Here is a 72,089-nt window from a genome sequence, read left to right as displayed (position 1 = left end):
AATTGTCTAATTTTGTGTTGTCTTTGATGTTACACAAATGTCATATCAGTTATTAGTTAGTGCTTACCAAGCTCACTTGGTTAGCAAGGCAATTTTCTGTGTCTACTGAGCATTTCTAGAAATTACTCTGCATAGATAGTGTCTACTGAGCTCACTCGGGTGTTGAAGGAAATTGTGGCAGGAAATAGTGTTAACCAAGCTGTCATATTTATTGAAGGAATGTTAGTCAGAAGTTAGTGTTCACTGAGTTCACTTAGTTTCCAAAGGTTTTTACAAGTTTTTAGTGTTAACCAAGCTTCTTTTGGCTAAGACAGAAAATCATTTCAAGATCAGTGTTTACTAAGAAAGGTTAGCCAATGAAGGATTTTGTTGAATTGAGAAATGAAGTTTAATTATTTCAAGTATTGATTCTAGCTGACTGTGGTAATATTTATTGGTAATTGTAACTTGTAATGTAGATGAGTTGATAATTTGAATGGTATATATGAAAGGTCAAGTTGAGATTCTAAAGTGTATGAGCGAGTATGCAAGTGTATTGATTGTTTGAGAAGGAAAGTGTGAGTGAATTTGAAGGATGGTTAGATATCCTTGATGAATAGCAAAGTTATATTTGATCAGGAAGGGTCTAGTGTGAAGTAGAATAGAGATCTATAATTAGCAATTCAATTGCATCTCATTTAGGTAATTTCATTATTACTTTCTTACCATTGTAGCAGTGATTCCAAAATTTCTTAGCAAAGTTGGTTTAATAGCTAGTTGTTAATCCTCTAACAAGGTGATAGTTCTATTAAATTGTTCTAAAGACCTCTTGCGAGGCCACTCCTAACAAGGTGACTAAATCCTCTTACAAGGTCACACCTAATAGTGTGTTTTGTAACCTTTAACCAGGTTGGCTCTTAACAGGGCTCACTTCAGAAGAGTGAAAATTAGGAGCTAGTTACTTAGTGGTTTTTCCCATATTGGGTTTCCATGTTAAATTTGGTGTCTTATGTGTTCATGTTATTTCTTTTATGCTTACATGTTAATCAATATGAATGTTTAAGATCTATTATCATATAACATACACTGCATCTACCAAGTTACAACAATTTTTGTCTGTTTACCGAGTGATAGTAGTAATTAATTTTATCTGACATCTAAGGGATCTATGGATATATTTTTGTGGTAGCTAATTCACCCCTCCCCCTCTTAGTTACTCCATCTATATTTCTAACATCTTGATTTGTTTCATACAACTTCTCTATGCTTATTCATCTTGTTCTTGAATACCCATTTGGTTCCTATTACATTCTTGTCTACTAGTCTAGGGACCAATTCCCATGTTTCATTCTTTTTTATCTGATCTAATTCCTCTTGCATAGCTTGTTTCTAGCAATCATCTTTGCATGCTTCGTTTGCATTCTTAGGATCAACTTGAGATATCAAGCATAGTTCTTCATTGACTCTATTTCGTGTCATCACTCCTTTATCTTTTCTTCTGATGATCTATTCAGATGGGTGTTTCTTTATCATATTCTTTCCTAAAAGGGGAGTTTCTATCTCAAATATTTTCTCTACTAAAGGTTTAGGGCTTTGTTCCTACCTTGGCTCTCCTTCATTCTTCAAATCATTATTTTTCTCAAGAAATAGCTCATCATTCATTGGGTTAGTAACAACATCATCATCCGAATTGTAATCAACTATTCTCTCTTGTATTCTAAATTTCTCATCAATTCTCACATTTGCACTTTCCATAATAGTCTTACTTCTCTAATTATAGTAGCTATAAGTCTTTCTTTTCAATGAGTAACCAAGAAACATGCCTTCATCACTTCTAGCATTAAACTTACCAATATCATCATCTCTTTTGATATAACACTTTCTCTCAAAAAATATAAAATACTTAATTATAGCTGAGTGACTAAACCATAGCTCATAAGGGATCTTGTTTGTGTCTTTATTGAATATGGAGGAGTATTGTAGATATGCTACCATGATGATATGTTACATTCAGGGCTAAGTTTGTCATTGATGGCAACATAGTAGTTTTATATGGTATCTAATAGAAGAATAGCAGAAAGATGAAGTTGGTACAGATGGCTAGTTGAGTATTATAACCACTTGAGGCTATGGGAGATGCATCTTTGTATCTATTATATGCAATTAATGTTGGAAGAAGAAAGGATAAGTCTAGGAAAAGTTATGTGAGTTTTGATGATGGTTTTTCTAAGATAGAGTTTATAGAGGCATGTTCTAGTAAAATTGTTATATCTTTTAGTAGAGTTGATATCTTGAGAATCAAGGTTGAGGACATGAATAAGACATGTTGAGAATGACATGGCTAAGCTCATTCATCATATTCTTTTGTGTACAAAAAGTTATTCAAGTTAAAAGGTGGAAGATTAATGTTATCGCTAAGTGTAACATGTTCTTAATGTGGTCCTATAATAATTAATTGAGAAGGACAATTAATGACAAGCAATAGAGAGTGTGGAATGTGAAGTTGAGCAAAGCAGTGCAGAACTGAAGTATACTTCATTGCTGAGGTTTTGCTGAGTGATCTAAGGTTTGGTATTTAGATCTAAGGTTTGTGACCTAGTCTAAAAGGTTTGACAATGGTTGGTCTATTTGACAAGATAAAAGAAAGAAGAAGATAATAGTAAATTATTTCTTTGAGCAATGAGCTCTTCTTGTAGTTGAAATTGCATGTTTGTGTAGTGGGCTCTTCTTGTATACATTCTACTACAACTCCTAATAGGGTTGACACAACTCCTAAGAAGGACTCTATTGGTGTGATTTTTCATAGTATAGAATATTTTTGATATTTGAGTGAAAAATTAGTTAAGTCTTTGTTTATTGCAGATTAGGGTTTTATTTTTTGATGTCCTAAAAATTGTTTGATTACGCTAGTTATGCCCTATTCTATGGGTTGTTTCTTCCTCTTAATTTCTTAGGGTTTGCCTCTCAAATTATCAATGAAAAGGCCCTAAGTGCATCAAAAAAAAACATTATGCCTTTGTTTTGTGGTGCCCTCATTTTCAAATTTCCAAAAAAGGTATTTTCTTCAAGTATTTTGGCGAGGATTTTTATCCTAATGTTTTATTTACATCAAAATGCCTTTGGTAAACCTTTCATGTACCTTTAATTGTGATATTCTGTTGAAAGGATGCCCAGTTGAAGTGTTTCTCAATCACCGTCGATCTATCAGAGATCAAGGGTCAACGCATCCTCGCATTATAGAGTTGTAGGTCTTTAAGCAATGTGGGGAAGTGCATTTGCGACATGTAGCCCCTGATGTTTTATGAGATCTAGTACACCGCAAAAGCTCTTGTATGTCAAATTTGTCAGGAACTTTTGCAAATTTTTTAGTACTTTTGCACACGTTTTGTTTTTCCCGTGATATCATTGGTGGATTCGTCGGCAGAGCTATGAAGTTAATTACCAAGTAGTATCACTGTTGATCTTGTCTTGATCAATAGTTGGTGCATCCTCACATAATGAAGATGAAGGTTTTTAAGTAATGTGGGGAAGTGCATTTGCAATGCGTGGCAAAGTGGGGTCGGGTATTTTTATTTCAATGTGCTACATTGCAAACGATTGATGACATGTACTACTAGGTGTGCACAAAAGGATTTTTGGTTGTTGAGTGAACGTGAAATCTTATCACCATTGATCTTGTCTTGATCAACGGTTGGTGCATCCCTGCATTATAAAGATGTAGGTTTTTAAGTAATGCAAGGAAGCGCATTTGTGACACGTGTCCATGATGATGTCAAACAATTGCTTGCTCAGAAGAAGATACGAGATTTGCTAGCGTGGAATGTTATCAGACATTATGAGCTAATATGGCAGTTTCCTATTGGTCAATTTAGCTAGATAGTCATTAATACAAAATGGATTATTCTAATCGTTGATCTTGTCTTGATTGACGGTTAGCACATCCCCGCATTATAAAGATGTAGGTTTTTAAGTGATGCAAGGAAGCACAATGGTGACATGTAGCATTTTTCTAAAAGGCCGTAAAGCTTTTTATTTTTAAATCAGGACCATGCGATCTGATAAAATCTACGGATGGGATTCAAATTTGATGCAAATTGCAAGCAACGGTTACTGAGAGTAAATGTGATTCAGACCTTTTGCATGTGGTTTTAATTCATTAAAAGAAACCATGATTTTTTTGGAAATATTCAAGATATAATAGGTTACTGAGAGGGGAGGGGTGAATCAGTAACAATAAAATTTTAAGTCAACCATACACAACATTTACTCATCTATCCTGCTACATAAAAACTGTTAAACATTAAAACCATATATGCATAGAGATTTGGTGACCTAGAAACCTTCCAAAATAGAAAGTAGAATTGGGGTAGGGATGATACCCATAGAGCTTCGTTACTACAGTATGAAGTTGGCCGATTAAGGCTTACAATGATTACTTTAGTGATCTACCTTGTTAGGAGCACAGACGATTGCTAGATCCACCTTGTTAGAGGATTTACAAACATACTTTATAAGTATGCACTCTGTTAGGAGATTTGTATAAAGATGGTTAAGTCTACCCTGTTAAACGATTTACAAAAATGAGTCACCTATTAGGATGAACCAACAGATCAACTTACAATTTGACTGAGTTCTTTATTGTAGATCACCTTTTTTGATTGATGAAATCATTTCTGCTCCTGATGGACCTTGCTAAGTATTCTTTTCTGCTGATGAATTCGCAATATCATCCAGATATCTTGTATGTCTTCTTGAAATATCTATATCACCCTTTTGTTTGTGTAATATTCTATATCCTTTTTGAATGTGTCAATTGTATATATACCATCCCAATAATTATTCATGCAAGGTCGGCCAAACACAAGTAAATAAAATATAACTAAGTCAGCCAAATGGTAAAATGAACTTGGGTTCTTCAGATAGACTTGATGACCTTCTGATACTCGGCATCCACTATGTTACTTGGCATCATCATGCACTCGGTAGAGGTAGGGGCTCGATTCATACTAGTCATACAACGTTGCCTGGAACTCGGTAACCATTGGTGACTCGGTAGATATAGTGTCACTCGGTAGAAACTAACTTCTTTGATAACCTCCTAAGCTCAGTTATCACTGAGTGCTTCCTTACTCAGTCAAAACTGAGCGTTTCCTTACTCAGTCAACACTGAGTGCTTCCTCGCTCAGTCAACACTAAGTGCTTCCTCACTCGGTTAACACTAAGTGTAACTTCACTCGATTGACACTGTGTCTTTGATGCTCGGTTTGAACTGTGTTGCCAGTGCTCGGTTTGAACTGTGTTGCCAGTGCTCGGTTTGAACTATATTGCTAGTGCTCGATTTGAACTGTATTGCCAGTGCTCGGTTTGAACTGTATTGCCAGTGCTCAATTTGAACTGTATTGCCAGTGCTCAGTTTGAACTGTAAGATGAGTGTTGTCACTAATTGAAAATAACTTTATGCCAACAATCTCCCCCTTTAGCATTAGTGACAAAAACAATTATGTTCAAAAATAGACATACAGTTCTAAATTTTCAAAATTGATCTTTGCAAGTCTTATTACACATATCTTTCTTACATGTATCTCCCCCATACAATATGCACACTATTTACAAGTTATTACACATATTTGCACAATTTTATCTCCAAGAGTGTGCTATCTCTCCCTTTTTGACAATAATGCCAAATTAAACAATATATATTTACACAGAGAGTCCAAAATGGGAGATAAACTCATAATGTACCTTGAGAATAAGAGCCAATGTCTTATCCCAATTTTCTTGCAAAATTTTGCTGGTGGAGAGTGTTATTTGAACTTCTGTAGAAAGTTCAATCATATGATCTGCAATTGAGAAGTTTTTGTCATGAATCAATGTTTTGGAATGGGCAATGTGCTTTTGCATTGTGTTCATGACAGGAAGGATCATATTTTGGATGTCAATCAGAGTACACCTGATTCTTGCTTCCTCTCTCAACAATTTTGCTTGTTTTTCTGACAAAAATCTTATTCTGAGATGATGGGATGAACTTGAACTATGGTCAAGCTGCAACATTTGTGCACTGACCTTCATATCCTCATCAATTTTATTCAACTTTTCTTTGATTTCCTTAGTATATTCGGTAACATCACAAAGTTTTCTAAAAAGTGAAGTTACATTATTAAAAGAATGTTCAAAATTACTCAAAATTGTAGACAGTTCTACCTATTTTAATGCAATATGTTGAGCAACGTGCTCAAGCACCTTATTGTCAAATTTCTTCTCTACTTTTTCAATTAATTTTTCTTGGCCGGAGGTATCCTCATTGAATTTATATATAGCCTCTTCTAACTGATTCAAAATGTGTTGAGTAGAATCTACGTCAACACCTATAGCCTCTGTTAGAATATTCTTAACACTTTCAATAATACTATATTCCTGGTCTCTCTCATGCCTCAATTGTTTTTGCCTTGCCTTCTGATCTAATAGCTGACTGACCATTCTCATTTCATCAATTGATGCATTATCTAGATCTATCCTAGGAATGATAATGTCCTTATCCAAGTCTATTTCCTCATCCACTGCCTTGCTGGAAATCATGTATCTTTTTGCTCTTTCTGCAGTGTCTTCACCTTTTCCCTTTGAGACTGAAACAATAGTTGATGAGGCTGGACTAGCTGACAAAATTGGAATAGGACTAGCTAGAGGAAAACTGAGAGAAGTGCTAACAGTATCAAAAATTGATGTTCTTCCCAAGATTGATGTACAGGTTGGTATGGGAGAACTAACAAATGTAAAAATTGGAGTAGATGAGGTTGTCAAAATTGAAGTACTAGTGGGTATACTTACTGAACACTCTGCAGTAGGAGTTGATATGCTTGATGAACTTACTGTTGTAGCTGATGATGCCTTGGTCAATGAAGATGGCTACAACTCAGTTAATGAAGTGGTATACACTTGCATAGATGGTGCCTAGAGCTGAGAGGAGACAGGTGAAGATTGAGCAATTGATGAAGCTGTTGTGCACACAATCTCACTAGTAGAGGCTATCTCCATAGTTGATGTAGCTTCTTTATGTGCAGAGTGAGGAAGAGATGCAATAACTTTGGCTGCAATTTTTACAGGATCATCTTCCTCCTTAGCTTGATTAGCTACTTCTTCCTCCATTTCATCTTCCTTGAATTCTTCCTCAACATTTATCATCATTGAGTGTAGATCCCCTGGAACATCTTCAATATCATCATCACTGCTATCATTGTCCTTGATTTCAACAATATCCTCACTAGGTTTATGTAGATGATAGATATGTTTCCACATGTTTGTTGCATCATTGACAACATGCTCAATGTCTTTTATAAGTATCAAACAAGTGTGAAATCTAATCATCATATTACCTTCTTGATCTTTCAATGATTTCTTTACTTCTACATGAGTGAGACTCGGGAGGAGATATTTTAGGGTTTGTTCAAAGATATCTTTGATAGTTTTGGTTGCAATCTCTCTAGTAGTTATTTAGGGATCTGAGAGGCAATCTCTTCAGGAGAGTATTTCCATCTTCCCATTTTATTCAAAACCAATTCTTCAATCTACATTTTCTCCTATTATGTTCTTGTCTCAAACTTCAATGCTTTGAAGTTTGTGAAGCTAGTACCTTCTTCTAATTGCTTCAACCTTGCCTCAAATGTGAGTGGAGGCTTGACAAATACAGGTTCCTTCTTCCCCTATCTTGTTCTTCTGGAGAAGACTACAGTGGCTTGCATTTTAGGTTTGGTGATAATCACCTTACCTTTCTTCCATTGAGGCTCCTCTTCTTTTTTTGACTCCGTTTCCTCTTCTTCTTCATCATCTTCTCCTTTCCCTTCAGTAATCATTAGAGGACCAAATTCTATTTTTAACTTTGCAATCTTCCTCTTTCCTTTGCTAATGACCTAAGGGATTTTGATTAAAAGCTCAATTTTGGCTTTAGCTTCATCAAATGTTCCAAAAACTAGTTGCTTTGGATCTACTAGTTCATTCACCAATGCTTCTATGATGTCTTTGGTTTCATCAATATTAACCTTATAAGGAAGTGGTTTCACCCATGCAACTCGGGGCCTAACTTCCTGTATGTATACCTTGTCACAATCTACCATAAAGCATACATCTTCTTTATATTCCTCAACCATTTTTGGTGGAATCCAAAACCTATTGTTCATTCTTTCCTTAAAATCTTCAAAGTAATTATCCAAAACACTTTCAAAATTTTCACCTAACTCTGCTATAAACTCATTTATTTGATAGAGAATGGGAATATCCTTTTTCCATACTACTGATCCTTTTGATGGAAAAGACTTTTGAACATAGAAAAATAAACAGATCAAAAGTGAACTGAATTTGCAAGAATTGTTCTTTGAAGTCCTTATGCTTTCCATATTTTTATTAAATTGAGACAAAAGAAATTCAGACAGATCAAATTCAACATTCTTCTTTACTATCTTATATGCTAAATCTATTGCTTCACAAGGTACACTATTTGGTCGGCTAGAACTATAAATTTTATGAGCAATGATGTGAATACCAAATCTCAATTCAGTGTCAGTTACTGTACTGAGCTTAAGTCCTCTACCATCCCATTCTGCCTAGGTTAGCCTTTGCAATTCTTCCCGACCTAGGGTTTTGGTAGTTTTAGCTTTTCTCAATATGGGAAGGCTAGTAATTTTTTTAATCATTTTCTTTGTGATAAGCACTAGTTGCTCTAACCACAATTGCCCATTGTGAACCCAGCTGAGTACATACCTAACCCATTTAATTTGAAAATTTCTTGGCAAATGTGAAATGTGGGTTAACCCTTTTGTTTCAAGATGCTTATGCTTTGGTTTCAAATTCCCATCTATGCTCATTTCACCTAGGGCATTATCAATTTCTAGGTTTCCAAGCTCTTGAATGGAAAATTTGAAATGAGAGCGAATGTCATTTATAAGGAGTACCTTCAAAGGAATTCAAGACTAAGCACCATTAGGGTTGAGTGATTCTGCAATTGCTGGTGCTAGTTTGAATTTCGGCGCCTTCCATTCCACACCTTTAACCAGCATTTTTGAGCCTCTTTTTGTCTCGAAGCTACTACTTCTAGATGCCATTTCTTCTTGATAGGTGAAGAGAAATTCTAAATAGATTCTTCACTCCTGTTTAAAAAGTTGCTTGAAATTGCTTTAAGCTTGCTCTGGAATCGCAGAAGATAACTTAGCTCAAAGTTCATAGTGAAGAATGAGATCAAATTTTGCCCTTTTTGATGAAACATTCATCATAAAAGCTCGGTACAATGGTAGATGAAATGACAGGCTATCATCCACTTGCTCAATAGATACTATCAACTCGACGATCAAAAAAAAATATTGATGTACCAACCTAACTCGGTAAGGTCATGAACCGAACTTGCTTGGTAGATACAACTCGGTGAGTGAAACTTTGTTGCACCCGAACGAACTTGGTTGAGTCTTGAACTGATTTGGGATCAAAGTGTATCGACATACTGATCTAATCATTCTCCTTCCTTTGGAACTGCTTAGGATGATTCTTGGAGGATGCAGTTCGATACTTTCTTTTATGAATATTAACTGGAAATGATGGAGTCACTCATTTCTTGAGTGACATTGCCATTACTTGACTTATGTTGTTTAGTAGATTTAGGAATCCATTGTTGCTTCATTTGCTTCCAGATGTTGTCTGCTTTCATTTTCTTTTCATCTTCAATTCTTTCTATGTTCATACAATTTCTGACAATATGACCAAGTTCTGTACATATATAGCACGCTACAGTACTGTCCTTCTTCCTTAGGTGATGTCTTGCACAATTTATGCCAGTATGTCCATATTCTCCACAATAGTGACATCTACACCAGGTGTTTTAGTCCCATCCAAATATGGCTTTCACAAGTTGTTCAGCTGGATTGAATGATTTGGATCTACATTGGAATGCCTTGTGACCATGTTTATTGCATTTGTGATAGTTGCCTTCAAATTTTGGTTTTTTTTTGCACTCATTTTCTTTGTGACCATGCTGATTGCAATTGAAGCATTTACCATTGAATTTTGCTTTTCCATTGCTCCAGCATTTGTTTGATGTATGACCTAACTTTCCACAGTGATTACAAGTGGATTTTTTATTCTTTTGGGTATTTTGTTTTGAAGATTCACCTTCTTCATTGTATCCAAGACCAGCTTTACCTTTTGTCTAGGAAGATCCTGTTCATTTTGCAAATTCAATTGATTCATATCTGCTTGGGATTTCATCATTCTTTCATTGACTTGCCTTTCAGAGATTAGGTCATTTTCCAAGCTTTCGTTGATTTGTCTCTCAGCTCTTAGATCACTATGCAAACTTACATTGATTTGTCTTTTAGTGATTAAATCATTTCTCAAACTTTCATTTTCAGATCTTATAATCATGATTTCTTCATTTGCATTAGATAGTTGTCCTATAAGATCTTCATGCTAAAGGGATAGATTATTCCTTACCTCTAAGTATTCATTTGCTTTGTTTCTCTATTCCAAAACTTCACATAACCTGATGGATTGGACTTCTTGTTCTCTTTTGAGCTTTCTTACCTCTTCTTGCAGAGATCCATTCTTTTCTATAAGTTCTTTGATTGCCTTGTCAGCTTCTTTTGAACTACTTGATGGTAACAAATTTTCAATCTTTTCTTCAACATAGTGATGGTCATTCATTTGTCTTGCAAGTTCCTTTCTTCTTTTTAGGGATTGAGAAAGATGCTCCTTTTCTTCTTTGAATTGAACCATGGCCACTTCTAGATCTAGCTTTTCATTTTCAATCACTTTCTCCAATCTGAATATCTCCATAACTTAGATCTTTGCTCAAGCTGTCAAACTTTTTCCTGAGAACCAAAAAGCTCTGATACCAATTGTTGGAAATATTAAAGATATAATAGGTTACTGATAGGGGAGGGTTGAATTAGTAACAATAAAATTTTAAGTCAACCATACACAACATTTACTCATTTATCCTACTACATAAAAACTATTAAACATTAAAACCATATATGCACAGAGATTTGGTGACCCAGAAACATTCCAAAATAGAAAGTAAAACTGGGGTGGGGATGATACCCACAGAGCTTCATTACTGTAGTATGAAGTTGGCTGGTTAAGGCTTAAAATGATCACTTATGGTGATCTTCCCTATTAGGAGCACAGAGGATTGCTAGATCCACCTTGTTAGAGGATTTACAAACATACTTTATAAGTATGCACTCTGTTAGGAGATTTGTATAAAGATGGTTAAGTCTACCTTGTTGAAGGATTTACAAAAATGATTCACTTGTTAGGATGAACCAATAGATCAACTTACAATTTGACTGAGTTCTTTATTGTAGATCACCTTTTGTGATTGATGAAATCATTTCTGCTCCTGATGGACCTTGTTGAGTATTCTTTTCTGCTGATGAATTTGCACTATCATCCAGATATCTTGTATGTCTTCTTGAAATATCTATATCACCCTTTTGTTTGTGCAATATTTTATATCCTTTTTGAATGTATCAATTGTATATATACCATCCCAATAATTATTCATGCAAGGTCGGCCAAACACAAGTAAACAAATTATAACTGAGTCGACCAAATGGTAAAATGAACTTAGGTTCTTTAGATAGACTTGATGACCTTCTGATACTTAGCATCCACTACATTACTCGGCATCATCATGCACTCGATAGAGGTAGGGGCTTAGTTCATACTAGTCATACAATGTTGCCTGGAACTCAGTAACCATTGGTGACTTGGTATATATAGTGTCACTCGGTAGAAACTAACTTCTTTGATAACCTCCTGAGCTCGGTTATCACTGAGTGCTTCCTTACTCGGTCAACATTGAGTGTTTCCTTACTCGGTCAACACTTAGTGCTTCCTCACTCAGTCAAAACTAAGTGCTTCCTCACTCGGTTAACACTAAGTGCAACTTCACTCGGTTGACACTGTGTCTTTGATGCTCGGTTTGAACTGTGTTGCCAGTGCTCAGTTTGAACTGTGTTGCCAGTGCTCGGTTTGAACTGTGTTGCCAATGCTCAATTTGAACTTTATTGCTAGTGCTCAGTTTGAATTGTATTGCCAATGCTTGGTTTAAACTATAAGATGAGTGTTGTCACTAATGGAAAATAACTTTATGCGAATAGATTTCAACATTAATGAATCACCAAAGCGCAGAAAGAACACTAGGGCATTCAAGATTTCAGAGCTAAGGCATGGAATTTCTCAGTTAATACTCTAGTAAAATTGCAGAAGACATCATATAGTGCAGAAGTGAAAATTCTTTTGGGTAAGTGCTCTGTGACTTTTTGAGTAAATTTGAAGCATCTGCTATTGTGAATTTCCTAAAGCTTCATTAAAAATCCCTCCACAAAAAGAGTTTACTGGACAAAAAGATTATTTAAAACATTTAGTGCATGATGATTTTCTTTAACAATTCCCCTTATCAGTGCATGAAATAACTAAGGGAAGGGAACTCATTCCAAAAAACCCTAGATTAGTTGTGTCAGAAGGATTTTATGACAAAGCTAATTGGATAAGAGATGCCTAGGTTTCCATGGGAGGTTTGGAGTTGTTTAAGAAATGGTTTTCAGAGTGAAAACTCGACACTTCTATGAGAAATGTATGGGAATTTGATATTGGAAAATTAATAGTCCCCAGTGTTTTCTTTGATAGTGATTTATTGATGGACCTGGCAAAGAAGTATGATCCTATCATGGGATGGGCAAAAAATCATTCGAGGGTCAACCTTTTTAGGGTTTGCCCTGAGCTGTTCAGTGAGGTTTTCAACCTAAACCCTAACAATGTTGTGCATGAAATCATTGATATGGATGATTTGCAAGCTAGATATGATGCACAATAAATGTACTTGAGAATAGGGCCACTACAGGAGCATGCTGCTAAGGTTGGTAATTTGCCTCTGATCACATCCAATACTCTAGAGCCATTATTGAGAAGACATTTCAATTTGAGAGCTCAAGCACTGTATTTTTCTCTTTGCAAGATCTTCGAGATAGATGAAGGTGATCAAATTCTAGGTTCTGTGGTCCTTCTAATCGCTCAAACCCTTCAATTTGGAATGAATACGATTCTGGATTTTGCCACTTTCCTAGCAAATGAGATTCACAATGGTCTGGTTGGAATAGAAAAGGGGAAAGTAAAAAAACCATTCTGTTGGTATTCATTGATGATGCATGTATGTTTATAGAAAGGATATACTTTCTTCTCCAAGGGTATGGTGTTAGAAATAACAAAGGATGGATAAAGGAATCCAGTGCAGTTGTGGAGTGTGGACATGACTTCAGGGGCCACTGATGCTAGTTATGTAAGATTTGATAGGTATTTTGAATCAAAGCTTAGACTACTTTTAAGAGGAGATAGCCCTAGAATCCCATAAGTATTATTAGAATTGGTCAGACCCAAGGACCATGCTAAAGAGCTACTTGTCAGTCATAACTAGGGGGAAATAATTCCCTACAATGTTTCAACAGTAAGAAGAGTTTATGATTTCTTAGGAAAACCTCATGTCTTACCTTTTCATGTGCCTTTGAAGATAGGGATAGCTGAGCTCTTATGGAAGATACGTACTATAGATGAGAGGGAATTGGTCAAGAAGGGCACTTTCTTTCCAATGGTTACTGTAGTGCATGATTTTGTTTTTGTTAGAAAGGGGTGGAAGCATTTAAATTTTTTTTTGAATAAATATAACATTGCAGAATCTCACACCAGATTCATTGACCTTGAAGAATTCTATAACCTATTAAAAGAAAGGGTGAGAGCTTCCCATATGGTACATCAGGTTTACTATCCAGAAGATATAATCAAAAATATTTTCACATTGCAGGAGCAAGAATTAAGGAAAGAGAAATGGATGGTTTTCAGCAAAAACCTAGAATTCATTAATGCTTTTGACCCCCAGAATGACCAATTGAAAGATAAGAAATATTGGGGAGCTAAAATACAGGCATTAATGAATAATTTTTCCATAATAATTCAAACGATGAATGAAAAGAAAGCTATGTTTATTGAGGCACACCTAGATAAGGCAGCAAAAATACAAAGAAGAATGAGTAGTAGAAATGTGGTAACTCCTGGCCAATATACATTGTAGAAAAGGGCAGGTTATGTCATGGTTCAAAATGTGCAATAGGCACCCCCTCATAAGAAACCAAGATCAAGAAGTCCATCTACAGGCAGCCCTCCAAAAAGATGAAAATTAGAGCATGGGTCTTCTTCTTCTAAAAAAGAACAATACTCCCCAAGCTAGTCTCCAATCCAGATAGATGATGAGGCATCTCTAAGGGAACAACTTAGAAAAATGGGAGGAGAAGGGGATGTGATTGTCACTTCTATAGACCTGGATATTGGAGAGCCACAAGAACCTCCTACACCTTCCTTGGACCTAACCATTGTTGATTACCAAGGTAAGGAAATTGACCCAATTGTTGCCCAGGCTTCTGAAAGATTTATTAACGATGAAAATTTTGTTAGATCTAGGGCCTTTGCTTAGTTTTTATGGAGATTAAATATAAATAATTTTGAGAAAGCCTGTGAGAAGAGCAAGGCTAAGCAACCAAATAAACCTGGCCTGGTTATTAAGGAAGAGGTAAAATCAAAGTTTTTGAGTGATTTTTCCTAGTTTACTCCTAAAGCTGGAAGGAAAATAGTTAGATAATCAGGGGTCCTCCTTCTGCAAGAATGGGATATAGAAAATGCTATTATTTTTTATTTAGTAAGGAAGCAGAAGGATGTTCAACTAACAACTACTGAACAAGTACTACAAGCTCATAGCGGAGTCAAATTTAGTGATGACCACCAAGCCCTTGTTTTGTAGTCCATAGATAAGAGAGAAAATACCAGGATGCATGAGTTTCCCACTGCAGAACATACTGGTACATTGATAGTATACAGGGCTAGTGAGGTAAGTAGTAAACAAGTAATGGAAATGGCCTCAAAAGTGCTAAAATTGGGTGGTGTTGTATCTGGACAGGAAGAAGATAAGTTTTCCAAACTCAATGCTCGGTTTGAAGAAGTTTTAAAGGCATATGAAGAAAGTGGTATATAGATACAGTCACTAGAAAACAAAATGTCTCAAATGAAGAGGATACTTGGGAAAAGAAAGGTCAAAGAATCCAGTGCACCTACAATTGCATACCTTTCATAGTCATTGGTTGGATCTGGATCAACCCCTATTATTGAAATATTTGACACCCCTAAAAGGCCCCAATTCTATACTGTAGAGGACTTTGAAGAAGAAAAAACAAAATTACATGAGTTGCAGATAGAATTAAGAAATCTATATGAAGAAAAATTAAAGCAGGGTGTGATATATTTGAGGGATAAAATACAATGGTCAACTTCTTTTGATCATTTGATAAGAATTGCAACCCTCATGGATGAGTTGAATAGAGATAAGGATAAATTGACTCCTCTTGCACATAAATGGAGGGAGAGGAATAATGATATTACAATCATATGTATATCTACAGTCCAAATGCCTTATCATCAAGTTGAGAAAATCTTTGATTTATTAAATAAGCTAGAAAATTTTGATGATAAAAGAGATTCTTTACAGAAAAGATTAACACTCTATTTTTCTCAATATATTGCTGGAAAATTCACTTTATTTCCTTGTGCTTTAGAATCTGTTGATACAATAAAGGAAAAATGAAAAGTGGAAAAAGGAGTTGGACGAGTTATTTAATGAAAGAATAATAAACATCATGAGTGAAACTAGCCACTGGTTCTAGGCAAAGAAAAATGAAGAGCTAGTAAAAATATAGTTATTTTATACTGCTATGAAAAGAATTTGATGATTTAGAAGAAAGTGCAAATTCTTTAATAATGATACAAAGAGATGCTCTAAGTTTTGATTGGTTAGATGATGATGCTTTTAATAAATAGAAAAACCAGTTTCTAGAACAAATGTCAGAAGATGAGGAGGAGGAAAATGTAAAAGTAAAAGTTACCCTCATAGTTATTAATGAGGACATGGAAAATCCCCAGGTTGAAATAAACATGTAGGTAACTGAAGATGATACATCACTTTCAAACCTCATGGCTATTTACGCTAAGGATGAAGAATAATTGAAGAATCAGATCTTATCTTCTTGTTTCAAAAAATGAGAAGCATAACAGAAAGGGACCCACGAAGGATTATTCGATGTGTTAGCTTTTCTATTTTTTGTTTTTGTCTTTTATGACAGACATTTGTCAGTATCTTTTAGAAGACACATGCCACTTTCTTTAGCCCGAAGCTTGTTGCATCTCACACTATTTAAGTGAGATTCCAAGGCTAAAGAATGGTTCAAATTCTATTTTTCTAAGGACTACACTTAGTCTATTTTTGGCTCAAATTTTGGAAGCAAATTTATAATGTATTTTTCTGTAAATTCTCTGAGAATACATGAATATAGAATGAGCTGTGTTTCTTTCTGAAGGCCATTCTGAGTCTATTGTAAAGGATATACCATTTTCAAAGGAAATGAATACAAATTTTGAACTGTCCTCATATTAGTTCTTTCTGAATTTTGTCTCCTTTTAAGTACTTGGCTACCTTGATGTTGTATAAGTAAAAGCTTGTGCAATTCAATGCAATCTAGTTAGGTTGTAAATCCATTTATCATTGCTATTAATTCAATGGATTAAATAAAAGCTTTTATGAATGTAATGAGATCTCTTTAGTATTGAAAAGGATTTTGAATGATAAATTCTGATAAGAATTGCTGATAGAATTTGTTGTAAGGCAACAAATTAGATCTAAGAATTCACCATAGACTCTGAACCCCAATGGATTAGGCACTAATCAAGTTATTTCAGCTGAAGGAGAAATATATTATAAATGATTATTCAAATGCATCATCAAATCAAATTTTACTTTTATTTCCTGTAGATCTTCAAAGTTGGCCAGCACTTGTCTGCATGGAATGTTTTAGCTACAGTTAGCCACTATTGTTAAGGACATCTGCAGATCTATAGAAGAATTCTTGGCCATATCTATTTCATGGGATGTGTTTATCAAGTTAATAGGAATTATGTTTATGTTTTGAGGATTTTGAAATAAGAATTAGAAGGAAACTAAGAATAAACCTCATATAGTTATTCAAATTTTGAATCATCCCTGGGTATACCCGCCCTGGTTTTGGAGAGCCAAAAGAGCAGAAAACCATCTGTGGTTTTTTTGAAGTTGGGTCCAAGTACTTTGCATATGCAATTGTTAATAAGAATTGGCTAGTCTTTAGGTTGTGTATGTACTATTATCTTGGTATTAAGCCTTTTTTCACTTAGTAGTTTTTGTGCATTTTAAAACTCAAACAAAATGGCGACTCTGCTGGGGACTTGTCCAACACATCTGTGAAAAGTACTACAATTTCTTTGGTCCTTTTGTGTACATGTGTCTCATGTGATCTAAGTTTTTGCCATGGTTATAAGGGAATATTTTAATGTCAAACCTTGAAAATTTAAAGAAGATAGAGCCCAAGTACCATTGCTACACACTGACGTATCTAGCCTATCCAAGTGTCTTATCTAACAAGCAAGAGTTGCAGTCTTACGACATCAGTGATTGGTCTGTCTGTGCCAGATATTTTTGTTTCTACTTGTGTATTTTTTTCCTTTAGTCAACAAAAGTGTCATTACATATTTTTCTGAAATAGGGTGGCGACTTAGTCAAGGTTTTGAAGCTAGTGCTTATTGTAACAAAAGGTGAATATGGTTGATAAGAGAAAAAACACAAGAGCTTACATGAGAGCCAATCCCAATGTATCAATGTATACTGATCTACCCCAAGGTAGGAAGAACCAAAATAAGAAGAAGATAGATCCAAATCCCACTTGGAAGCCCAGAAGTAATGCATCCGTCAATTCCCATTATCAACTAGTAATAGGAAGAGAGTCTTCTTCACTTAGCTCTGAATCCGAAACTACAAGACTCTTAGGAGGAATTTTCAGTACCCCATTACCAAATGAGAGATTTTTTCAAGACAAAGATGTATCTACTATGGGAATTGCTTCATCAAGACCAGGTCCTGTAGCAGATATGAACTATAGGCTAGGATTTAGGAGTTCATCTGATAATCCTTTTAATCCTAGAGTAGCCCCATATGTAGAACCAAATCTTATAGATTTAGATGACCCTGCTGATTCAGAGGCAACTTCTAAAAATCCTAAAGAAGTGCAGTCTGAAATAGAATTTTTGAAGAAATGGATTGATAAGGAAGAAGCTAAATGCATTCATCTTGAAAAAGAGAAGGAGCAAGCCACCTTGGATGCCATAATAGAAAGAGGTGCTTTGCTAAGAAGGATGGTTGTGTTGAAGGAGCAAAATAAAAAATTAGAAGAAAATACGAAAACTCTCCATAAGGATGTTTTTGGAGGTGTTGATAATCTGAGAGCTAAAGTTCAAGAATAGGAGAAATGCCTAAATCAAAGGCAAGAACCAGTTATTGCTCAAGTCCAAGCCTATAAACCTGTTCAAGTGGATCCTGTAGAAACCACTACAAAAGCTCTAGATAAAGGGAAAGGCAAAGCTATAGGAATCTAGATAAATGAGCCTCAAGCTATACCTAGCAAACCTATACAATCCTCCATGTCAAAACTAGATCTAGATCTTGAGAAAGCTTGAAAAAAGAGGGAAGATCTTGCAAAAGAACTTGAGAAGGTTGAGAATGAAGCTCAAGCTGCAAAAACTAGAAGGAAAATCCAATTCATAAAGTCTAATTCTACATTGGCTTTATGGCCCAATTTGTTTATCCCACCTACAAATCCTGCACCAGTTAGTGGCCCAATAATCTCAACTCAGGGAGTACCCCAATCTGCTCCTACCTCATCTTCCACTATTGGCACCCAAGTCCCATTTGTCCCACCTCAACAATCCCAAGCTGCTCCCTTGAATCAAGCTAATATAGCTAGTACTTCAAATGTTCCTAGTTTCCAGAAGAAACCTGTATACCTAGAAAAGTATAGACAAATATCATTTGCTTGTATTCCTGGTGCTCCACATCCCATATCATTTGATTTAATAGATAAAGTGGTCAAGTTCTCTAGGAATAATGCTATTACTGGCAAAGAACATTTGAGAATTTTTATTGATATGTTGAATGATTATGAAGTTGAACATGAAGATATGGTAATGAAATTGTTTGTGCATTCACTAACAGAGGATGCAAGGGATTGGTTTAGGAGGTTGCCTGATGATAGTATTACCTCATGGAGTGACTTGGAGAAATTGTTCAAAGACAAATATGGGGACAACACTAATGCAGGATTCATGTTGAATGAGTTCAACAATATCAAGAAGAATCCAAATGAGTCCACATTTCATTTCAATGTGAGATTTCAAAAAAGTATGTACAGACTTTTTCAAGTTATGAGGTTAAATGAAGATTTCTGTCTCACAACATATTTCAATGCTTTTGATAGCAAAATGGCTTATCAATTGAGGGATAAGGATCCTAAAACTTTAAGAGATGCCTATAAAATTGCAGTAAATATAGAGAAAAATAGGAAGGCATCTAGAAAATTAGGAAGGAGGGATGATCATAAGCTTTTTAATCATAAGAACAATAATAAAAGGGAGGGTGACAAAACTCCTATAGGAAAGAAGCTCGAAGAACCTACTATAGGCTAGGTTTTAGAAATGCTCAAGAAGATGAATTCCACTAGTTTCAATAAGCCAAATGTTGCTAAAAGACCCCCTGTGAATAACAAAAATTTCAATAGGAAGCCTAGAATGCAAAATTACCCTTACACCACTCAGTGGAAAGATGGTAAACTAGTTCCCAACCAGACCCACAATGTGAAGGATAAGGGTACTCTAGATCCCCTACAAAGGAACAGTGTAAATATGAATGATGACGTACCATGGTGCATTATATGTCAATCACCTCATTCTACTAATTATTGTGTTGTTGCTCAGTCATTTGCCCATGCTCAAGGAGTGCAACCTGAAGAAGAAACTAAAACCCATGATGATATAAGTTGCAATATGGTGAATATGTGTGATGATTTGATAGATTCTGATTCAAAAGAGCCTGAAAATGATATTACTAGCCAGAGAATTGCTTACCAGCTACATCATCAGCAAGTGCTTTTAGATGATGAAGGGTATGATACAGATAAGGTATGCAGTACATTTTTTGATGTAGGTCTCACAAGCTTAAGAATGCCCTCCAAGGAGGAAATTGACATAATTACAGCAGAAATGATTTCAAAAGTCCATAGTAATTATAATTTGAGAAATAGACCAATAAATAATGATGCAGGAAGGCCACCTAGTGTATTCATCAAAGACATCACTTATAAGATGAATGATCAAAATAAGAAAGTCAATGTAGATGTGCCTAAGATCAAGAAAAACAAGGGTAAGAAATGGGAACCAAAGAAGAAGGTTCAATTTCAGATAAGTGAAGCAACAAAACCAGTTGTGCAACCAAAGAAATCAAAACTTGATGTTATCAAGAAAAATGTGGTGCCTATTGCTCAAAAGATTCTAACTCCAGGTACTATTATAAAACCTACTATTGTTGAACCTATTGATATGATATCCATGTTATCTCAAATTATTGTAAAAGTGCCCTTGTCTGAACTTTTTAGAATTGAAGAGCATAAGAATAAGGCTTTGTCATGGTTGGGTGGAATAGCAAACAATAATATTGTTGTAGAACAAACTGTGTCCCAACAGACGCCATTAGTAATAGAGGATAGTGATATCATATCCCAAATTCTTTAAATGTTTCTAGATGATTCCTCAGTGGCATACATAGAAGATATTGATCCTTTTTTCCTTAGTCTAATCATAAAGGGGAAGACCTTAAAAAATTACATGATAGACTCAGGAGCTTCCAACACTATAATGCCTTTCAAAGTAATGGAAGCCTTAGGATTGAAGGTGGATACAAAGCAGGGTAGATGCAGAGGGATGGATGCTAGGGAAGTCCCAGTCATAGGTACCATAAATGCCTTACCATTCAAACTGGCTACATATCCTGAAGTAGAATTAACCATGTATGTCCTTGTGGTAGATATACCTCCACACTATGGAATGTTACTCTCCAGAAAATGGAGTGTTTCCATGGGGGGAAGCCTACAATGTGATCTTACTTATGCCACTTTTCATATAGGGGACAAATCTGTCAGGGTAAATAGGGAACCAAGGGTTAACCACATTTTAGGTGAAGAAATTGACAAAGATACCACTTGTTTCCTAGATACTGGGATTAATGCTTTTAGGGCTGAATTAATTATTCAAGAAGTTAAAAACTTACTTGCTATCATTGAACATGAAGTTGAATGTTGCATGAATTCACCAAAATTATGGACAATGTTCTTTGATAGGGCTAGTTCTAAAGAGGGTGCAGGGGCAGGTGTAGTTTTTGTGTCCCCTAAAAATAACACTTTTAGGTATTCATTCACCTTGAAGTTTACCGGAACTAATAATATTGCAAAATATGAAGCATTACTGCTAGGACTCAAAGTGGCCATACATCATAGAATTAAGAAATTATGTGTCATAGGGGATTCTGAACTAATTATCTCTCAGATCAAAGGAACCTACTCATCCAAGAATAAGAGATTGAAACAATATAGAAATGTAGTCTAGGATCAGATAGAATTCTTTGATGCATTTGGGATCTCATGGAGAGATAGGACCCAAAATAAGATGGCTGATATGTTGGCAAATGTAGCAATCAAGCCAAAAGAGATATCATTTGCAGGAATCTCCAAGATTGAGGTGCAAAACAAACCTTCCATACCTAACAACATTGAAAATTGGCAGGTTTTTGAAGATGAAAAATATATTACAAATTTTTTGTTAAATAAAGACAAGTACCATGGTCAGGAGATGGATTGCAGTGGACTGATTGAAACCATAAATGGGAAGGAAACCATTTTTGGTCAAGAGATAATGCAATTGAAAACAAATAAGATGCCGAAGGGGTTAGTAGTCTTGGAAAATATTTTTGATAACCAAGACAGAGTAAAATCAGGAGTAAATAACCCCAAACCTCAGGAGTTAGAAGAAATAAACTTGGGTACTGATGAAGTTCCTAAAAGGGTTTATATTGGCCAAAATCTCCCTGTTAAAATCAGGAAAACATTGATTGACCTACTTAGAAAATATAGACATGTTTTTGCTTGGTCATATGATGACCTTAAGGCTTATAGGGAGGATCTTTTCCAACATGTCATACCATTGAAGGAAAAGGTAAGACCTTTCAAGCAAAAATAGAGACCAATCAATCCTACCCTTGCCCCAAAAATGCAAGAAGAACTGACAAAACTAAGAGATGGTGGAATAATCAAGCCAATCAGGCATTCCACCTGGGTTTCAAACTTGGTTCTTGTTAGGAAGAAGCATGGAGATATTAGGCTTTGTGTTGATTTTAGAAATTTAAACATTGCATCTCTGAAAGACAATTTTGGCTTACCTAATATGGAAACCATGTTGCATCAAGTGACTGGCTCTAAATTAATGTCAATGATGGATGGTTTCTCTGGATACAATCAAGTTATAGTAAAAGAAAGTGAACAGTTCAAGACAGCCTTCACAACCCCATGGGGAACATATGTGTATGTAAGGATGCCTTTTGGCTTGATTAATGCAGGAGCTACCTTCCAAAGAGCCATGGATGTAGCATTTCATGAGTATATTGACAAATTTATGGTTGAGTACCAAGATGATCTTACAGCATATTCTAATAAGGCTGAAGATCACTGCAAACATCTGGAAAAAATCTTTATAAAAGTCCTAGAATATGGAGTGTCTTTAAACCCAAAGAAATGCACATTCGAGGTCACAAAAGGAAAATTATTAGGACACATAGCGTCTAAGGATGGGGTAAAAATAGATCCTAAAAGGGTAGCAGCTATTGATAAAGTCCCCAAACCAAAAAATGTGAAAGGAATTCAATCCTTTTTTGGCCAAGTCAATTTTTTGAGGAGATTTGTTACAAATTTTGCTGAAATCAGTAGACCCATCTCAAAGATGCTCAAGAAGGGAGCCATTATAGATTGGAATGGTGAACCTTCACAAGCATTCCAGGATATAAAAATTGCAATAAAAAATGCTCCAGTGCCGAGGACCCCAGATTATGAAAAACCCATGCATATTTTCTCTTTTGCATCATTCCATACTGTAGTTGCAGTCTTATTGCAGAAGAATCAAGAAGGATATGAGCAACCGATTGCTTTTTTCAGTAAGTCACTGCAGCCTGCTGAACTAAAGTATGAAATAAATGAAAAGCAAGCATATTCTTTGGTAAATATTGTAAAAGCTTTCAGATGTTACTTGGTAGGTGCTACTATTATCGCTTTTGTACCTAGTGCTGCAGTCAAGGATATATTCTCTCAACATGAAGTATCAGGCAAGAGGTGTAGACGGATCAATAGAATCCAAGAATTTAACATTGATATACAAATAAAAAAGTTAGTAAGAGGTCAAGGTTTGGCCAAACTCATGGCTGGAACTAATCTAGAGGCTAACCAAATATATATGGTAAATGATGATCTCAGAGTTGACTTATGTGACATGGACCAATGTGATTGGTACACCAATGTCATATATCACTTGCAACATATGGAAGCTCCTCCCCATCTACCTAACAATGAAAAGAGGAATACTAAATTGCAAGCCATCAAGTATATAATTGTCCAAAATAACCTATGGTGGAGAAATTTTGAGGGAGTTATGTTGAAGTGTGTTGATGAAGAAAAGGCAAAAGAGGTTTTGAAAGAAATGCATGCTGGAGTATGTGGGGGACACTACATGGCCAAAACTATTGCACATAAGATAATGAGAGCTGGGTTTTGGTAGCCTTCCCTTTTTAAAGATGCCCAAGTTATGGTTAGGAAGTGTGACCCTTGTCAGAGGTTTGTTGGAAAACTAAAATTCTCAAGAAATACTCCACTAAAGCCAGTGGAGATTCAAGCTCCTTTTCAACAATGGGGTCTGGACTTAATAGGAGAGATTTTCCCCAAGTCTAGTACTGGCTATTCTTGGATTCTGGTTGCTACTGACTACTTTACAAAATGGGTAGAGGCTATCCCCACAAGAAACACAACAAGTAAAGTGGTCAATAATTTCCTACTGAATAATATTATTTCTAGATTTGGTTGTCCACAGAAAATTATAACAGATAATGCTATGTGCTTCAAGTCTGAGGAATTCATCAACTTTTGTGATAAATATGGAATGACAAGGTCATCATCTGCTCCATATCATCCACAAGGGAATGGACAAGATGAGCCCATAAATAAGAGCCCGTTCAAGGTCATTAAGAGGACCCTGGATGATAATAAAAAGGCATGGGATTCCAAGTTATAGTTGGCAATATGGGCTGACAGAGTAACTGTAAAGAAAGCAATTGGTGTAGCTCCATTTGATTTAGTGTATGGGATTCAAGCCAAAATGCCTTAGAACAACTTGATGGGACTCTACAATTACATCCAGCTGTATGATCAAGATACTATAGATGAAATGCAAGAAAGAATGGATGAATTGGTAGGATTGGTAGAAACCAGAAGAGAAGCATCTCTAAAGAATCAAAAGCTGCAATTGCAAGTTAAGACACTCTACGATAGAAGAACTATAAGTAGAAAGTTTGAACATGGAGATTTAGTCCTGATGTGGAATGCCAAAATTGAGGATAAAAGAAGACATGGAAAATTTGATCCTATTTGGTTAGGCCCATATCTAATTGAAAATACTTGGGCTGAAGATTCTTATATACTCAAAGATGTATTTGACAGTATTCTTGAATTGCTAGTTCATGGACAGTTCTTGAAGAGGTATTTTTCTTGAAAAATACTTATTTTCTCCACAAACAGTAGTTTTAGGGTTTCCTATCATTTTTTTTTCTGTAAGGCCTTGTAAGTATCCTTGTGAAGTCTAGTTCCTTGTTTTTGTCTATTGCTCAGTGCTCTCTAAAGAAGTTGTCATCTTACCATATATGTGGTCTGCTCTCCCAGAGATTCTAAATTCTTGCATAGATTTAGGTAGTCTATCATCCCTAGATAGAGCCACTATTGGTGTGATTTTTCATAGTATAGAAAATTTTTGATATTTGGGTGAAAAATCAGTTAAGTCTTTGTTTATTGCAGATTAGGGTTTTATTTTTTGATGTCCTAAAAATTGTTTGATTACCCTAGTTTCTCGTTGTTCTATGGGTTGTGTCTTCCTTTTAATTTCCTAGGGTTTGGCTCTCAAATTATCAATGAAAAGGCCCTAAGTTCATAAAAAAAAAATATTATGCCTTTGTTTTGTGGTGCCCTCATTTTCAAATTTCCAAAAAAGGTATTTTCTTCAAGTATTTTGGCAGGGCTTTTTATCCTAATGTTTTATTTACATTAAAATGCCTTTGGTAAACCTTTCATGTACCTTTAATTGTGATATTCTGTTGAAAGGATGACAAGTTGAAGTGTTTGTCAATCACCGTTGATCTATCAAAGATCAAGGGTTAGCACATCCCCACATTATAGAGTTGTAGGTCTTTAAGCAATGCGGGGAAGTGCATTTGGGACACGTAGCCCCTAATGTTTTATGAGATCCAGTACACTAAAAAAGCTCCTGTATGTTTGATTTGTCAAGAACTTTTGTATATTTGTCAGTACTTTTGCACACATTTTGTTTTTCCTGCGATGTCATTGGTGGATTTTTTGGCAGAGCTATGAAGTTAATTACCAAGTAGTATCACCATTGGTCTTGTCTTGATCAACAGTTGGCGGATCCCCGCATAATGAAGATGAAGGTTTTTAAGTAATGCGGGGAAGCACATTTGTGATGCATGGCAAAGTGGGGTCAGGTATTTGTATTTCAATGTGCTACATTGCAAACGACTGATGACGTGTACTGCTAGGTGTGCACAGAAGGAATTTCAATTGTTGAGTGAACGTGAAATCTTATCACCATTGATCTTGTCTTGATCAACAGTTGGCGCATCCCCGCATTATAAAGATGTAGGTTTTTAAGTAATGAGGAGAAGTGCATTTTTGACACGTTTTCGTGATGAAATCAAACACTTGCTTGCTCAGAAGAAGATACAAGATCTGTTGGCATGGAATGTTGTCAGATAGTATGAGCTAATATGCCAGTTTGCTATTGGTTAGTTCAACTAGCTAGTCGTTAATAAAAAATGGATTATTCTGACTGTCAATCTTGTCTTGATCAATGGTTAGCACATCCCCACATTATAAAGATGTAGGTTTTCAAGTAATGCGGGGAAGCACAATGGTGACACATAGCATTTTTCTAAAAGGCCATAAAGATTGTTATTTTTAAATCAGGACTGTGCGATCTGATAAAATCTACGGATGGGATTCAAATTTGAGTGCAAATTGCAAGCAATGGTTACTAAGAGTAAATGTGATTCAGACCTTGTGTGTGTGGTTTTAATTCATAAAAAGAACCCACGATCTCACCATTAATGAATCACCAAAGCGTAGAAAGAACACCAGGGCATTCAAGATTTTAGAGCTAAGGCATAGAATTTCTCGGTTAATACTTCAGTAAAATTGCAGAAGACATTATATAGTGCAAAAGTGTGAATTCTAGCGGGTAAGTGCTTTGTGACTTTCTGAGTAAATTTGAAGCATCTGCTATTGTGAATTTCCTAAAGCTTCATTAAAACTACCTCTCCAAAAAGATTATTTAAAACGTTCAGTGCATGATGATTTTCTTGAACAATTCCCCTTATCAGTGGATGAAATAACTAAGGGAAGGGAACTCATTCCAAAAAACCCTAGATTAGTTGTGTCAGAAGGATTTTATGACAAAGCTAATTGGATAAGAGATGCCTAGGTTTCCATGGAAGGTTTGGAGTTGTTTAAGAAATGGTTTTCAGAGTGAAAACTGGACACTCCTATGAGCAATGTATGAGAATTTGATATTGGAAAATTAATAGTCCCCAGTGTTTTCTTTGATAGTGATTTATTGATGGACCTAGCAAAGAAGTATGATCCTATCATGGGATGGGTAAAAAATCATTCGGGGGTCAACCTTTTTAGGGTTTGCCCTGAGCTATTCAGTGAGGTTTTCAACCTAAACCCTAACCATGTTGTGCATGAAATCATTGATATGGATGATTTTCAAGCTAGATATGATGCACAATGAATGTACTTGAGAACAAGGCCACTACAGGAGCATGCTGCTAAGGTTGGTAATTTTCCTGTGATCACAGCCAATAATCTAGAGCCATTATTGAGAAGACATTTCAATTTGAGAGCTCAAGCACTGTATTTTTCTCTTTTCAAGATCTTCGGGATAGATGAAGGTGATCAAATTCCAAGTTGTGTGGTCCTTGTAATCGCTCAAACCCTTCTATTTGGAATGAGTACGATTCTAGATTTTGCCACTTTCCTAGCAGATGAGATTCACAATGGTCTGGTTGGAATAAAAAAGGGGAAAGTAAACAAACCATTCTGTTGGTATTCATTGATGATGCATGTATGTTTATACAAAGGATGTACTTTCTTCTCCAAGGGTATGGAGTTAGAAACAACAAAGGATGGAGAAAGGAATCTAGTGCAATTATGGAGTGTGGATATGAATTTAGAGGCCACTGATGCTAGTTATGTAAGATTTGATAGGTATTTTGAATCAAAGCTTAGACTGCTTTTAAGTGGAGATAGCCCTAGAATCCCACAAGCATTATTAGAATTGGTCAAACCCAAGGACCATGCTAAAGAGCTACTTGTCAGTCATAACTTGGGGGATATAATTCCCTAAAATGTTTCAACAGTAATAAGATTTTATGGTTTCTTAGAAAAACCTCATGTGTTACCTTTTCATGTGCCTTTGAAGATAGGGATAGATGAGCTCTTATGGCAGATAGGTACTATAGATGAGAGGTAATTGGTCAAGAACGGCACTTTCTTTCCAATGGTTACTGTAGTGCATGATTTTGTTTTTGTTAGAAACGGGTGGAAGCATTTAAATTTGTTTTTGAATAAATATAAAATGGTAGAATCTCACGCTAGATTCTTTGACCCTGAAGGATTCTATGACCTATTAAAAGAAAGGGTGAGAGCTTCCCATATGGTACATCAGGTTTACTATCCAGAAGATATAATCAGAAATATTTTCACATTGCAGGAGCAAGAATTAAGGAAAGCGAAATGGATAGTTTTCAGTAAAAACTTGGAATTTATTAATGCTTTTGACCCCCAGAATGACCAATTGAAAGATAAGAAATAATGGGGAGCTAAAATACAGGCATTAATGAATAATTTTTCCATAATAATTCAAACGATGAATGAAAAAAAAGTTAGGTTTATTGAGGCACACCTAGACAAGGCAACATAAATACAAAGAAGAATGAGTAGTAGAAATGTGGTAACTCCTAGCCAATATACATTGCAGAAAAGGGCAAGTTATGTCATGGTTCAAAATGTGCAATAGGCACCCCCTCATAAGAAACCAAGATCAAGAAGTCCATCTACAGCCAACCCTCCAAAAAGATTAAAATTAGAGCAGGGGTCTTCATCTTCTCAAAAAGAACAATACTCCCCAAGCCAACCTCCAATCTAGATAGATGATGAGGCATCTCTTAGGGAAAAAATTTGAAAAATGGGAGGAGAAGGGGATGTGATTGTCACTTCTACAAACCTAGATATTGGAGAGCCACAAGAACCTCCTACACCTTCCTTGGACCTGACCATTGCTGATTACCAAGGTAAGGAAATTGACCCAATTGTTGCCCAGGCTTCTGAAAGATTTATTAATGATGAAAATTTTGTTAGATCTAGGGCCTTTGCTTAGTTTTTATGGAGATTAAATATAAAGAATTTTGACAAAGCTTGTGAGAAGATCAAGGTTGAGCAACCAAATAAACCTGACCCGGTTATTAAGGAATAGGTAAAATCAAAGTTTTTGAGTGATTTTGCCTAGTTTACTCCTGAAGCTAGGAGGCAAATAGTTAGACAATCAGGGGTCCTCCTTTTACCGAAATGGGATATAGAAAATGCTATTGTTTTTTATTCAGTAAGGAAGTAGAAGGATGTTCAACTAACAACTGCTGAAGAAGTATTGCAGGCTCATAGAGGGGTCAAATTTAGTGATGACCACCAAGCCCTTGTTTTGTGGTCCATAGAAAAGAGAGAAAATACTAGGATGCATGAGTTTCCCATTGTAGAACATACTAGTACATTGACAGTATACAGGGCTGGTGAGGTAAGTAGTAAACAAGTAATGGGAATGGCCTCAGATGTGCTAAAATTGGGTGGTGTTGTATTTGGATAGGAAGAAGATAAGTTTGCCCAACTCAATGCTAGGTTTGAAGAAGTTTTAAAGGCATATGAGGGAAGGGGTATACAGATACAATCACTAGAAATCAAAATGTCTCAAATGGAAAGGATACTTGGGAAAAGAAAGGTGGGAGAATCCAGTGCACCTACAATTGCATACCTTTCAGAGTCATTGGTTGGATCTGGATCAACCCCTATTATTGAAATACTTGACACCCCTGAAAGGCCCGAATTCTATACTATAGAGGACATTGAAGAAGAAAAAGAAAAATTACATGAGTTGCAAATAGAATTAAGAAATCTATATGAAGAAAAATTAAAGCAGGGTGTGATATATTTGAGGGATAAAATACAATGGTCAACTTTTTTTGATCAGTTCACAAGAATTGCAACCCTAATGGATGAGTTGAATAGAGATAAGGATAAACTGACTCCTCTTGCATAGAAATGGAGGGAGAGGAATAATGATATTACAATCATATGTATATCTGCAGTCCAAATGGCTTATCATCAAGTTGAGAAAATCTTTGATTTATTAAATAAGCTAGAAAATTTTGATGATAAAAAAGATTCTTTACAGAAAAGATTAACACTCTGTTTTTCCTGATATATTGATGAAAAAATTACTTTATTTCCTTGTGCTTTAGAATATGTTGATACAATAAAGGAAAAGGAAAAGTGGAAAAAGGAGTTGGATGAGTTATTTAATGAAAGAATAATAAACATCATGAGTGAAACTAGCCACTAGTTCTGGGCAAAGACAAATGAAGAGCTAGTAAAAATACAGTTATTTTATACTGCTATGAGAAAAGAATTTGATGATTTAGAAGAAAGTGCTAATTCTTTAATAATGATACAAAGAGAAGCTCTAAGTTTTGATTGGCCAGATGATGATGCTTTTAATAAATGGAAAAACCAGTTTCTACAACAAATGTCAGAAGATGATGAGGAGGAAAATGTAAAAGTAAAAGTTACCCTCGTAATTAGTAATGAGGACATGGAAAATCCCCAGGTTGAAATAAATTTGCAGGTAACTGAAGATGATAAATCACTTTCAAACCTCATGGCTATTTACTTTGAGGATGAAGAATAATTGAAGAATCAGATCTTATCTTCTTGTTTCAACAACTGAGAAGCATAACAGAAAGGGTTTCACCAAGGATTGTTCAATGTGTTAGCTTTTCTATTTTTTGTTTTTGTCTTTTATGATAGACATTTGTTAGTATCTTTTAGAAGACACATGTCACTTTCTTTAGCCTGAAGCTTGTTGCATCTCACACTATTTAAGTGAGATTCCAAAGCTAAAGAATGGTCTGAATCCTATTTTTCTAAGTACTATGCTTAGTCTATTTTTGGCCCAAATTTTGGAAGCAAATTTATAATGTATTTTTCTGTAAATTCTTTGAGAATACATTAATATAGAATCAGCTATGTTTCTTTCTGAAGGCCATTCTGAGTCTATTGTAAAGGATATACCATTTTCAAAGGAAATGAATACAAATTTTGAACTGTCCCCATATCAATTCTTTCTAAATTTTGTCTCCTTTTAAGTACTTGGCTACCTTGATGTTGTATATGTAAAAGATTGTGCAATTGAATGCAATCTAGTTAGGTTGTATATCCATTTATCATTGTTGTTAATTCAATGGATTAAATAAAAGCTTTGATGAATGTAATGAGATCTCTTTAGTATTGAAAAGGATTTTGAATGATAAATTTTGATAAGAATTACTGATAGAATTTGTTGTAAGGAAACAAATTAGATCTAACAATTTGCTATAGACTCTGAACCCCAATGGATTAGGCACTGATCAAGTTATTTCAGCTGAAGGAGAAATATATTATAAAGGTTATTCAAATGCATCATCAAATCAAATTTTACTTTTATTTCCTATAGATCTTCAGAGTTGGCCAGCACTTGTCTACATGGAATGGTTTAGCTATAGTTAGCCACTATTGTTAAGGACATCTACAGATCTATAGAAGAATTCTTGACCATATCTATTTCATGGGATGTTCTTATCAAGTTAATAGAAATTATGTTTATGTTTTGAGGATTTTGAAATAAGAATTAGAAGGAAACTAAGAATAAACCTCATACAGTTATTCAAATTTTGAATCATCTTTCGGTATACTCACCCTGGTTTTGTAGAGCCAAAAGAGAAGAAAACCATCTGTGGTTTTGTTGAAGTTGGGTCCAAGTACTTTGCATATGCAATTGTTAATAAGAATTGGCTAGTCTTTAGGTTGTGTGTGTACTGTTATCTTGGTATTAAGCCTTTTGTCGCTTAGTAGTTTTTGTGCATTTTAAAACTCCAATAGACTCACTGTAATAAATGATGTAATAGACTCCTAATAGGGTCCATCCTCTAACAAGGAATATTTATATTAGTGCATCATCTTGTGGGCATCATTCCCACTAGGGTTTTCCCTCTAATCAAGGGTTTCCATAGTCAACATATCTAGTGTATTTTTCTATGAGCATTTTATTATGGTTTCTTTTTACTTCGGTTGAATGGTTAATTTTTTTTAAAGAAGATAAATATTTTAATTGGTGGATAACTAATTCACCCTCCCCCTCTATTTATCTTGGTGGATTATTGTTTCAAATAGATAGAAAGAGAACTAGTGGTGGAGCCTTCTTTATTGGAGGAAGATTGATTTCTTGGCTAAGCAAGAAGCAAGATTGTACCTCAAAAAGTATAGTAGAAATTGAATATGTTGCAGTAAAAAACAATTGTAATCAAGTTGTTTGAAAGAAGAAAGTTTTGAAGGATAGAATTTAGTGAACCTTTTGTCACATATTGTGATAACATAAGTACAATGAATATGTTAAAGAATCCAATGTTGCATTCTAAAACTAAGCATATTTCTATCAAATATCACATGTTGAGAGAGAAATTCTTAGAAGAGGAAGTTAGATTGGAATGTGTATGAACCAAAGAGAAGATTGTAGATATTTTCACTAATCATCTTTCCAAAGAGAGTTTTGAATATTTATGAGGTATGCTAGGTGTTATGCCCCTTCCTACATTAGAGTAGATGATGCAAGAATGAATCAATTTAGTGTAACATAGCACTATTATTTGTTTGTACTAAATGTTGATGCTTCATGTATGGGGGAGTATATCTGATGGACATAGTCATCTAGGACTCTTGTTGGATGTTGTTTTCAAATAGTGTCTTTGGAGACTTGAGAAAGTTAGAGACAATTATTATAGAGATTGATTGTTGTTGAAACCTTTCACATTGATGTCAATGGGGGAGAATTTATAGCATGAAAAATAGTTTGAGGATGGAAAAATAGTTTGATATAGAGCACATTGAGGTATATTAATAAGGGAAGAATGATTGATTAAGAGGATTTGAAAAGAAAGGTCAACTATCTTTTATAGTTGGTATTTTTGGAAATAGATGTTTTTCATCTATGTTTCCATCTATTGGCTCCTAATTTAATAGATTTAAGAATAAATAAGAAACCAGAGAAATACATCTAAGGCTATAAAATTCTTATGATGGATGCACTTGACTACAATCTTGGGCCAACTATAAGGCATAACTGCTTCACTTCAAGCTCTACAAAACCTAGGTGGGTTAACCTCTAGATTCAAATATATGGTACTAGTACAAAAAAATATTAAAAAAATTGAACCTCTTAATAGTAGATGAAACCCTTCTATCTTCTGATACTTATGCAATAACATAGGAATGAAATAGCTATAAATCATAACCTATGAACCCATAAGATAAGTGAGGGTTAATTCCTTTTAGCCGACTATAAAACATGAAAAATTGAATTGATTTTATTAAAAGGATTTTTACAAATGTCCTTTATATCATCTTGCAACACAGAGTCATTACTAGTAGGATGACCTAACTTGATTGCCTTAGAATTAAATTTATCAGCTGAAATCCCGAAACTCCATCTTACAAGAATCCCATCCATACACCCATAAACCTTATCAAATCATTAAAGAATTTAATTAACTCCTCAAATTAAAAAAAACAATACATTTGACACACAACTCATCCAAGCTGTCTTAAATTGAATGAACCCTATTCATTCAATCACAAAGTTAATAGCATATGAAGAATCAAGAAATAGAATAAGAGAACATAGATAATTCATTAGAAATCCCCTTTTGTATTTATCCTTGGAAACACTGAATACATTAACTAGTAACATTAAATGAAACTTAGGATATATTACTTGATCTATCATCAATCTTCATTATCTTAGAGAAACAATACATGAAATGAAATGAAACTTGCACAAGAATGGATGTGTGGCTTTCACTGCTAGAGCTCTACTCAATTAGACAGGAAGTAAAAGCAATAACAACCTGGTCTCACAGTAAAAAATTGGAACCCTGCTAGTTTCATAAAGAAAACTACCAACAACTACAATTAATGATAGAAAGAAAGATATAGAAGGAATGAATTCTTGAATTTTCTTTGCAACCACAATGTGTCCACATGGAAAAATTCCCCAAGAAATTAAAAAACATCTCTCTAATCTCTCCAAACCTCTAGAAAATTAAATCCTCCCTCATTTTTCCTCCCAAGTTGAAAATATCCTCAGCACTTGATTGAAACATAATTTCTTGCAAAAGACAAAATCCTTGAGAAGTTCCATCAAAAGGCATGCAAATTGAGAAATACTAGAGGAAAAATACATCATTATGCATCGAATTTTGAACTTACTATGCCAACCAAGCATATTAAGCATATCATAACTCAAATTTGTAACTACATTGATGAAATCATTACCTACAAATGAGCATCCCACTAAAAATACAAAACCCCCTATAACAACTATCTCTTAAGACCTGTGTAAAAAATACCTCCAAAAATGGATAGTGTATGCCTAAAATGTGAGCACACTTCTATGAGTCATTATATCCAAGATTTCTCAAGAATAAGGTCTCAAATGCCAACTCATAGCTCTCTATTCATGGAGTCTAAGGTTTTGTGATAGAGGCCCTTAGTTTGACCTAGTGTTGTGCCCATGCAAGCACACCATAAAACGAGCAAATGGAGATGATAAAAATGAAAGATCTAATCTATCAATGCAAGATCTAAGCTAATATGAAAATGCAAGGATGGATCATGATGATGGAAGCTATGGCTGCATGAGAGAAGAAGACAAGAAGATAGAAGTTCTCTACAAAAAGCTTTAGTATTCAATCTCCTCCAAAATCACTTTCTAAACCTGCAACATAACAATAGCGTAGAGTGTGTGTATGTAAAATGAGGAGAGGGCTCTCCCTTATAAAGAATATTGGATGATCAAGATTAAGAGACAAAAAGATTTAATCAAAGGTGGAGAACGAATAATCTTTGTGAAATAAAGATCCACCAATGAGAAAATAGGAAAAGAATTAAATGGAATCCCACTTAGAAATATGTGAATTTAAGCATAGAGGAATTTTTAATTTTTAATTATTTTATTTCCTCTTTAAGTGGGGATTTATTTAATTAAAATGGAGTAAGTTCTTTTAATTAAATACGAAATATTTAATTAAATTAAAAGAGGGGTTTTTCTCTTAATTAATTAAATGCAGATTAATTATTTAATTAAAAGAGAGGTTTTCTTTTAATTAAATGGGGACTTATTTTATTTAATTAAAAAGGAGGTTTTCTTTTAATTAAACAAGACTTAGGATAAAATGGTCAACCTTAAAAATGAAATAATAGAATTTGATCAAGGAAATTGATTTGAATTGATTTAATAAAATATTGCAAAGTATTGATTTAGGAAACTGATAAATTGATAAATTGAATAATGGGGCCCCATAGTCTAGGCAATCATTTTAGGGTGCATACATTTGCCCCTCTTTGACAAATGTCTGATTGATTTGGGAGCACATGTAGTCAAAGAAAGAAATTGAATTGTGAGGTTGATTTGAAAATAGAAAGTACAAAGAGAACTTGCCTAAGAAAGAGAATGCTCCACAATCAATCAACTGTTTAAGATAGAAAATTTTGATCAAGATCATGAAAGAAGATAAGGAAATAAAGATCAAAATGTGACCACATTTGATTAAAAGTCCACAAGAAAGATGAAGGGAAAACCCTCTCAAATTCATAATGTAGCCTCACAATGCAAGCTACATGAAAATGCAAAGGTGTACTTGCAATAGAACAATTGTAACATAGGATTTTGTGTACATCATTCATTAGAGAATGTAAAGGAACTTATTTTCATCATTGGTCCATTATTACCAAACATTGGAAAAGCACATAATCATCACTAGTCACAAGAGCAATTATGAAGATATGAATGTTATTTATATTGGATTGGAATGTGGAAAGATTCTAACATAAGAATAAAAGACATAAAGGTCAAGATGACTTTGATGTTAGCTTACCCAATTTAATGTAGAAATTAAAACATATGCCTCATGCCCCAAGTCCTCTAGCTATGCATCCCAGAGAGACTTAGGAGCAATGACACTCAACAAAAATCATCAATAGTTAGCACATAAAGAAAATATCATGACATAATTCAAACATTATGTGTTTATGTTTAAAATTTTATGTATGTTAACTAATATTGAGTTTTGAGAATAAGAATCAAATTCTTGCAAATAGGCAAGATTATATGATAAAACTAGGTAAGACCAAATCTATAAGTGTTGAAAAACACTTGATGTCAGTGGTTGTATTGAAAAATACAATTGGGGTGGTGCTGAAAAACACCATTTGCGAGCTATCCTAAAGACTAATGCAGCCTAGAGAAGAAAGATAACACCGTTATGCCCCCTAGACAAAGATAAAGACCAATTCTAGACCAAGGCAACAAGGAAAAGGCATGATGGAGAAAGGCTAAGTGTCGAGGATGCATGCTAAGAAATAGGGGTGCAAAGGCCTCAAGTAGTGCCCATTTCCAAGTTTTCACCACTTGGATTTTTAAATTTTTTTTTGAATTTATCAATTTTTAATATATTTTTGGAATATATATGTGTGTGTGTGTGTGTGTGTGTGTGTGTGTGTGTGTATGTATATATATGTGTATATATATATACATATATATATATATATATATATATATATATATATATATATATATATATATATATATACATATACATATACATGTGTGTGTGTGTGTGTGCGCATGTATATGAATATGCATATGCATATACATATACAAATATATTAGAGATACATCAAAACACTTATTGCTAGGTTTCCACTAAGATGATAATTTTTTTCAAGACATTTTCCAATTTTTAGAATTTTCACAATATATCATGTTTTTTTTTGGATTTTTGAAATATATGATTTTTGTTTTTTTAAAGTATTTTTTAAGGATCAATAAATATGTAGAAAGATGCCCGAAGACAAAATGAGCATCACTTCCAAGCAAGAGCACATTTTTTAGTCCCAATGTCTAACAAGGTAGAGGACATGATGGAGCAACAAGCTAGTGGATATGATGGATAAGCAAAGAGAGTATGAAGAAAGTGAAAGTGATCATCAAGGACTAAATCCTCAAGAGTACCCAGGCTAGGGAAAGATAACCATATAAAGCATGTGTTGGATAAGAAAAGAAGGCCATGAAAGGAGATAGCATGTATGATAAGCAGTGGAAACTAATAATTGAGATCACATGAAAGCATGTAGTCCAATAAAAGAAGGCATGTCAAGAGGCCTAAGAACCATGTTTCTCATTGTGTGATCAAGACCAAGGGGTCAAATGGATAGGATAGTGGTTGAATAAAAAAGAAAGAATAAAAGTAAATATGTAGGCTATGAGTGATGGAATGATAAAGCATAATAGGCAAGCTGAAAAATAAGATAGCCAATACACAAGGATAGCTCAACATTGTCAAAATCAAAGATGAAATATGGGATAGATGGATTAGGGAATGCCTGCACATGACCCTAATTTGCCAGGTTTTCATCATGGTACTTATCCAAGGTACCACAAGGGAGTAGTTTTCACCATAGGATGAATTTATTTCTCTTTACTTTTGCTACCAAGGTGCCTACTTACTAGGTTTTCACCAAGGCACATCTTCAAATTTTTCTTTTTTTTCTTTCTTTCTTTTTCTCTCTTTTTTTTTTTCAAATTTTTCTTTCTTTTTTGAATTTTTAGAAAGAGCTTAAGTTATTTCAACTTAAATAGTGCTCCTATGTTAACCTCATAATGGTTTTTGACATTTGAGTGCCAACACACTTAATCACATTCCACATTGGAAGCTGAGTAGTTTTCAGATACCGAGTGAAGATCAGATACTGAGTAAAGATTAAATACCGAGTAAAGATCAGATACTGAGTAAAGATCAGATATCAAGTAAAGATCAGATATCGAGTAAAGATCAGATACCGAGCATAAACAAGTGCCGAGCTACTTAAAGTGTCGAGTGTTAATAGGTGCCAAGCTACTTAAGGTGCCGAGTGATACAATTTTGTTAAGGTGCTGAGCTATCCAAGAAATAGCATGTGCCAAGTATCAACAATACTTCAGGAGCTGAGTAACTCAGTACATCAGCATAAGAGTTTGACTTTGCACAAACTATGATGCAAACAATTTTTATAGCCGAGATAAGGTAAATCTCCAAGGATTTAATGATGAGATCGAATCTTTTATTTTATCTATGCAATTTACATGCAACCAATAAGAAAAATGATGAAGGCATGCAACCAATCAACAAAAGATAAGTATTGAGCAGAAAATGAAGATTGAATGTGGATCGTAGATCCATACCTAACCCTAAATTTTCAAATGTCTTTATAAGGAAGACAAAATTTCATTGTAAAGGAGACGAGAGGTGTGAGAAGACATACAAGGGTTCACAAGGAATTCTATTTTCAGAAGCGATGATTATCAGATCACAAAAAGGATCCAAATCAGAGAAAGCATAACAAGTGCTTGCATTCAGCAATCAAGGATTGTAATCAGTCAGGTTTATTGTACCTAATACTCTCTAGCAATTGTATTAGAATGAAAATCCTATGGTGATAGGTTAGCTTAACAACTATTTCAATAAATCCTTAATTAGGTGATTAAATCCTTTAACAGGGTAACACTTCATGTTAAGTGTTTGAAATCCTCTAACCAGATCACTATTGACATAGTGTAAAGCCTTCAATAGGGCAGGCCTTTAATAGGGCAGACCATCAGAAGTGGTTGAACAATATTGCTATAGTAATTTTTGTGGGTATCATCCCCACCCCAGTTTTACCTTCTTATTCCTGGAGGGTTTTTGGGTTACCAAATTCCAGTGTTATGAGTTATTGATGCATGTGTTTAGTTTCACATTTATTTGATGTATTTACATTCATGCAATTTACTTTCAGTTAAAAGTTTTATTGGATAAAATGGGATACTTATGATTCACCCCCCCTCTCATAAGTACTCTTTCCATATTTGAATATTCCAACAATTGGTATCAAAGCTGATCCAGGTTCTCACAAGGAAAAGCCTAACAGCTTGGAGGAAAAGATCTAAAGATGGAAGCTTTCAAACTTCGAAAGATCATTGAAAATCAGGTGATAGATGTGCAACTTTCTTTGTATAGCTTGGAGGAATTCAGAAAAAAGTTGAGAAACTCATTAAAAAAAAGGAAGGATCTAGTCATAGCTGAAAATGATATACACTACAAGGAGATTGATACCACCAACATATTTTCCAGTGGAGACACTAAAGAGTTTGAAGCAACAATAGCAAAACTGATGGAGAAAAACAAAATTCAAGCAGAGGAGATAAGATCTCTCAAGATGGAACATGAATCACAGGCCATAATGATATGTGAAATTACTGAGCAAAAGAAAAGAGCAGTTGATGATAAGGTCATGATGGAAAATGACAAAAGAAATCTAGCAGACAGACTTGAAGAAAAATGTACTGAACTGACAAGGATCTCAAACATGCAGATGGATACACTTGCCCAAATGATGAACCTTCATCATGAACTCAATGTAAAAGATATTGAGATCTCTACTTTGAAGATGTAGAATGAAAAAATGTAGAATGAATTAAACAAAGAAAAAGAGGTAGCAAAGAATCTCAATAAATCAAGTGAAGCCATCAAGTATTTTGAATAGCTACTAAAATTCCCAAAATCTTCCCATGATACATCAGGACTAGGACACAATAGCATTGAAGTTGGAGAATCATCAAAAAGTGCTGAACAAAGAAGTGATAAAGGTAAGAATACAAAACCCACTTGTCATTAATGTAATAAGAAGGGGCATACAACTAATGTGTGCAGGAGTAGAAGATTCAATCAATCAAACATACCCAAAAGTTTCTGTCACAAGTGCAACATGCAAGGACATATGACACAAAATTGCAGATCCAATGTCACAAGGACTCGAAGATTTGATGGAAATTGTTATAATTGCAAAAAGTATGGACATAGGGCATTTGAATGTGGATCAAAACCTATGTGGACATCAAATCACCCAGCAAAAACAATAGGTAATGAAAGTCATTATCATTGGGATTACAACACCAAGTACAGTTGTCACTATTGCCAAGAATATGGACATATACCACAAAACTCAATAAGAATACATTTCAAAAGGGACTACAAAAGATGGTTGAATCAAACTAAATGCTTCAATTGTTTGAAAATTGGTCATATCAGCAGAAACTATCCTACAAGATCAAAGGCACCCAAGATTGAAGATAACAAAGGAAAACAAAATATTGACATCGAAAAGATAAGATGGAAAATGAATAAGACTTGAAAAAAGAAAGATGAGTGCAACACATCAAGTGGAGGGATCACTTCACCCAATGGGTCAAGTGATCACACTTCATCAAACTAAGCATGAGAAGTACACAGGACTGATATACAAAGCTATATCACACATCAGTCCCAAGACAAAGAAGCTAAGAAAAGTATAAATCTACATGAAACAAGATGTCAAGACAAAATAAATAAATAAATAAATAAATGTTGATGCCAAGTTGTCTCTGGATGCCGAGTTAAAATAGATGCTGAGCTCCCAACAGCGACCCAGTTGATAATTGATGCTGAGTTAGATAATTTCAATAGAAGCTGAGTAAAGTGAAATATATTGGAAGTCGAGTTAGGTTAAAATTTCTTCAGAAGCTGAGTTGGTAGTTGAGCATTTAATGTGATGAAATTAGGGTATATTATTGTGATTTCAATCAGTTTTTCTCATCGCGATCAAGAAGCAAAGGAGAAGAAAGAGAGCTAAGTGACTTCATAGAAAGAATCTAGTGTTTCAAGAAGATTACAACCTCATTCAACACATTTTTATTGATCTAAAGGTATTTTCATTTGAGTCAAGCTACATAGTTTCATACCCATTTGTTGTATAAACCCTAGTTCGCAAAAATGACATCAAGTTCAAAGAAAGTCGAGGAAAAAGAGTCATTTGAAGTTTAGTTAGTTTCAAATGAAGTCAAGCAACTTAATTTCCATCCTATTCCCAAAGTTGCCTACAAAAACAACCCAGCCAGAGCTCTCTCCCACATTCTCCCAAAAGTTGTAATGGTTTAAGATGTGAGGAAATGTTACAATTGCAAGATAGGAGCTCTAGGAGACATGGAAATTAGACAAGCATATGATAAACTGTGTGTAGATGGAGTACTAAAAGAAGAATTTAAAATCATAGAAAGAAAGGGTTTGACCTGAGTTTAAAGTTTTCCTATCGTATTCAAAACTGAATGGATTAGACTTGTACTGAGTAGAATTCATGGAGGAAACTTGTGGTTAGAAGATATACCCATCAAATTGATAAAGGAAATTATACATAGAGTAACAGGGTACCCAACCCTAGATCGGTACAAAACCCTAAGAAGTGAATCAAAGGAGGTCATTGAAAAGCATACTGGTGCATAGTGGAACAAAAAAGGAATGACAATTCATACCATACAAGATCCTCTAGTTGAATTTTCTATTAGAGTCATTGCTCACAAATTCTATCAATCCAGTAGACTCAACAATGTACCATGCATTGTAGTAGATGTAGGTTACAAATTAGTGAAAAAGGATCATACTTATGATCTTGCAGAACTGCAATTGCAACAGATCAATGAAAACTTAGTTGCTATAAGAAGAACAAAAGGCACTCAATGCAAATTGGAGCAATCCTAGTTTGCATATTCTTTTATGTATAGAATGAATTTCCTTCTTTTTGTAAAGTAGCATGGAGGAATGATAGAACCATCATTACACAAATTAATGAATATATAGAGCAAATGGGAGAAAATTTTGATACCTTGATGACAAGCTATTTTGAGGATTTCAAGAAATCCATGAAGCAAAGATCAAGGATACCAACTTCTTTAGTCCAAAAACATACTAATGATATATATTTCTTAGTTGACATAGATTTTACCAATATTCAAGTAGTAATACCAAGGGTAAGATGGCTAAAGCCATTTGGATATGAAATTAATATTGATGAGGCATCTGCAACAATAACTACATTATTGGCAGAAGAGGCAGATAAAAGTGCATCACATTTTGGCACTTATGATGTGGTAAGATCAAAGACAAACATGCAATGAAAAATTGCTCCTACATTGAAGAAGAAAGAAAAATTAATCAAGAAGATTAAGAAGAAATTTGGCAAAGAAATTGAGGCTGAGGCAGAAGAAGAAGAAGAAGATAGTGATGATAAAGATGAGCAAGAACAAGGGCCAATGGAACTAGCTCAAGGTCTTGGAGAAGACAAGGAGGAAGGTGTAGAGGAAGAAGAAGCCAAGGAAGCACCAACTGAAGCTGGGCCAAAGAAGAGAAAGACAACAGAATAGCCTTCAGCTAAGTCCAGATCAAAGAAAGCTACCACTCCATCACCTCAAAAGCCAACAACATGAGCATCAACAAGAGCCTCTACTCAAAAGGCTAAAGAGGAAGTTACCAAGAAGAAACAAGTCAAGGAATCACAAGAAGAGCCGAGGAAAAGAAGAAGGTATGTGGCTCAACCTGACACTGATGAAGAAGATCAATCAGTAAAGGTAAGCAATTCATCAGTTGATATCTTATGTAAAAAGATTGCAAGTTGTGACCTGAATAATTTAAATAAAGTTTATTTCAGTAAATTTACTAAAGAAGAACAAAATAAAATAGAAGAAATAGTTTATGAAATGATGGCACAGTTCAACTACACTCCACTTGAACTAGATGGTCAATTGCCAAAGGAGTTGCCAAAATTGTAGAAGACAGATGGCATTTTTGTTTGAAAATGGAGAAGGAGATGAGGGAATCAACCCTAGCTAGTGTATTGCCAGATTTGACTAGAGAACAAGTTAGCAAAGCAGTCAAAAGGCATAATAATAGGTTTACACCTAAGTACAGGGCATTCTTCATACTGCTAAATAGAATGGAAGAGATTGTTCAAAGAACAATGAAATCATGGAAGAATTTGTACAAAAGGATTGAAGATTTTCTTGAGGAAGAATACAAGGAAGAAGCTGCTATACCAATAGAAGAGAGGAGAAAAAGGAAAGAAGAAGAAGAAAAGAAAAGAGAAGAAGAGAAGAAGGATGAAGAAAAGAAAGATGAAGAGGAGGAAGAGACACAAAAACAGGACAAAATGGCAACAACTGAGCAAGAGCAGCAACCAAATCAGAGTGTGCAAGACACACAATTGCCACCTCCTAGCCCTCCACAAGCATTCATCTCACCTGCAGACACCATGATGATTACTGATGTTCTTGATACTTCTAGTCAGAATATCAATCCATTAACTGCAGAAGATCTGAAAAGAATTCTTGACAAATCTACACAACAAGCAATATTGTGTACAGATCCAGTATTGGTCAGTATAGATGAGTTACAAAAACTAGTAGAAAATACAGTCAAAGATAAGGTGAATCCACAAGAACCACCTTCTATCACAACTACTAGTAGTCAATTCGAAATACCAACAAGCATAATTGATGCTGCAAGACAAAAGCAAAGTGCAGCTGCAGAAAAAAAAATAGAACAAATAGGACAGACTATTACATCTAATCCTATAGCACAAACACAAGGTGCACTTCCACAGATTACAATAATTGATCATGGTAGACAGAAGGAGGAGGAAATAGTAAAAAACCCTAAAGAACAGGAGGCAATACAAACATTAATAAATTTTCCTACCTTGAGAACTCCTTCACACCAGCCATTGCAAATTTCTATACCATCATCCAGTACTACCAGAGTTGCAAGGGTACTTCACTATGGAGACCCTGAATTAGATGAGGAGATAGTCATACCAAGCTATGACTCAAAATCAATAACCATTGGTCAAATCAATGAGGTACAGGATGCACTGAATAAAAGGAAAAGACAAGAGATACTTAGGAAGGAGTATAAACATAAGCAAACACTTTATGAGATAAAGGACATCTTTATGGATGCCTTCAATTTGCAATCACCGGATGAGTCAAAGCATATCACAGAGCAATTAACAAATATTGTTGACTAGGTGACAAATGAAGACCTAGAAATCAATGCAAAACTTATGGAATGGTCAGAAAGAAAATTTCAGGGGAAAGTGAATGAGAAAATATCAAGACAAATTACACTTTCACAAGTTGAATTGGCAAAGCTTATTGATAAAGTGAAGAAGGTACTTGAGAATATATTCTCAGTATACAAAAAGTTGTGTGATTTTTCATACTTCACACAAGAAACAAGCCAAAAGATACTGAGCTTGGAAAGAAATTTAAACATTTCAAGCATGCAACTACGAAGTGATCCAGCTCAAAGTGAGAAGCATTTTGCTCAATCGCTTCACACTCATAAAGAAATAGTTGTCTTAACAGTAGATGAGGCTAATATCAAGGCCAAATCAATACAACTCCAATCCTCCATTACCCCACATTTAGAGATACTCCATAAAGAAAAAGTCTATGCTGAAACTGTTCTCAAGAAAGACCCAAATATTTCTACATTAGATGGACTTATTCATCTTGCTGCTGAGACTACTATCCAGCATAAGTCACTAGAAATTTCTTTGAACAATTGGGATGCAGCTCTTAGAATGATTATGGAGGTAAATAGCACATTTTTGGCTAAATATGGTCTTAACCCTTAAACATTCTTTGACATAAGTGTCAAAAAGGGGGAGATACAGATTAAAAGGGGGTGATCCAGATTAAAAGGGGGAGATATAGATATGAGATAAATTAATGGGGGAGTTATAAAATGAAAAATTACAAAGGAGGAGCTTGTTATACAGATAAGGCACAATCAACTCAGGGGGAGTTACAAATTTTTTTGAGGTATATATTGTAATATTGTAAGTTACAAATTTTGATCAAGTTTTCTTCAAAATTTGTACATACCAATCAGATTAGTAAATATACTCATAAGGTCAGTTAAGTTTTTTTGTCACTCATGTCAAAGGGGGAGATTGTTAACCTCATAATGGTTTTTGACATTTGAGTGCCAACACACTTAATCACATTCCATATTGAAAGCTAAGTAGTTTTCAGATACCAAGAGAAGATCAGATACTGAGTAAAGATCAGATATCGAGTAAAGATCAGATACTGAGTAAAGATCAGATACTGAGTAAAGATCAGATATCGAGTGTTAAAAGGTGTCGAGCTACTTAAATTGTCGAGTGTTAACCTGTGCCAAGCTACTTAAGGTGCCGAGTGATACAGTTTTGTTAAGGTATCGAGCTATCTAGGAAACAACATGTGTCGAGTATCAACAATACTTTAGGAGCTGAGTAACTCAGTAGATCAGCATAAGAGTTTGAAATTGCACAAACTATGATGCAAATAGTTTTTACAGCTGACATAAGGTAAATCTCCAAGGTTTTAATGATGAGATCAAATCTTTTATTTTTCCTATGCAATTTACATGCAGCCAATAAGAAGAATGATGAAGGCATGCAACCAATCAGCAAAAGATTAGTACTGAGCAGAAAATGAAGATTGAATGTGGATCGTAGATCCATACCTAACCCTAAATTTTCAAATGTCTTTATAAGGAAGAAAAAATTTCATTGTAAAGGAGACGAGAGGTGTGAGAAGACATACAAGGGTTCACAAGGAATTCTATTTTCAGAAGCGACAATTATCAGATCACAAAAAGGATCCAGATCAGAGAAAGCAGAAGAAGTGCCTGCATTTAGCAATCAAGGATTGTAATCAATCAGGTTTATTGTACCTAATACTCTCTAGCAATTGTATTAGAATGAAAATCCTATGGTGATAGGTTAGCTTAACAGCTATTTCGATAAATCCTTAATTAGGTGATTAAATCCTTTAACAGGGTAACACTTCATGTTAAGTGTTTGAAATCCTCTAACTAGGTCACTATTGACACAGTGTAAAGCCTTTAATAGGGCAGACCATCAGAAATGGTTGAACAATATTGCTGGAGTAATTTTTTTGGGTATCATCCCCACCCCAGTTTTACCTTCTTATTCCTAGAGGGTTTCTGGGTTACCAAATTCTAGTGTTATGAGTTATTGATGCATGTGTTTAGTTTCACATTTATTTGATGTATTTACATGCATGCAATTTACTTTTAGTTAAAAGTTTTATTGGATAAAATGGGATACTTATGATTCACCCCCTCTCTCATAAGTACTCTTTCCATATTTGAATATTCCAACATCCTATAGGAAACATGAGTCATGATAAGCCAACACCATACATAAGTATATTCAAAGATACTAATAGGGTGATGGAAAGGAGATGGTAGATAATGTATATGGAGGACAACATTTTATGCTTTGGAAAGATAGAAGGAATATGGATAGAAAGTAAGTGTAGGGTTGAAAATATTGCATAAAGATAGCTGAGAAAGTAGGCAAGATCAAAATTGACACACAACTTGAAGGGTTGTGAAATGATGGAGTAATCATGGAGGAAATAGTTTGAGGTTTAGATGTATAGGGAAGTAAGAGAGTTTTGGAAGGAGATGGAGTGGAAGTCTTTGGAAGCTTCTTAGGATATTTTGGAATAATATGGAGTGGAAGCCTTTGGAAGATTGAATGCCAACTTTGAAGTATTTTCAATATTCAAGTTTTCAAAACAGACGTGAGAATCCATGTAGCTTTAGATTCCTTTTTCCCTTTTCATGCTTTAGAATGCATTTCTTCAATGATAGATTTAGGAACCCATATTTTATTTGAGTTAGCTCTTTAGGTGGTAGACCTTTGTGGCTTCTTGAATAATTGTTCTTTCTTTTCATTCACATGTTTATTAGATGGGACATAGTGATATTCATTTTTAAATGGATTCTTGTGTTTGTTCTTAAATTGATCATCCAAATTTCTTCCAAAAGACTTGGGATTTGTGGATGAATAAGGATTATATGATTGTTTCATATGGATAGATGAATCACAATTCATCAAGGATGGGTGTCTTTGTTGATCTCGAGGTATGATAGGAGAGCCAGGAGATGAGATAGGAGTGATAGTAGGATATGTAGGAACATAAGGTCCCTATATAGATGGAAGGTTTGAAGTCTTTATCTTTGATGAATAAGGACCAAGGATAGATTTAGGAGATGTGAAGGGATAGTGAATAGGGATATTAGCATCTTTTGAGTGAGCAATGTGACCAAGGCCATCAATAGACTCAAGAGTATCTTTAATAGGAGAAACACTTTTAATAGGAGTATTTGAAGCTTGAGCATAGTTTTGAAGTGAATATGGAGAAGGATAACAAGAAGGGATTCTTTGATCTTGACAAGTTTCTTTGTATAAAATAGGCATAAAACTTTGTTCACAATTTTCAATAAGCTCAAGGGAAATAGTGGAAGTAGTGTCTTCATCATACTTAGGAGGTGGATAAGACATAAGATATGGAGGGGTGACATCTTGATCTTTCTTGAAATTTTTAGTTTTATCTTTTTGAGAGTCCTCTTGACATGGATCCACTTCTAAGAACAAGGGAGTATATGAGGTTTGCATGATAGGATCTTGAAGGGGTAATGAAGGACTGGATGAAGTGGGCATAGTAGACATAGCGTGGCATAAAAGTTGAGGATTTTTAGTCTTAGAAGCATGAAAAGGGGTTTTATCCAAGTTTAGTTTAGCTTGAGTTTCTTTAAGAGGTAGCCCTTGAGGATAAATAAATGGAACTACATGACAAGCATTAGGACCTTTGTTTGATGGAATAATGTTGGATAGCTTTGAAGCTTTGGGAGATGCATAAGTATTGTAAGAAATGAAGGTATTAAGGAAACCATCACTAGACATAGGTTCAACAACATGATCTTTATCAAGAGAAGCATCTTCATTACATAGGTCTTTAGGAATTTCAACATCAATGATTCCATCATTAACAAGGTCTTGAAATATACATTAAAATTCAATTAAATCTTTAGTTTTATGGCCTTTGCATGTATGGTAGCCACAATAATGATCATCTCTCCACCAATAAGGTTTTGCCTCAGATTCATAGGGTGTGGAAAATTTGTATTGTAAAGTAATGATCTTTTTTAAAACTAAGGTCTCAAGCACCATGTCATATGAAAATCCCAAAGGAGTAAAAGTTCTCTCAAAAGTATATATAGGACAATTTTTGTCATTCTCATCTTGGTCAAAGATAGGCCTATTATGAAATATTGGCATATTCTCAAAGGAGTTATTACTCACTTTCTCTCTCAAGAGGTCTTTGGATCTATAAGATGAAGAAAATTTATGTGCTAGAGTAGAAGATGTAGACCTTGAAAAAAAGAAACTAGAATGTAAGTCTAGATATTTTTTAATGGCAGAGGAGAATTCATACTCATCTAAACTTGACTAAGGTTTGGTAGCACAGGGTTTAAAGCCCATAGTGGTTTTGAAAACATATGAAAGGAAAGAATCCTTAAGGATAAATTTGATGGATGTGTCCCCTTTTATTCAAAGTGGGGAAGGTTCTAAACATTCAAGTACATCAATCACACCATCATCCTATTCAAGTTTCTGTAAGGATGCACAAGCTCAACTAGGGATGTCCTCGATATATGCAAGGTACGTAAGGCCCAAATCTATAAATGAAAGAGAATACTACCAAATAGCTAGGAGAAGATAGTAATCCAATCTCCATCTTCACTTCCCAAAGGTATAAAGTTCTTTGGGGCTTAGCCAAGATTGTCAATATTGCTACTTTCAAGAGAACTATCTTTAGATTCAAGTCATGCTATTTATACTTTATCGGAACATGGGGGTTGAGGTCATCCCCTAGAGTGATCAATTGTCTAAGAAAGCCCCCTAAAAAAATAAAAAATCAAGATCCCTTATTTAGGTTCCCCTCAAACTCCTTAACAAGGATTCAAGAAGAAAACATCAATAAGAAAATCTTGAGGATTAAAAGACAAAATGGGTTTCTTATTTTAAGCTCAAATCCAAATGTGAATGATTCATTCTAAACCCATTTTTTTAATGTTGGGAAGACACACCAAAAAATTTGACAAAAGAAATAAAATTATTTTACAATGAAAAAGAAAAAAATGATCACTTTTTATAATTCAAATGAGAAGCTTTGGAATTTGTGCACCTTAATTTCACACTTTCCAATTTTTCCATTTTTTTGCTCTTTAGACCTCCAAGTTACCTTCACAAACTTCAATCAAGTGCATGAAATCATGAAGAAATAGGGAAAATCACATTAAAATATGTTGAACTATTTCATTCCATGAAAAATGATAACTCATATCGTGCATTGAAATTTGTACAAATATAGTGCAATTTAATCATGATTTTTAACTTAGTCAACAAGATTGGACCTATATTTGATGAATTCGGACCCAAAACCCTAAATACAAAAAAGAGACCCCTATCAAAAATTAGAGAGCTTTACAATAACATAAAAATTTTGAAAAGATAATTTAATTTATGCACTAGAGAGCCATTTTGTCAAAATAGATCAGCTTTTGCAAATCAAATTATTGAGCCCTAATATGATCTCTAAAATCAAAATACAAAGAACCAAATCTATTTAGAATTTAGAGAGCTTTCTAAAAATGAATAATTTTCCAAAAAACTCACTAATTTTCTACATAAAATATTTTTTCATTAAAAATAAAGTAAAAATTATAAAAACTCGAATCTACCTTGAAAAAATCTAAAAATTGGACTGAAGCTTGTGTAAATGTCACCACCTTGCGAAAAAAGTTAGATAAAAATACTTAGCCATTGGGGAGATATGATAAATTATTTTAGATCTAGGGTTTCTTTTTCTTGCAAACAAATTTGCACAATGGGGTTAACTCCAAAATATCTAAAACTAGCAAGTAAAGGTGGGTTGCCCCACCATGGGCACCAAAGATGTATGCCTAAAATGTGAGCACACTTTTATGAGTCATTATATCCAAGATTGCTCAAGAATGAGGTCTCAAATGTCAACTCATAGCTCTCTATCCATAGAGTGCAAGGCTTTGTGATGGAGGCCCTCAGTTTGACCTAGTTTGTGCCCATGCAAGTACACCATAAAACGAGAGATTCAAAGATTAAAATATGAATAGAAATGGAGATGAAAATTAATCTATATGATAACAATGCAAAAAAATGCAAGATATAATCTATCAATGCAAGATCTAATCTATGAAAGCAAGATCTAAGCTAATATGAAAATGCAAGGATGGATCATGATGATGGAAGCCATGATTTCATAAGAGAAGAAGACAAGAAGATAGAAGTTCTCCACAAAAAACATTACTATTCAAATTCCTCCAAAAATCATTTTCCAAACTTGTAGCTTAACAATAGCATAGAGTGTGTGATGCAAAATGAGGAGAAGGCTTTCCCTTATAAAGAAGATTGGATGATCAAGATTAAGAGGCAAAAATATTTAATCAAAGGTGGAGAAAGAATGATCGATGTGAAATAAAGATCCACCAATGAGAAAATAGGAAAATAAATAAATGGAATCCTACTTAGAAATATGTGCATTTAAGTGTGGAAGAATTTTTAATTTTTATTTATTTTATTTCCTCTTTAAGTGGGGATTTATTTAATTAAAAGGGAGCAAGTTCTTTTAATTAAATAGGAAATATTTAGTTAAATTAAAAGAGGGGTTTTTCTCTTAATTAATTAAATGTGGATTAATTATTTAATTAAAAGAGAGGTTTTCTTTTAATTAAATGAGACTTGGGATAAAATGATCAACCTTAAAAATGAAATAATCAAATTTGATCAAGGAAATTGATTTGAATTGATTTAATAAAATATTGCAAAGCATTTATTTAGAAAATTGATAAATTATTAAATTGAATAATGTGGGCCCATAGTCTAGGCAACCATTTTAGGGTGCATATAGATAGCTTGTCTCTTGCTGATTCCAATGGTAAATTGGAGTCCGTATTTTGGACAAAAGATGCCCCCTAGTAGTTGTTCAAAGTTTTAGGCTCCAATTCTAGTTTTGCACATTAAAATGCAAAACATTTGAAAAATTTAGAAAAAACTCTATACTAAAACTATAGGTTTTGAAATTATAACAGTGAAATTTTTGATATGAGTGGCCATTTCATTTATTTAATAAAATATTAAAACATAAATATTTTATTAGTCTTCAATTCTTCTCCTAAGTCAACCCAAGCACCAAATGTGTACCACATGGCATGTTTTGATTGGCCTAAACATGACACCTCATCCCCACCCATTAGTGCCTGATTCACCAACACCACCATGTCACTATCTAGTCACTACCACCTCAGTCAAGTCATCATGCTAGTGGCCCACCATGTTTTTTATTTCCTAGGAGGTCATTATGTCTCTATTGGCGAAATCCTCCCATTTTCTAGTGGCTTCATGGTGACCACTGGAATATGGTAGATCTTTTTTGATGAGTATTTTATGTCAAGTCAAAAACTATTGACTTCACTATGTAGGCTCCACCATGTAGCCTATGGCTCCCAAAAGGGCATAGTCTTAAGAAATTTAGGTTTATGTGTGTTGTAGTATTTAAAGAGTAAAAATCCTCACTTCACACCCAATGTGGGACAAAACATTGTGAGAAACTTTCTTCATATGTGATGTCCAATATGTGACTCCCCTATTTTGACTTGAACATGGACTGCAATCCTCTTGGCATGGGACTTTTTCAACTACCATAGAATCTCCTCTCAAAATGCAATAGAGAAAGTAGTGTAAGGATCACCCACCTTGTGATTCTACTCCTCATACAAGCACCACCACATTCACAACCCTTTTTGACTCTTTCCATTCCATTCGCTAACTAGTAGATGGTGATGCTTCCTTCCAAACTTGCCACATTTGCAAAACATCTCCCCTAGTTTTAATGCTATGTTCTAGATGCTCCTCTAGGTATGATACAATTTCAATAATATCTTTTATACATGTGCAATGCCTTATGTCTTTCAACATAGTAATTATACTTAGAATAGATACTTGTATTAATCAATCTTAATGTCTTTAACATTTCCAATCCTAAACAGAGGTGGTCATTCAATGTTTCAAGCTTATAAAGCCCCTGCTCAAAAATGATCTACCCAGCTTCTTCCAAGCCATCTCTCCTACAACTTCCACATATGTTTCCTTTCATGATCTCAACTAAGTTCAAGAGCCTCTTATTTGAAGAGCTACTTTATTTTACACTATTAGTATCTCTTCCACTATCGCAAATGTCCCATCATTTTGAGGGATAGGGAGAAGCATAAATGGTGGTGTTAAAAGGAAAGAAAAGTTTTACTTGTTCAACTACTAGAAATTTATTCAACAAAAACTCTATTAAACATGCTCTCACCAAAACTATAAGAATATCTATATAACATAGTTTTAGAAAACCTTCATTCCCCTTGCATGCAGTCCACAATGTCTTGTGAAGATAATGTTTATCTTAATGCATAAGATTAAAAATTTCTAAGCCATACAAATTTTTCCTTTATCACTACAACCACTTGTGATCGAGACATATATTTTCTACTCTCAACCAAATATTGAAGTTTTAATGGAGAGAAATCAGTCTACTCTTTTCTCAAGGTTTTTTTTATGGATGCGATTTTTCTTCTAGAAGGAATTTGAATTGAGGCAATGTGAAGAACAAAAGAGTAAGCAAAAAATCACTCTCTTTTTCTCATATCTTTTATCAAAATGGATGCCTCGATAATCTAAATGAGAATGAGTCAGAATCGGGTTCTTCTTAAAACAAGTTCACTGAATGTGAATAAGATTCTTGTCAAGGGTGTAGAAACTATGCTTTCTAATCAAATCACAACCTTAGAGAGTATTTATGAGAATATACTTATTAGTCTAATATCATTTGGTTAGGCCCCGAAGTGGGACCAATTTTTTTTTGTTTTCAAACAACTCACATCTCAAATTGATCTATTCACCATTTGGCACTGATTTGAAACAAATTCAAGCATTGGAAACAATTTTACAACTCACTTTATAGCTTTCTACAAATTTGCCAACTTTGTGCCAGGAGGTCCTTTGACTGGCTCTAAAAACTGACAAAATCAACTGATCGAGCTCTAAAATCAAACATACTAATTCTCTATTCTATATACCTACACCTTGTCGAATCTTGTCTCATGTTAAATTCCTAGTCAAAATATATTGACAATCAAAGTTTCCCTTTCAGAACTACCTGCAATAAAACATGTTAGAAAACAATAAATTGAGTTCAAATTTGGCTTTGAAAACTGGGCAAACTGACACTTGGGAAAATGAAAATTGGGGCATTGGTTCACTGTCATGAGGAAAATATAAATATTTCATTAAGGACCATGATAAATAATAGAATGAAAATGGCAAGCACTCAAAGTGGGCTTCTCAAATTTGTAGATTGTAAACAATGGTAGAAAAGTTGGTTTTACAAACAGAATAGACCTGAAAAGGTGTGAGGGAAAATTTGTCAAAATTTGCAAATTGGAACACTTAAAAAAATTTAGGCTAGAACATAATGGTACAATCCATTCAATCTCACCTATCATAGATTCATAATTATAACATTCCAAATAGGGCCTTCCAAAATTAAGAACAATTTGAATAAGCATTTTAAGGGATTCAAAACCTAGTCAAAACAAATTGAAACAACTTTAAATTTGTAACATAAGTTCTCTAGTATAGACAGTAAACACTCCAAAAGTGGTGAGTCATGAAAAATTATTGGATACAAGAAATTTAAATGTAAACACAACCTCCTATCATTGTTTGACAGTTAGGCAAAATACAGATTTGGACATTGCTTAAAAAAAAACTTCACAGAATGGCTCAGAATGGCAATTTATCACCATGGAACATATATACATACTAAGTGTAAGGTGTTATAAATGTTAAATACCTCTTAGGCCTCACAAGGATTTCTAAGTACACATACATTAGAAGGCAGACATAAAGCTTGATCTTTTGGATGGTATTCAAAATCAGGGCTTCAATTTTGAGTCCCAGCAGTGGCTCTGTCTAGGGATGCATGTCCCTTGGAGGCGTGATAGGGATTTAGATCTTTGGAAGAAGAAAACCACACGTCTGATAGAAAAAAATTCTTGAACAACTTTATTTGAAAGCAAGAAATTTACTCCTAAACTATACACATAATGGCCCCAGGCCATCTAACTTCAACAATTTTTTTTGTCTCTGTCATAAATCTGATTTTCATCTCAACTCTCATGAATTAAACTAGAAATATTTCTTCTATCAATTTCACCAATCATATTAGCATTATGAATCAACTCACTTGGAAAAATTGAATCTACACCTTTACTTTCATAATGCATATAAAAACTAGATTCATTCTCTATAAATTGCTTGTCATGAAAGTTTTGATTAGTAGGCTCAAAAATATCAAACTCAAACTCAAACTCCTTTTCACTAAATGAATCATGCATGCTATCAATCTTGAATATGAAGACATCATACTCAATTTGGGGAAAAAATTTGCACATACCTCAAAATTGTGTATCCTTATGTATAATTGAATGGTACTTGAATGAGCAATTAGATTCATACTCACAAATGGTATCAATGTCAAAATCTAAAACTAATCTAGGGTCCTCTAATGATTCTTTGAAATCAGCAAACAGATTAGTTGTCACATTTAAGTATTCATCATAAAACTCATTATAAGGTGTAGGTTGATTTTCAATAACAACTTTGTCAAACACCTTGTTATCAATCTCATGAGATGCAACATCATCATTTTCACTATCACATCCAAAAGAAGAACAATCTAACCTCTTACAATAGTAATAAAATGTATCATCACTAAACTCATCCTCAACTAAATCTGAACATTCCATGTGCTCTTCAAAAAGTGGGTTGATAATTCCATGCAAAGCTCATTTGTAGACATTATAACAAGTGATGTGCTGATCAACATCAAACTCTTCACCATACAACAGATTTTTGAAAATTTTGAAACCATTTCTAACATCACTTTCATGAACACTTTCAGCATATGAAGAAGGAAAGTCAAAATCACCACAACAGGACACACCATCCACTCTATCAACAAAGCATGTAGAATATAAATCAATGTTACTTGCATTATCTTCATTAAGGTGATTCAAATGTCTTGCAAAACAATCATCATTTATCTTACTAGTAGGTGTTCATGCATTACTCTTAGGATCATTTGCAAATTTTTGATTACTACTACATGCATCTTCACAACATTCATCCACACATCTAATCAATTCATCCTTATAAAAAATCTCTTTATCCTCATACTGTGTAGAAAACTGTTCTTCACAACTTTCAACCTCAATCTGATTTGTATAACTCTAAAATGGAACTTCACTTTCAAATTTAGAAAAAGAATGCTTACCTTTACTTGCATAAGAATACTCACTTTCGTCATTGCTTTCTTCTTTCCAATTCACATCAGATTCATATGAAGACAAACATGTATCATCAATTGATGAACATATTCACATGATGCTTCTTCATAATATATCATATCAACAACTTTATCTTCATCACTTGAAGCATGACTTTTAGCTTCTTCATCTTCATACTAAGATGAACATCTTTCAACTTCAAAGTTTATAGCGTTCTCAACATAATGCAATCTATCAATAAAAGAAGGAATAGCTGAAATCATTTCTTGCATATCTAACTGATCAAGTGAGTCCACCTTATCATCCACTACTAAAATACTACAAACATATGCACACTGTTCATCAAGAATTGAATAATTTCTCCTTTGAAACCAAGAAACTTTATGTACACATGCCTTTAATTATGAATTTTCAACAAAATTATCTGCCACAGTAGGGGTACCTACTTGCTGATTTGAATTTGAACACTCTACACGACATTGATTTCTCCTTTGAACATCATCTTGCTAGCAAACACTTCTAGAGAAATGACTCCTACTTAATCTGTACTTTATGTTATTTTCAGTCTCTATTGCTGTCATGAATTCTTAATGCAAAGTCTTAGGTTCTGTATCTCTTAATAGATAACTCATCTTCTTATCAAATGCATCAAGATAAACCACTAACCAGACTTGATCATCTAGCTTACCATTTTCTCATTTACAACCTTTGCAAATCTGATATTGAATTCAGGAACTAATTCATTACTCCTAATTTGAATCTTCAAGAACTTATCAAAATAATCAAAGATTCTTACTCTTTTTCTAAACTACTTCATGAATGCTAAATGTAATTCATTCCAAGATGAAATAGAACATGTTGGCAGAAAGGAAAACCAATCTCTAGCATTACCTTCCAAAGTTTGAATAAAAAAACCTCATATGCACATCTTCATGAGCAATCTCAAAATCACCAATGAAATTATTGAATATTTGAACATGATGATTGTCTGAATTTTCATAGTTCTCACTAAGCTTAGGCAAATACTTTCTAAGATTATATGGCATAGGGTTTGGGAAACCATGAATGCCATAAAAAACTAATGGCATGTATCTTTTGGCAAAAAAAGTTCTATAAACATCGCTAACCAGATACATACTTGATGAAAGGAAACTTATCATTCTTCAAAGCCTTGATACTCATCAACAATAATTCTAATTTTTAATTTGTAGTAGTCCTATAACCTTCTACTAAATGAATCTCTTCAAATAGTTCATGAAACTTTATACAACAAGCTAAAGCTTATTACAATGAAGTGTATAAAACTTATCACACTATTCTCCTCTTCCTAGTGCTGAAAATCACTTGATGGAGAACACATACATATACCACTTTCTTTCATGAAAATAAAAACATCACAAAAAATAAAATACCTCAAGTGTTGATGCTAAAACCACTAATCTACTGGTTTGACACTAGTACTAACATGAACTTCTTTACACCACATATGAAACCATTATAGAGTCACCACCTCCTTCAAGAGGAAAATTAAATCACTATTATTATTTATGTTTTCAAATCAATTACTTTAGCAAATAAAAACAACCACATAGACCATCAATCAAGAAACTTATACTTCCTCTTTCATGAAAAACTAGATTTTCACATAAATATTGAAAGCCTCTAATATTAAAATAAACCATGCATTGGTACAAAGGTCTAGACTAGAGTTGCCACTCACAATTTGTGAGAAATGATTTGAAACAATTTACCACTTGTAAATTCTAAACCTAACTTCCAATATGAAAGACTTCCAAATCATGAACATCTTGAAAAGAGAATACACTTTATAAATCAATTCCTAACTCTGAAGCTTCCTCAACAGCACATGCTAAAATTGAATTAATTGAAGATTAACTTCTAACAATTATAAAACATAATTTACAGACAATCTTAGATCATACTTCTATCCATGAATAAAGCTTAACTGGGAAACACAAATCTTCAGTAGAGAAATGGAAAATACCTCAAAATGCCACTGCTATAGAAAATTCTTCCTATTGTATTGAATCTTTTTCAAATTCTCAAGGTTTGTCTATCATATAGATTTAGAAAATACTATGTATACGAGAGATTTTAGTACTTCTAACAATGAATTTCTTCATAGATTCCCTAGCAGAGCCAACATTTTGTTGGTTCTTGATTTAACATACTTAAGAATAACTAAGAAACCAATACATTTAAGGCTAGCAAATTCCTATGATGGATCCACTTGACTACAATCTTGGGCCAACTATAAGGAATAACTCCTTCACTTTAGGTTCTGCAAAAGCTATGTCAGTTAACCTTGAGGTTATAATATATGGTACCAATGCAAATAAACATAAAATCTTAACTTCTTAACAATATATGAAACCCTTATATCTTTTGATACTTATGCAATAACATAGGAATGAAATAGCTACACATCATAACCTATGAACCCATAAGCTAAGTGAGGGTTAATTCCTTTCAACCCACTACAAAAACATGAAAAAATGATTTGATTTGATTAAAAATATTTGTACAAATGACCTTCATACCAGCTTGCATTTTATTTAGTGATCAGTGCCTTATCCATTGCAATATAGAGTCACTACTAGTAGGATGACCTAATTTGATTTCCTTACAATTAAGTTTATCAATTGAAATCCCCAAACTCCATTCTTAGAACCATCCCCTCCATACACCTAGAAACCCTATCAAATCATTGAAACATTTACTTAACTCCTTGAATAAAAGAAATAATAGATCTAACACACAACTCATCCAAGCTATCTTAAATTGAATGTCTCTTATTCATTCAATAAAAAGTTAATAGCATATGAAGAATTAGGAGACAGAATAAGAGAACACAAATAATTCATTGTAAATCCCCTTTTGTATTTATCCTTGGAAGGACTGAATACATGAATAGGTAACACTAAATGGAACTCATGATATATTACTTGATATATAATCAATGTTCATTATCTCAGAGAAACAATACATGAAATGAAATGAAACTTGCACAAGAATGGATGTGTGACCTTCATAGTTAGTACTCTTCTCAATTAGATAGGAAGTAAAATCAACAATGACCTAGTCTCATAGTGAAAACTAGAACCCTTGTAGTTTCATAGTGAAAATTGCCAACAACTACAATGAATAAGAGAACGAAAGATATAGAAGGAATAAATTCCCAAATCTGCTTTGCAATTTCCATGTGTCCACTTGGAAAAGTTCCCCAAGAAGTTAGAAAACATCTCTCCAATCTCTTCCAACCACTGGAAAATCAAATCCTCCCTCATTTTTCCTCCCAAGTTGAAAATATCTTCAGCACTTGATTGAAACATAACTGCTTACAAAAGAAAAAATCTCCATTCTTAAACAAAGGTGAACATTCATTATTTCAAGTTTGAAAAGCCCCTGGTCAAAAATGATCTGCCTAGCTACTTCCAAGCCATCTCTCCTATGACTTCCACATCTATTGCCTTTCATGGGGAGCTCAACTAAGTTCAAGAGCCTCTTATTTGAAGAGCCACTTTTTTTATGCCATCACCATCTCTTTCACCATTGCAAATGTCCCATCATTTTGAGGAAAAGGGACAAGCATAAATGGTGGTGTTAAAAGGAAAGAAAATTTTTACTTGTTCAACTATTGCAAAGTTATTTAATAAAAACTCTATTAAACATGCTCCCACCAAAATTATAAGAAAATCTATATAACATTGTTTTAGAAAACCTTAATTCCCCTTTCATTGTATCCACAATCTCTTATGAAGAGAATGTTTATCTTAATGCATAAGATTACAAATTTCTAAGCCACATTACTTTTCCCTTTATCACTACAACCACTTATGATCGAGACATATATTTTCCACTCTTAACAAAAGATTGAAGTTTTAATGGAGAGAAATTATTCTACTCTTTTCTCAAGGTCCTTTTATGGATGACATTTGTCTTTTAGAAGAAATTAGAAATGGGGAAATGTGAAGAATAGAAGAGTAAGAAAAAAATCACTCTCTTTTTCTCATATCTTTTATCAAAATGGATGCCCAGATGACTTGAATGAGAATGAGTCTAAATGGGGTTCTTCTCAAAATGAGTTCATTGAATGTGAATGAGATTCTTGTCAAGGGTACAAGGACCGTGCCTATTTACTGGATCACAACCTTTGAGAGTATTTATGAGAAGATACTTATTAGTATGTTATTATTTGGTCAGGCCGTGTGGTGGGTCCGGCTAAAAAATAAATCATTTTCAAACAATTGACATCTCAAAATAATCTATTCACCATTTGACACTAATTTGAATAAACAAAGGCATTGGAAACAAATGTGCAACTCACTTTAAACCTTTCTACAAACTTGTCAACTTTGTGCTAGGAGGCCCTTTGAGTGGCTTTAAAAACTAACAAAAACAACTGATAGGGCCCTTGAATTCAACACACCAACTCTTTGTTCTATACACTTGCACCCTGTCAAATCTTGTCTCATGAAAAATTTCTAGTCTAAAGATATTGACCATCAAAGTTTCTCTTTCAAAAGTATGTGCAATAAAACATGTTATAAAACAATAAATCATGTCCGGATTTCACTTTAAAAATTGGGCAAATTAACACTTGGGAAAATGAAAACTGGGGTGTTGGTTCACTGTCATGAGGACAATATAAATCTGTGATTAGGGTTCATGATGAATATTAGGAAAAAAATGGTGAGCAGTCAAAGTGGGCTTCTCAAAGTTGCAGATTGGAAACAATGGCAAAAAAGTGGTTTTTACAAACAAAATGGACCTAGAAAAGTGTGCAAACAAATTTGTCAAAATTTGCAAACTGGCACACTTAAAGAATTTTTAGAGTAGAATGTAGTAGTACAATCCATTTGATCTCACCTATCATGAATTTAGAATTATAACATCCCAAATAGGGGAAAATTTACAAATTGCATTCGAAAACTAATCAATTCATCATAAGCTCAAAATTGAAACATAGCAAGTCTCTAACCTCTAGAATGTAATGCAAAAGTAATTTTCTCATTTTGGTCAATTGGTTCAATGTCATAAAAAGTCAAATAGGGCCTTCCAGAATATTAAAAAATTTTCATCAACATGACAACAATAAATGACCAAGTTTGAGGGATTCAAAACCTAGTCGAAACAAATCAAAACAACTTGAAATATAAAAGATAGGTTCTATGGTATGGAAGCTAAACACTCCCAAAATAGTGAGTCATGAAACATTACTAGGTACTGTAGAAAAAGATTTACTATGCAAAGAACATTAACATTAAAGAAAGCATTCACAAACCAAAACTAAGTTCACATATATGCTTAGACAAAGAAAACAAACAAGAGATGCAAACCTCAAAGGATGAAGCACTTCATTGCTTTCTTGATTTTGTAGATGTGCCCTTTGATGTGGATGTATGCTCAATTGCTCAAAGTTGCTTCAATGGTGGAGATAGATAATAGCAAATTGGTAGCTTTGTGAGCTCTCAATTTGGCATTATAAGGGTATGGCTATGGATTTTGTCTCTCAAAAGGGCATGATAACTTTAGCTCAAAGATTGTTGATGAAATGGCTTGGGATGGGATTCAATTTATAGGCCAAGGGGTAGAGGGATGGAAGGCTTAGATGCAAGGATGGGGAGATGGTTAAGGAGGGCTAAGATGCACTCAAAGGGGAGCACATGGATTGTGCTTTGTTTAGCACCAATAGGAAGGTGAAACTTGTCACAAGGAGGATGAGTGTGAGAGGGTAGAGTAAAGGGTTGGTTAAAGGCATGATGAGTGGGGTTGAGTATGTAAGAGAGATGTAAGAGGAATGAGTGTGGAAGAGGGAAGAGTGTGGAAGATGGGTGTAAGAGTCATGAGTGGGATTGTAAGAGTCTTTTATGGTTTGTAAGAGCACTCATGACTTGGTGGTTGGGATTTTTGAGGGGAGACTTTGATTTGGTTTAGGAAAGTCTTAAACTTTTTTAGGGAATGTGACAACATTAGGGGGGGTAGATTAGGCTTGGGTTTAGGATTAGATTAGGGATGTTAGAGATGTGCAAGTGGATGGCATTAATGAGGGTGGGTGAGTTAGTGGCTAAGCTTAGTTAGTATGGGTGGAGGGGGTGGATTAGGCTAAATGGAGGATTAGGGATAGGTTAGGATTTTTTAGATTTGAGGATTTTATTTATCAAATCGATTTATTTAATAATGGGGATTTTTGGAATTAGATAGAAGAATAGGATTTAATTGATAAATAATAGGTTATTTGATTTATCAATTAGGACTATAGATGATTAATTAAATTAATCAGCTAGGGTTGGCAAAGGATTAATTAAATAAGAATTTAATTAATGATGCCTTTAGAGATGGCTAAATTAGATTACCAAAGTGGTGTAATCAAATTTAGGTGTCTACAGTTTGCCCCTATTTGACATAGTGTTGAGACAACACTATTTCAAAGAAGTTCGAGTGAAGATGACATGAGGAAGATGTTTTAGCAACAAGGTTGCCCCAGTCTCGGATAAGAAGAGGAGAGACTAGACTTAGATGATGCCCCCTCAAGAAGGTGGTGGGGAGAGAAATGAGGCTCAATGACTTCTTGAAAAGTAAAAGAAATTGAGATGAGCTGAGACACATGTTGGCAAAGAGAAGGGGCTAAATTAGCTCAAACTCTCACTTTGGGAGAATGATAAAGAGAAATTAGATGCACAAGCTTAAGAATTTCCAGGATTGGGGGGGGTGATGAAGGAGCAAAGAGCTATAAAAAAGGAACCCAAGATAAGGGGATGGATGATGGGGATGATAAAGCTGATGCAACAGGATTCAAAGAGTCAGATTCGTGGAAGATGGGTTTCGGAGATCCCTAGGACTAGAGATTGTGGATCTCGAAAGATGAGGCTTGGTGGATTGATTTGATTGGTGGATCCCTAAGACTAGGATTGTGGATCCCTAAAGCTAAGCGTGAAGATTGATCCAAAGAGATACTGATGCATAAGATGAGATAGGTGTTGGATATGGATGGGGGATAATGGAGATTAAGGGAATCCATTGAAGCTTTTTGAGCGGGGGGATACTTCAAAGAGAAGTACCACCATGTAGTTGAGCACTATATTTGCTATAGGACTATTTGTTAATTGCCAAGGTTACCAAGAACATCAAGGACTTTTCACAAGCCATCCAAAGGACTGACAAAATAACTCAAAACAAACATGCAAAGATTTCCCTAGTATCACACATGAATCCTAGAGGAAGTTGTGTGGAAATGACACTAGGTTACCCACAAGCAAAAAAAGAAAACAAGCAAAAGACCTGATCAAGACCTTACGCTCTGATTGCCCCATTCGCAGCATACCATGATATGGAAGATCGTGGCAACCTTGAGGAGGTAACAAGGAGATTGCTTAGAAAAGATATTTCAAGACCCAAAAGGGAAGATCCCAAATCAAAAGAAAGTGAAAATCCAAAAGAGAACCATTTGTCAATGAGATGGGGTAGGACAAGGTACTAACAAACCAAGATCAGACATGAGGAAAGCTATATCCTGCAAGGACCTATTGAAGATCACCTAAGCTAGTAGATTTGGATGAGTGATGCATCTGGCAAGCTGAACTAAGAAGGATAGCATTTTGGTGACAGGAGATCTAGCTAGAGGATGCATTGGAATAGCTAACCAAGATGTGCAATGTGTGCAAGATGTTGACCAAGGGGGAACTGACATGAACACTGGATAGATACAATGGTACTACGCTAAAGAGGATGTACAAGTTGATGGACCAAGATATGTTACAAATGTACAAGTTTGTTCATGTTTTGGTTTTTGTGAGATGGAAATGTTTGTGAAGGATGGGATGTCTATAATAGTTGATAGGTGGATAGGTAGATGGTTTTCAAAAAGCTTAAGTGAAAATGAGGTTTTGTGTGTGCACGTGATAGGGTACAAGCTAGGGTACAAGATTATTTACAAGCTGAAATATGGTACAAGCTTTGGACAAAATTTGGATATAAAATCTATGATACAAGGGATTTACAAGGTATAATACAAGCTTTGGTACAAGATTTACAAGCTGTTTAGGAGGTATTTACAAGCTCCATAAGATTTTTAATATTTGGTTGGAACACCAAGGGAACAAGCAGGTTGTTTTATGGGATGGTGGGTGGGTGGATGAGGGATAGGATAGTGATAGATAATGGATTAGTCTTAGTACACAGGGTGCCTGAATTACCAGGTTTTCACCAAGCTACCTATCCAAGGCACCTGAATTGCCAAGTTTTCACCATTGGACGCTTATTTTTCTTTACTATTTTTTTGTATTTTTCAAAAGCTGGGTATACCAAGGATCTTCAAGAACAAAACTTCTTGAGATGAATGATGTTAGTGGGATCATTCAAGAGTTGTCCTTCTGGTGTAGATAACTGATAGGCTCCGGAGCCAAAGGATGCCATGACAACATAAGGACCAAGCCATGTAGGTTCAAACTTGCCTTTCTTTTCTCGATCTGCTTGGACTTTCATGTTTTCTTTGAGGACCATGTCACCTGGCTGAAAGTGTCATGGGAGCACCTTCTTGTTGAAATTCCTTTTGAGATGAGTTTGGTAGACTGTGAGATGGTCATATGCTTGTTGTCTCTTCTTGTCTTAGAGATCTAGCTGGATGAGCCGAGCTACTCTGTATTCTTCATCTGAGATTTGCCCTCACAAAGATATGCATAGTGAGGGAGGTTCAACTTCTATAGGTAATACTGCTTCCGCACCATAGACTAGGGAGTATGGAGTTGTGCCTATGGATGTATGGAAGGAGGTTCGATAGGCCCATAGAGCTAGATTTATTTGTAGGTGCCAATCGCGGCCGGAATCATTGACAACTTTCTTTAGGATTTTGAGGAGCATTTTGTTAGTTGCCTCTGCCTAGTCATTACCTTGTGGGAAATATGGGCTAGAAAAGCGGTGATGGATACAAAGGGAAGTGCATAATTCTTCCATGTTGAGATTTTTAAAGTTACCTCTATGGTCGGTGAAGATGGTGGATGGGATACCGAAGTGGCAAACAATGTGGTACAAGATGAACTTGGAGACCTAAACTCTTGTAGTTGAGACTAGGGGGACTGCTTCCACCCATTTAGTGAAATAGTTTATAGCTATTATTATCCATTTATGTCCATCAGATGAGAGAGGTGTGATAGTTCCAACTAGATCAAGGCCCTAACAAGCGAAAGGCCAAGGTGGTGCAATAGGCTGTAGATCCTGTGCTGGAGCGTGCACAGGATTTGCGTGCTGCTAACATGGGAGACACTTTTTGACAAAGTCACAAGAGTCTTCTTCTGGTAGGCCAATAGTAGCCTTCTCTAAGGATTTGTCATGCTAGGACAATACCACTCGTGTGGGCACCGCAAAGTCCAGAGTGCACTTCTTTTAATGCCATTGCGGCCTCATTTTCATCTAAACATCGAGAGAGAGTATCGTGATAACCTCGACGATATAGGGTATTGGCTATGATAACATAGCAGGATGATTTTCAGATAAGATTTTGGTGTTGGGTACATGTGAGGTGAGGGGATATGATACCATCATTAAGGTAAGCATGAATTTCATGGTACCAAGGGGATTGGGGACCAACCAAGATACAAACACGGTTTGAATCCTCATTCACATAGTCGGGTGTGAGGAGCTGCTTGACTAAAAACTCATACTACGTAGCTTCTTGGGGAATTTCCAAGAGCAAGCCGATAGTGGCCATGGTGTCTGTTGCCTTATTCTGCATTCGTGGCACTTGTGTAAATTGAAGCTTTGTAAAATGTTGGGTCAGCTAAACAACTAGCTCTTTGTAGGGTAATAGCTTTTCATCTTTGGTTTGATATTCATTTAGGACTTGCTTGATGATGAGCTGCGAATCACCAAAGATTTGTAATTCAATGATGTTCCATTCTATAGCTATCTTTAATCATGCTACAAGAGCTTCATATTCTGCTATATTGTTGGTGCTAGGGAATTGTAGCTTGAAGGCTTTTGGAATGTAATCTCCTTGAGGTGTGACTAGCAATATTCCTGCCCCTGATCCATGAGATGTATATGAGCCATCAAAATAAAGCTTCCATGGGGGTTGTTCTTCAATTAGGCAGATATGCTCATTTGGAAATTCACTGAGAAAAAGATATGCATCTACTAGAGGTGCATCAGCTAGGTGATCTGCTATAGCTTGCCCTTTCATTGCCTTTCTGTCCACATACTGGATGTCAAATTCGCTAAGGAGCATAACCCATTTGGCCAAACGGCCTATAAGTGTTGTTCTGGAGAGCATATACTTGAGAGGGTCAATCTTGGAGACTAGTTGGATGGTATGACTTAGCATGTAGTGGCGAAGCTTTTGAGTTGAGAAAACAACTGCCAAACAAGCTTTTTCCATAGGAGTATAATTGAGTTCATAACCAACTAGGGTTCTACTGATATAGTAGATGGCTCTTTCTCTACTATAATCATCAAGCTGTGCTAGAAGTGCCCCTAGAGCAGTAGGCGTTGTTGATATGTATAAGATCAAGGGATGACTAGGAACTGGTGGAACCAAGATAGGGGGATTGGTGAGATACTACTTGAGCTGGTCGAAGCTGCACTGACATAAAGGATCACACTTGAAGTTCTCATCCTTCTTTAGTAAATGTGAAAATGGTGTACACTTATCTACAAGCTGGGAGATGAATTTCCTAATAGATTGAAGCTTCCCCTGAAGAAAGTGAAGCTATCGCAGTGTCTGGGGAGGAAGCATGTCTAAGATAGCCTTGACCTTCTTGGGGTCAATCTCTATACCTCGTTTAAAAACTATGAAGACTAGAAGCTTGCCAGATGTGACCCCAAAGACACACTTCTTGGGATTTAGCATGAGATGATATTGGGCTAACCTATCAAAGACTTTCTCCAGGTCAGCGAGATGATCCATGAAGGTGTGAGATTTGACTAGGATATCATCCACATAATCTTCCAAAATGCTATGGATAAGATCATGGAAAATAGCTGTCATAGCTCTTTGATAGGTAGCCCCAGAATTCTTTAGGCCAAAAGGCATCATGGTCTAGCAAAAGGTTCCCCAAGGGGTAGTGAATGTTGTCTTATGTTGATCCTCTTTTGCAATCTTGATCTGATTATACCTGAAAAATCCATCCATAAGGGACAGAATTTCATGTCCAACTGTAAGATCTACAATCATATCTATGTTGAGCAAGGGAAAATCATCCTTTGGACAAGCTTTGTTAAGATCTCTGAAATCAGTGCAAATTCTGATGTCACCGAAAGGCTTAGTGATAGGGACCATGTTGGAGATCCACTCTGAGTAGTCGATAGGTTAGATAACCTTAGCAGCTAACATTTTTCTAATTCAGCTTTGACCAGTAATGCCACCTTGGGGTGCATTTTTCTTAGCTTTTGTCTAACAGGATTGATCTTTGGATTGACTACAAGATGATGAACTACAAGCTTTGGATCAAGTCCTGGCATGTCCTGATATGACCATGCAAATTAGCCAATGTTCTCCCTCAAAGAGGAGATTAGCTTGGTCTTGTGATAGGGATGCAGCAATGTGAACAAGTCTAGGGATCTTTGAAGAACTAATGTTGACTTCTCTAGTATCCTCTATTAGAATAGATGACACCTCTAGTTGATTATCTTGAGGAGGCAATACTAAATCCTCATGTTCTACTTGTGGCTTTGGATTTTCTTGCTGAGGGGTTCTCTTCGCTACCTTAGCTAGTCTCGAATTCACCTTAGTTCCAGTTTTGGGTGTATTGAAACTAGGTTGGGGATTTTCTCCAAAATACCCCTTGGGATCTAGCTTATAGATATAGGAAAAATTTGGCTTTGTCTACTTGTGAGGTGTTTCAGCTCCCATGAATCTTAGAAGTGCTTCCTCTGATGCGATTTGATCAATATGTATGATGCTTGGTTGGTCCCAATCTATGATTTGTGGATGAGTGAGTGGTAGGTCAATGAGATGGATGGATAGTTCTCAGAGAATAGAGTCTCCTAGGAAGATTTGGTTTGGGATATCATCGTAGGCTCTCTTTTCAACTTCCTCAGGAATGTCTTCAATTTCAACAAGGTCATGATGGATGTTCAAAAAAGCACGACCGTTCTCATTGGTGCCCCCAATCATGGGTATGCCAAAGCCAAGACCTGACTTTGTTTCCCACTTATGTGCTTCAATGGGACATTGCATGCCCCTTTCTTCTAGTCCTAGACCACCACCTTGATAGTTCCATTTTTTAGTGATGAGCTTATGTTCTTGGGGATAATTTTGGCTGAAGTGGTCAAGGCATTCTTGATTTCTTGGAGGTGCATCCTTATGTAACCAATTGTTGATATCTAGAGTGAGCTCTTCATGAAGAGGGGTTTTTGAGGACACAAAGGTGGTTGGGCCAAACTATTTGTATCGAGGAGATGGAATCTCCTTATCTTTGTGATATGTCAACCATCCATGGGTATGTGGATCAAGTGGGATTGCTCTGACAGTAAATGCATCTGACAAACTATATTCTCCACAGCCTTTGTTGTTGATCTTTACGGTAGATAGGGTGGAGGCGAGGATGGTTTTTGTGTCATTACAAGTGTGGGATGAGCTGGCAATGGCTGTGCTGATGTCTATTCTAAAAAAATGATTTTTATATGAGGCTTTAACTGCATTTCAGTAAGCAAAGGGTTCAGGATCGGCATGGATGGTTACCTCAGTGCCTTGATGCAGAAATTTGATGCACTGATGGTAGGTGGATGGAATGGCCTTCATAGCATGAATCCATGGGTGATCGAGGAGGATGTTAAATGGTAGGTTTAGATCAACAACATGGCAAACTGTCTCTTGGATGACCAGCCCAACCTTGACTGGTAACAAAATAGTCCCTTCTGTGATTCTTTCCAAGTTGTGATAAGCTTTGATGGTGATAACCTCACTGATCATATCCGCCTCAGTATACCCAGATTGTTTTATGATTTTAATGTGCAAATGTTCAAGACTGATCCATTATCTATCATTACTCTTTTCACGGCAAAATTGGATATCATGATGGCTATGCAAAATGGAAGGGTGTGATCTGGCTTGACCGCGGGTATGTTGATGGGTTTGAAAGATAGGGCACATGAGGATGAAAGGTGTCCAACAAGATTATGCAAATCAGTAGAATTGATATCAAAAGGGACACGAGATTCTATGAGAGCACTGTCAAGGATGTCTTTGTACATAGGACTAGTGCAGAGAAGGTCTAAAATGGAGATTTGGGCTGGCATGTTCCCAAGGTGTTCAAAGATATTGTACCAGCTTTTTGATGGAGCTGATGGTGCTGATGAAATTGGTGGGCCTACGATGTTAAATTGTGCTCTTCGAGTGGTGATTGCACACTCATTATCTGGTCCTCAGATATTGATAACATTGACAGAAGGCTCTTTCTCGGATATACAACCTATAAGGCTACCATAGTCTATATAGGATGAAGTGTGGTCATTGTTCTTCCCATGCTGTTGGTTTGGTTGGCAGTTGTTGGTGTTGTTTTTTTGGATAGGTGCCTTTCTAGGATTTTGGTTATTGTGTGGAGGAAAAGCATTTTGATAAATCTATAAGCCTGCATTGGGAGAGGTTTGGGCACCAACAGTGATTTCTTTTCGATTAATGAGGTCCTGCACATAATCTTTCAATTTCATGCATCAGAGGGTGGTGTGACCGTTACCCTATGGAACTTGTAATACTCATTGTCCTTGTACCATGTAGCTTTGGATTGGCTTGGATCAATTTGCTAGGTAGGAGGAAATTTGATGAGGTTTTCCTTAGCCAATTTCTCAAAAATGACATCCAATGGCTTACCAAGGGGCGTATAGTTTCTAGGTGCGGGTTGGAATCTGGGTTTTTGCCCTGCAGCTATATTGATGGCATTAGCTTGATTGTTAGACCCTTGAAAGTTGGGTCTTGTATTGTGGTTTTGATAGCTTTGGTTATTCTATTGTTGGTAATTGATAGCTTGTTGGCTGTTTGTTTGATATGGTGGGTTAGACTGATTTTGGGAAGGACCAACAATATTCACATGTCTAGTGTCAGTAACCCCATCTATTGCAACATGCTTGTTTTTATTCCAATACCTAGACTTGTCATTGGAATGTGATTGATTTTGGTTGGCCTCTTTGTAAGTCTTTACCACACCATCTTTAATGAGTCCTTGTTCAAGGATCATTCCTTTCTCTTTGATATCCTTATAGGTCTGCAGATAGTTCATGGTCATGTGGTGAGCCAAACTGGGATGGGCATTATCAATAAATATTTTTACCACATGGCATTCTGGCAAGGTGCAGGATATGTGGGTGGTAAGGGTTTTCCATCTTTGTAGGTATTCGACAAGGCTTTCTCCACCTTTTTGCTTGGTGTGGACAAGATCAACTATTGATAGCTCTATTTCAACAAGATGGGCATATTGGGCTACGAATACCTCAGATAATTCAGCAAATTTTTTAATTGTGCCATAGGGGATTTTGTAAAACCATTCTAGATCTACTCCAGCCAAGCTTTTGGGAAAAAGGCGCAAGAGGAAGACATCATTGTATGCCATGTCCTAGCAGTGCATGTAAAATTCTTTCATATGTGTGATAGGGTCCCCTTTTCCTCTGAATTTGTCAAATTTAGGTACCTTAAAGTGTTTGGAAAATGGTGTCATGGTAATGGCTCTGTCAAATAGGTAAGGACACAAATTCTCAAAGTTTAATGTCTTCAGATCATTCCCTTCTTGGATGGCTTTCAGAGTTGTCTTCATTTGCTTCCGTTCTGAATTGATAGGTGATGGCTGGGGTGCCCCCAATGTAGGAGTGCCTCGAGGTAGGTATGCACTAGATGGGACCATTGAATATGGATGGCTATGAGGGATTTGCTGATAGGGATTGTACATTGTTTGGGCAGCTACATGGTGGATGACGGGTTGCTGAGGAGGAGGTGGCGCATATTGCTGCATGTGCTACAAGGCTTGCTGTTGATATGGGATTTGAGGTTGGGATTGAGGAACACAAGCTAGTTGTGGGATAAATGGATTTCTTTGTGGGGGTAAGGTATAAGATGGTTCTAAGGCTTGGGGAAAGGATCAGGGGGCTTGTGGGGTTTGACCAATATATGTGGGTTGTGCCCCCATTTGGGATGGTATCTACAAATAATTGGTGGTTGGATGGGGTGGTGGATTACCTCCCAAGAGTGGCATTGAAAAGTAGTTGGTAATAGGGGGTAATGGATTAGTTGGTGGTGGAGGTGGTGGGAATTGAAAGCTTGGGAATGGAACTGATGGGGTTTGATAGCGTTGTGGCTAGATTTGGAAGCTTGGAAGAGTGGTGGCAGGAGCTAGGGTCACTTGGGAGCTTGGCAAAAAATTGGTAGTAGCTTGTGGGATTTGATAGCTTTGTGGAGTGAAGGTAGTAGCTTGTGGATTTGTGGCTGATGGTATTGAGCTCCCAAGACCTAATAGAAATGATGGGATTGTGCTTTGGGCTATGGTGAACAAGATGGGGGTGATGAAAGGTTGATTACTTGGTCCCATGGGTGGTATCCCTATTGTATATTGCTGAGGTTGGCCAAAGATGCTAGCACTAATTTGGGAGATAGGTGGATTTTGAAGGCTGGGTTGGGGAACAACAGTAGAAATAGTGAAGGGGGTGAACGGTGAGGTGTTTTGGGTAAAGGGGGTTTGGAGCGGAGAGGTATGAACCAAGGATGGAGTGGTGGTGGCTGGGTTGGCTTGCGGTATGGAGATTTCAACTTGGGTGGATGATGGTATGTTTGGGTCTGTTGGATCATATGGATTGGTTGGAGGCTCTTCTTTTGGCATATATTGAGGATAATTTGGATCATAAGAGCCGATGGGTGGCGGTAGCTGCCCAAACAATGGGTGAGATGGATTTGATAATGGAGGGGGTCTTCCAAAGTCAAAGGTTCCTACATTGTCCCTTCGAAAATTAGCCATGATTGTCTCTTTGTTCTTGTCTATAATGGTGTTTACCAATACTGCATTTTCTAGTTGGTTCATGAAAGCTTCAATGTCAGTAGGTGATGGCATAGCTTTTTTTGGGCTGAAGGATGGTTGAGTGCTCAAGGGGGATGAGACTGTTCGATCCAAATGATAGGGCTCCATTGTTTCTTTCAATTTGGCTAAGCGAGTGATGGGTGGCATGGAAAATGCTCCTAGGGATGAGATGCAACAAATGCTGGTGGATGCAAAAAGGGGGGAAGACTTTTCTATGCAAATGATTTCCTAGGTTGAGGCAAAGCTATATGATAAAACCTAAGGAGGATTGGGTTGGGGATTCTAACCTCAAAGATATGTTGCCAAGGCACAAAAGGTCTGCTTTCCTATGTGCAAGCTTGGTGGTGATTGTGTCAACTTAAGGATAGACTAATGATCCTTTATGAAGAACATGAGATTAACCACTTGTGGATCCCAACCTTTAGCTCAAGGTGATGAGGGATAACAAGTGACAAAGCTATATTACCCTAGACAAAGCTCTGTCAAAGGGATAACCTTGGTGAGATTGGTGGATTTGGAAGATTTTAGGAATGGCAAACTTTTGGCAAGGTGACAAAAAATTTTGAAGGCTTGGATGTGAAGATTTTGGATTGTTGGCTAGATGGTTTGATTCTAAATGAGATGGATGAGCTAATAATGCTTAAGGGGATGATCTAAGATTGCTGGATTTTCTACAAAGATGACTCTAAAGTGAAGCTTAACCAAGAAGATGTGGAGAAACAAGGGTGTCTAATCATAGAAATCATGCCTAGTTGGTAAGGCACAAGTAGGATTAACTCCTGGATGTTGGCTAAATTTGATGGTGCGCTCTAACCAGGCCTCTTGAAGTGATTTGTCGGTAGCTTTGTCCTCTACTTTGTGGAGTTTGGCAATTTGTGAGCTTGGTGTTATTTCTTTTCTCTTGGCTGAAAGTTCTTGGTATGGTAGAGATGGCTTGAGTTTGACTTTGTGAAACTTCTGTTTGGGTTTGGGTTGTTTCGACATAAATTCTTAAATTTTCTTGGCTCTAAGAGATCTTAGTTGTTTTGCTTCGACTTGTTCAACTTCTAAAATAGACAGTGACTACACTACGTGTGCCCTAAGCTAGGATTGACCAAGTTTGGCAAACATTCATTCAACAAGCAAAATAAAATCAAGCAATACATAGGAACACCCAGATAGAAGTTTGTGGTTCTCAGAATGTGATACTT

This window comes from Cupressus sempervirens, chromosome 7 (assembly GCF_028749045.1).
Source record: "Cupressus sempervirens isolate cs-2001-9-10 chromosome 7, ASM2874904v1, whole genome shotgun sequence".
NCBI classification, from domain to species: domain Eukaryota; kingdom Viridiplantae; phylum Streptophyta; class Pinopsida; order Cupressales; family Cupressaceae; genus Cupressus; species Cupressus sempervirens.
Note: the sequence above shows the minus strand (reverse complement) of the source record.